Raw genomic sequence first — 72,089 nt, forward strand, 5'->3', positions numbered from 1 at the left:
CAGGAGTCTGGTGGACCCTTTTGGAGTCTGATGGGATGCCTTAGCTTTCGGTTGGGCCTTTCCAAGATGTTGAGTCGTCTCCAGAGTCTGTCGACTTTCTGTGGGGATACATTGAAAACAATACTTGAAATTATCTTTACAAGAAATGACATCAATGAATCCAAAGACCAGATTGAACATATTTTATGAAACAGGATACATAATTACAAGGATAATGATGTGTGATCTTTTGACTTCACCACCATAACTGAATTATTTTCTTAATTTGCAGTGGCATGGCATAAGGCTTATAAATATGAAAGAGGTAATGGTGGCCGGTGCCAGGCCAAGGGGCAGAATACATGTAAGTGCTGGTTCTCAAGTGTGCATGTGCCTCTTAGTTACACTAACAAATTACCTATGTCATTGGGGAATAGTTGGCCCTCCTCAGCTGTAATCTCTTGCACAGTTGGTGGAACTCTTGAGTCACCTCAGCAATTTGTTTCATCGTCTCTGGCTTCCGTGAATCTGCTGGACATCGTGTGCAATAAGTTCAGCCGTCTCAGGAGTCTGGTGGACCCTTTTGGGAGTCTGATGGGATGCCTTAGCTTTCGGTTGGGCCATTCCAAGATGTTGAGTCGTCTCCAGAGTCTGTCGATTTTCTGTGAGGATACATTGAAAACAATACTTGAAATTATCTTTACAAGAAATGACATCATGAATCCAAAGACCAGATTGAACATATTTTATGAAACAGGATACATAATTACAAGGATAATGATGTGTGATCTTTTGACTTCACCACCATAACTGAAATATTTTCTTAATTTGCAGTGGCATGGCATAAGGCTTATAAATATGAAAGAGGTAATGGTGGCCGGTGCCAGGCCAAAGGGGCAGAAACATGTAGGTGCTGGTTCGCAAGTGTGCATGTGCCTCTTAGTTACCTAACAAATTACCTATGTCATTGGGGAATAGTTGGCCCTCCTCAGCTGCAATCTCTTGCACAGTTGGTGGGAACTCTTGAGTCATCTCAGCGATTTGTTTCATCGTCTCTGGCATCTCGTGAATCTGCTGGACATCGTGTGCAATAAGTTCAGCCGTCTCAGGAGTCTGGTGGACCCTTTTGGGAGTCTGATGGGATGCCTTAGCATTCGGTTGGGCCTTTCCAAGATGTTGAGTCGTCTCCAGAGTCTGTCGACTTTCGTGGGATACATTGAAAACAATACTTGAAATTATCTTTACAAGAAATGACATCAATGAATCCAAAGACCAGATTGAACATATTTTATGAAACAGGATACATAATTACAAGGATAATGATGTGTGATCTTTTGACTTCACCACCATAACTGAAATATTTTCTTAATTTGCAGTGGCATGGCATAAGGCTTATAAATATGAAAGAGGTAATGGTGGCCGGTGCCAGGCCAAGGGGGCAGAATACATGTAAGTGCTGGTTCTCAAGTGTGCATGTGCCTCTTAGTTACACTAACAAATTACCTATGTCATTGGGAATAGTTGGCCCTCCTCAGCTGTAATCTCTTGCACAGTTGGTGGAACTCTTGAGTCACCTCAGCAATTTGTTTCATCGTCTCTGGCATCTCGTGAATCTGCTGGACATCGTGTGCAATAAGTTCAGCCGTCTCAGGAGTCTGGTGGACCCTTTTGGGAGTCTGATGGGATGCCTTAGCTTTCGGTTGGGCCTTTCCAAGATGTTGAGTCGTCTCCAGAGTCTGTCGATTTTCTGTGCGGATACATTGAAAACAATACTTGAAATTATCTTTACAAGAAATGACATCAGTGAATCCAAAGACCAGATTGAACATATTTTATGAAACAGGATACATAATTACAAGGATAATGATGTGTGATCTTTTGACTTCACCACCATAACTGAAATATTTTCTTAATTTGCAGTGGCATGGCATAAGGCTTATAAATATGAAAGAGGTAATGGTGGCCGGTGCCAGGCCAAGGGGGCAGAATACATGTAAGTGCTGGTTCTCAAGTGTGCATGTGCCTCTTAGTTACACTAACAAATTACCTATGTCATTGGGGAATAGTTGGCCCTCCTCAGCTGTAATCTCTTGCACAGTTGGTGGAACTCTTGAGTCACCTCAGCAATTTGTTTCATCGTCTCTGGCATCTCCTGAATCTGCTGGACATCGTGTGCAATAAGTTCAGCCGTCTCAGGAGTCTGGTGGACCCTTTCGGGAGTCTGATGGGATGCCTTAGCTTTCGGTTGGGCCATTCCAAGATGTTGAGTCGTCTCCAGAGTCTGTCGATTTTCTGTGCGGATACATTGAAAACAATACTTGAAATTATCTTTACAAGAAATGACATCAGTGAATCCAAAGACCAGATTGAACATATTTTATGAAACAGGATACATAATTAGAAGGATAATGATGTGTGATCTTTTGACTTCACCACCATAACTGAAATATTTTCTTAATTTGCAGTGGCATGGCATAAGGCTTATAAATATGAAAGAGGTAATGGTGGCCGGTGCCAGGCCAAGGGGGCAGAATACATGTAAGTGCTGGTTCTCAAGTGTGCATGTGCCTCTTAGTTACACTAACAAATTACCTATGTCATTGAGGAATTGTTGGCCCTCCTCAGCTGCAATCTCTTGCACAGTTGGTAGGAACTCTTGAGTCACACCTCAGCGATTTGTTTCATCGTCTCTGGCATCTCGTGAATCTGCTGGACATCGTGTGCAATACGTTCAGCCGTCTCAGGAGTCTGGTGGACCCTTTTGGGAGTCTGATGGGATGCCTTAGCTTTCGGTTGGGCCTTTCCAAGATGTTGAGTCGTCTCCAGAGTCTGTCGATTTTCTGTGGGATACATTGAAAACAATACTTGAAATTATCTTTACAAGAAATGACATCAATGAATCCAAAGACCAGAATGAACATATTTTATGAAACAGGATACATAATTAGAAGGATAATGATGTGTGATCTTTTGACTTCACCACCATAACTGAAATTTTTTCTTAATTTGCAGTGGCATGGCATAAGGCTTATAAATATGAAAGAGGTAATGGTGGCCGGTGCCAGGCCAAGGGGGCAGAATACATGTAAGTGCTGGTTCTCAAGTGTGCATGTGCCTCTTAGTTACACTAACAAATTACCTATGTCATTGGGGAATAGTTGGCCCTCCTCAGCTGTAATCTCTTGCACAGTTGGTGGGAACTCTTGAGTCATCTCAGCGATTTGTTTCATCGTCTCTGGCATCTCGTGAATCTGCTGGACATCGTGTGCAATAAGTTCAGCCGTCTCAGGAGTCTGGTGGACCCTTTTGGGAGTCTGATGGGATGCCTTAGCTTTCGGTTGGGCCTTTCCAAGATGTTGAGTCGTCTCCAGAGTCTGTCGATTTTCTGTGGGATACATTGAAAACAATACTTGAAATTATCTTTACAAGAAATGACATCAATGAATCCAAAGACCAGAATGAACATATTTTATGAAACAGGATACATAATTAGAAGGATAATGATGTGTGATCTTTTGACTTCACCACCATAACTGAAATATTTTCTTAATTTGCAGTGGCATGGCATAAGGCTTATAAATATGAAAGAGGTAATGGTGGCCGGTGCAGGCCAAGGGGGCAGAATACATGTAAGTGCTGGTTCTCAAGTGTGCATGTGCCTCTTAGTTACACTAACAAATTACCTATGTCATTGGGAATAGTTGGCCCTCCTCAGCTGTAATCTCTTGCACAGTTGGTGGGAACTCTTGAGTCACCTCAGCAATTTGTTTCATCGTCTCTGGCATCTCGTGAATCTGCTGGACATCGTGTGCAATCAGTTCAGCCGTCTCAGGAGTCTGGTGGACCCTTTTGGGAGTCTGATGGATACCTTAGCTTTCGGTTGGGCCTTTCTAAGATGTTGAGTCGTCTCCAGAGTCTGTCGATTTTCTGTGAGGATACATTGAAAACAATACTTGAAATTATCTTTACAAGAAATGACATCAATGAATCCAAAGACAAGATTGAACATATTTTATGAAACAGGATACATAATTACAAGGATAATGATGTGTGATCTTTTGACTTCACCACCATAACTGAAATATTTTCTTAATTTGCAGTGGCATGGCATAAGGCTTATAAATATGAAAGAGGTAATGGTGGCCGGTGCCAGGCCAAGGGGGCAGAATACATGTAAGTGCTGGTTCTCAAGTGTGCATGTGCCTCTTAGTTACACTAACAAATTACCTATGTCATTGGGGAATAGTTGGCCCTCCTCAGCTGTAATCTCTTGCACAGTTGGTGGAACCTCAGCGATTTGTTTCATCGTCTCTGGCATCTCATGAATCTGCTGGACATCGTGTGCAATAAGTTCAGCCGTCTCAGGAGTCTGGTGGACCCTTTTGGGAGTCTAATGGGATGCCTTAGCTTTCGGTTGGGCCTTTCCAAGATGTTGAGTCGTCTCCAGAGTCTGTCGACTTTCTGTGGGGATACATTGAAAACAATACTTGAAATTATCTTTACAAGAAATTACATCAATGAATCCAAAGACCAGATTGAACATATTTTATGAAACAGGATACATAATTACAAGGATAATGATGTGTGATCTTTTGACTTCACCACCATAACTGAAATATTTTCTTAATTTGCAGTGGCATGGCATAAGGCTTATAAATATGAAAGAGGTAATGGTGGCCGGTGCCAGGCCAATGGGGCAGAATACATGTAAGTGCTGGTTCTCAAGTGTGCATGTGCCTCTTAGTTACACTAACAAATTACCTATGTCATTGGGGAATAGTTGGCCCTCCTCAGCTGTAATCTCTTGCACAGTTGGTGGGAACTCTTGAGTCACCTCAGCAATTTGTTTCATCGTCTCTGGCTTCCGTGAATCTGCTGGACATCGTGTGCAATAAGTTCAGCCGTCTCAGGAGTCTGGTGGACCCTTTTGGGAGTCTGATGGGATGCCTTAGCTTTCGGTTGGGCCTTTCCAAGATGTTGAGTCGTCTCCAGAGTCTGTCGATTTTCTGTGAGGATACATTGAAAACAATACTTGAAATTATCTTTACAAGAAATGACATCAGTGAATCCAAAGACCAGATTGAACATATTTTATGAAACAGGATACATAATTACAAGGATAATGATGTGTGATCTTTTGACTTCACCACCATAACTGAAATATTTTCTTAATTTGCAGTGGCATGGCATAAGGCTTATAAATATGAAAGAGGTAATGGTGGCCGGTGCCAGGCCAAGGGGCAGAAAACATGTAGGTGCTGGTTCGCAAGTGTGCATGTGCCTCTTAGTTACCTAACAAATTACCTATGTCATTGGGGAATAGTTGGCCCTCCTCAGCTGCAATCTCTTGCACAGTTGGTGGGAACTCTTGAGTCATCTCAGCGATTTGTTTCATCGTCTCTGGCATCTCGTGAATCTGCTGGACATCGTGTGCAATAAGTTCAGCCGTCTCAGGAGTCTGGTGGACCCTTTGGGAGTCTGATGGGATGCCTTAGCATTCGGTTGGGCCTTTCCAAGATGTTGAGTCGTCTCCAGAGTCTGTCGACTTTCCGTGGGGATACATTGAAAACAATACTTGAAATTATCTTTACAAGAAATGACATCAATGAATCCAAAGACCAGATTGAACATATTTTATGAAACAGGATACATAATTACAAGGATAATGATGTGTGATCTTTTGACTTCACCACCATAACTGAAATATTTTCTTAATTTGCAGTGGCATGGCATAAGGCTTATAAATATGAAAGAGGTAATGGTGGCCGGTGCCAGGCCAAGGGGCAGAATACATGTAAGTGCTGGTTCTCAAGTGTGCATGTGCCTCTTAGTTACACTAACAAATTACCTATGTCATTGGGGAATAGTTGGCCCTCCTCAGCTGTAATCTCTTGCACAGTTGGTGGGAACTCTTGAGTCACCTCAGCAATTTGTTTCATCGTCTCTGGCATCTCGTGAATCTGCTGGACATCGTGTGCAATCAGTTCAGCCGTCTCAGGAGTCTGGTGGACCCTTTTGGGAGTCTGATCGGATGCCTTAGCTTTCGGTTGGGCCATTCCAAGATGTTGAGTCGTCTCCAGAGTCTGTCGATTTTCTGTGCGGATACATTGAAAACAATACTTGAAATTATCTTTACAAGAAATGACATCAGTGAATCCAAAGACAAGATTGAACATATTTTATGAAACAGGATACATAATTACAAGGATAATGATGTGTGATCTTTTGACTTCACCACCATAACTGAAATATTTTCTTAATTTGCAGTGGCATGGCATAAGGCTTATAAATATGAAAGAGGTAATGGTGGCCGGTGCCAGGCCAAGGGGGCAGAATACATGTAAGTGCTGGTTCTCAAGTGTGCATGTGCCTCTTAGTTACACTAACAAATTACCTATGTCATTGGGGAATAGTTGGCCCTCCTCAGCTGTAATCTCTTGCACAGTTGGTGGGAACTCTTGAGTCACCTCAGCAATTTGTTTCATCGTCTCTGGCATCTCGTGAATCTGCTGGACATCGTGTGCAATCAGTTCAGCCGTCTCAGGAGTCTGGTGGACCCTTTTGGGAGTCTGATTGGATGCCTTAGCTTTCGGTTGGGCCTTTCTAAGATGTTGAGTCGTCTCCAGAGTCTGTCGATTTTCTGTGAGGATACATTGAAAACAATACTTAAAATTATCTTTACAAGAAATGACATCAGTGAATCCAAAGACCAGATTGAACATATTTTATGAAACAGGATACATAATTACAAGGATAATGATGTGTGATCTTTTGACTTCACCACCATAACTGAAATATTTTCTTAATTTGCAGTGGCATGGCATAAGGCTTATAAATATGAAAGAGGTAATGGTGGCCGGTGCCAGGCCAAGGGGCAGAATACATGTAAGTGCTGGTTCTCAAGTGTGCATGTGCCTCTTAGTTACACTAACAAATTACCTATGTCATTGGGGAATAGTTGGCCCTCCTCAGCTGTAATCTCTTGCACAGTTGGTGGGAACCTCAGCGATTTGTTTCATCGTCTCTGGCATCTCGTGAATCTGCTGGACATCGTGTGCAATAAGTTCAGCCGTCTCAGGAGTCTGGTGGACCCTTTTGGGAGTCTGATGGGATGCCTTAGCTTTCGGTTGGGCCTTTCCAAGATGTTGAGTCGTCTCCAGAGTCTGTCGACTTTCTGTGGGGATACATTGAAAACAATACTTGAAATTATCTTTACAAGAATTACATCAATGAATCCAAAGACCAGATTGAACATATTTTATGAAACAGGATACATAATTACAAGGATAATGATGTGTGATCTTTTGACTTCACCACCATAACTGAAATATTTTCTTAATTTGCAGTGGCATGGCATAAGGCTTATAAATATGAAAGAGGTAATGGTGGCCGGTGCCAGGCCAAGGGGGCAGAATACATGTAAGTGCTGGTTCTCAAGTGTGCATGTGCCTCTTAGTTACACTAACAAATTACCTATGTCATTGGGGAATAGTTGGCCCTCCTCAGCTGTAATCTCTTGCACAGTTGGTGGGAACTCTTGAGTCACCTCAGCATTTGTTTCATCGTCTCTGGCATCTCGTGAATCTGCTGGACATCGTGTGCAATAAGTTCAGCCGTCTCAGGAGTCTGGTGGAACCTTTTGGGAGTCTGATGGGATGCCTTAGCATTCGGTTGGGCCTTTCCAAGATGTTGAGTCGTCTCCAGAGTCTGTCGATTTTCTGTGCGGATACATTGAAAACAATACTTGAAATTATCTTTACAAGAAATGACATCAGTGAATCCAAAGACCAGATTGAACATATTTTATGAAACAGGATACATAATTACAAGGATAATGATGTGTGATCTTTTGACTTCACCACCATAACTGAAATATTTTCTTAATTTGCAGTGGCATGGCATAAGGCTTATAAATATGAAAGAGGTAATGGTGGCCGGTGCCAGGCCAAGGGGGCAGAAAACATGTAGGTGCTGGTTCTCAAGTGTGCATGTGCCTCTTAGTTACCTAACAAATTACCTATGTCATTGGGGAATAGTTGGCCCTCCTCAGCTGCAATCTCTTGCACAGTTGGTGGGAACTCTTGAGTCATCTCAGCGATTTGTTTCATCGTCTCTGGCATCTCGTGAATCTGCTGGACATCGTGTGCAATAAGTTCAGCCGTCTCAGGAGTCTGGTGGACCCTTTTGGGAGTCTGATGGGATGCCTTAGCATTCGGTTGGGCCTTTCCAAGATGTTGAGTCGTCTCCAGAGTCTGTCGACTTTCTGTGGGGATACATTGAAAACAATACTTGAAATTATCTTTACAAGAAATGACATCAATGAATCCAAAGACCAGATTGAACATATTTTATGAAACAAAATACATAATTACAAGGATAATGATGTGTGATTTTTTGACTTCACCACCATAACTGAAATATTTTCTTAATTTGCAGTGGCATGGCATAAGGCTTATAAATATGAAAGAGGTAATGGTGGCCGGTGCCAGGCCAAGGGGGCAGAATACATGTAAGTGCTGGTTCTCAAGTGTGCATGTGCCTCTTAGTTACACTAACAAATTACCTATGTCATTGAGGAATAGTTGGCCCTCCTCAGCTGCAATCTCTTGCACAGTTGGTAGGAACTCTTGAGTCACCTCAGCGATTTGTTTCATCGTCTCTGGCATCTCGTGAATCTGCTGGACATCGTGTGCAATAAGTTCAGCCGTCTCAGGAGTCTGGTGGACCCTTTTGGGAGTCTGATGGGATGCCTTAGCATTCGGTTGGGCCTTTCCAAGATGTTGAGTCGTCTCCAGAGTCTGTCGATTTTCTGTGGGATACATTGAAAACAATACTTGAAATTATCTTTACAAGAAATGACATCAATGAATCCAAAGACCAGATTGAACATATTTTATGAAACAGGATACATAATTACAAGGATAATGATGTGTGATCTTTTGACTTCACCACCATAACTGAAATATTTTCTTAATTTGCAGTGGCATGGCATAAGTCTTATCAATATGAAAGAGGTAATGGTGGCCGGTGCCAGGCCAAGGGGGCAGAATACATGTAAGTGCTGGTTCTCAAGTGTGCATGTGCCTCTTAGTTACACTAACAAATTACCTATGTCATTGAGGAATTGTTGGCCCTCCTCAGCTGCAATCTCTTGCACAGTTGGTAGGAACTCTTGAGTCACACCTCAGCGATTTGTTTCATCGTCTCTGGCATCTCGTGAATCTGCTGGACATCGTGTGCAATAAGTTCAGCCGTCTCAGGAGTCTGGTGGACCCTTTTAGGAGTCTGATGGGATGCCTTAGCTTTCGGTTGGGCCTTTCCAAGATGTTGAGTCGTCTCCAGAGTCTGTCGACTTTCTGTGGGGATACATTGAAAACAATACTTGAAATTATCTTTACAAGAAATGACATCAATGAATCCAAAGACCAGATTGAACATATTTTATGAAACAGGATACATAATTACAAGGATAATGATGTGTGATCTTTTGACTTCACCACCATAACTGAAATATCTTCTTAATTTGCAGTGGCATGGCATAAGTCTTATAAATATGAAAGAGATAATGGTGGCCGGTGCCAGGCCAAGGGGCAGAATACATGTAAGTGCTGGTTCTCAAGTGTGCATGTGCCTCTTAGTTACACTAACAAATTACCTATGTCATTGGGAATAGTTGGCCCTCCTCAGCTGCAATCTCTTGCACAGTTGGTGGGAACTCTTGAGTCACCTCAGCAATTTGTTTCATCGTCTCTGGCATCCGTGAATCTGCTGGACATCGTGTGCAATAAGTTCAGCCGTCTCAGGAGTCTGGTGGACCCTTTTGGGAGTCTGATGGGATGCCTTAGCTTTCGGTTGGGCCATTCCAAGATGTTGAGTCGTCTCCAGAGTCTGTCGATTTTCTGTGAGGATACATTGAAAACAATACTTGAAATTATCTTTACAAGAAATGACATCAGTGAATCCAAAGACCAGATTGAACATATTTTATGAAACAGGATACATAATTACAAGGATAATGATGTGTGATCTTTTGACTTCACCACCATAACTGAAATATTTTCTTAATTTGCAGTGGCATGGCATAAGGCTTATAAATATGAAAGAGGTAATGGTGGCCGGTGCCAGGCCAAGGGGGCAGAATACATGTAAGTGCTGGTTCTCAAGTGTGCATGTGCCTCTTAGTTACACTAACAAATTACCTATGTCATTGGGGAATAGTTGGCCCTCCTCAGCTGTAATCTCTTGCACAGTTGGTGGGAACCTCAGCGATTTGTTTCATCGTCTGGCATCTCGTGAATCTGCTGGACATCGTGTGCAATAAGTTCAGCCGTCTCAGGAGTCTGGTGGACCCTTTTGGGAGTCTGATGGGATGCCTTAGCTTTCGGTTGGGCCTTTCCAAGATGTTGAGTCGTCTCCAGAGTCTGTCGACTTTCTGTGGGGATACATTGAAAACAATACTTGAAATTATCTTTACAAGAAATGACATCAATGAATCCAAAGACCAGATTGAACATATTTTATGAAACAGGATACATAATTACAAGGATAATGATGTGTGATCTTTTGACTTCACCACCATAACTGAAATATTTTCTTAATTTGCAGTGGCATGGCATAAGGCTTATAAATATGAAAGAGGTAATGGTGGCCGGTGCCAGGCCAAGGGGGCAGAAAACATGTAGGTGCTGGTTCTCAAGTGTGCATGTGCCTCTTAGTTACACTAACAAATTACCTATGTCATTGGGGAATAGTTGGCCCTCCTCAGCTGCAATCTCTTGCACAGTTGGTGGGAACTCTTGAGTCACCTCAGCAAATTTGTTTCATCGTCTCTGGCGTCTCGTGAATCTGCTGGACATCGTGTGCAATCAGTTCAGCCGTCTCAGGAGTCTGGTGGACCCTTTTGGGAGTCTGATGGGATACCTTAGCTTTCGGTTGGGCCTTTCCAAGATGTTGAGTCGTCTCCAGAGTCTGTCGATTTTCTGTGGGGATACATTGAAAACAATACTTGAAATTATCTTTACAAGAAATGACATCAATGAATCCAAAGACCAGATTGAACATATTTTATGAAACAGGATACATAATTACAAGGATAATGATGTGTGATCTTTTGACTTCACCACCATAACTGAAATATTTTCTTAATTTGCAGTGGCATGGCATAAGGCTTATAAATATGAAAGAGGTAATGGTGGCCGGTGCCAGGCCAAGGGGGCAGAATACATGTAAGTGCTGGTTCTCAAGTGTGCATGTGCCTCTTAGTTACCCTAACAAATTACCTATGTCATTGGGGAATAGTTGGCCCTCCTCAGCTGTAATCTCTTGCACAGTTGGTGGGAACCTCAGCGATTTGTTTCATCGTCTCTGGCATCTCATGAATCTGCTGGACATCGTGTGCAATAAGTTCAGCCGTCTCAGGAGTCTGGTGGACCCTTTTGGGAGTCTAATGGGATGCCTTAGCTTTCGGTTGGGCCTTTCCAAGATGTTGAGTCGTCTCCAGAGTCTGTCGACTTTCTGTGGGGATACATTGAAAACAATACTTGAAATTATCTTTACAAGAAATTACATCAATGAATCCAAAGACCAGATTGAACATATTTTATGAAACAGGATACATAATTACAAGGATAATGATGTGTGATCTTTTGACTTCACCACCATAACTGAAATATTTTCTTAATTTGCAGTGGCATGGCATAAGGCTTATAAATATGAAAGAGGTAATGGTGGCCGGTGCCAGGCCAAGGGGGCAGAATACATGTAAGTGCTGGTTCTCAAGTGTGCATGTGCCTCTTAGTTACACTAACAAATTACCTATGTCATTGGGGAATAGTTGGCCCTCCTCAGCTGTAATCTCTTGCACAGTTGGTGGGAACTCTTGAGTCACCTCAGCAATTTGTTTCATCGTCTCTGGCATCTCGTGAATCTGCTGGACATCGTGTGCAATAAGTTCAGCCGTCTCAGGAGTCTGGTGGACCCTTTTGGGAGTCTGATGGGATGCCTTAGCTTTCGGTTGGGCCATTCCAAGATGTTGAGTCGTCTCCAGAGTCTGTCGATTTTCTGTGGGGATACATTGAAAACAATACTTGAAATTATCTTTACAAGAAATGACATCAGTGAATCCAAAGACCAGATTGAACATATTTTATGAAACAGGATACATAATTACAAGGATAATGATGTGTGATCTTTTGACTTCACCACCATAACTGAAATATTTTCTTAATTTGCAGTGGCATGGCATAAGGCTTATAAATATGAAAGAGGTAATGGTTGCCGGTGCCAGGCCAAGGGGGCAGAAAACATGTAGGTGCTGGTTCTCAAGTGTGCATGTGCCTCTTAGTTAGCCTAACAAATTACCTATGTCATTGGGGAATAGTTGGCCCTCCTCAGCTGCAATCTCTTGCACAGTTGGTGGGAACTCTTGAGTCATCTCAGCGATTTGTTTCATCGTCTCTGGCATCTCGTGAATCTGCTGGACATCGTGTGCAATAAGTTCAGCCGTCTCAGGAGTCTGGTGGACCCTTTTGGGAGTCTGATGGGATGCCTTAGCATTCGGTTGGGCCTTTCCAAGATGTTGAGTCGTCTCCAGAGTCTGTCGACTTTCCTGGGGATACATTGAAAACAATACTTGAAATTATCTTTACAAGAAATGACATCAATGAATCCAAAGACCAGATTGAACATATTTTATGAAACAAAATACATAATTACAAGGATAATGATGTGTGATCTTTTGACTTCACCACCATAACTGAAATATTTTCTTAATTTGCAGTGGCATGGCATAAGGCTTATAAATATGAAAGAGGTAATGGTGGCCGGTGCCAGGCCAAGGGGGCAGAATACATGTAAGTGCTGGTTCTCAAGTGTGCATGTGCCTCTTAGTTACACTAACAAATTACCTATGTCATTGAGGAATTGTTGGCCCTCCTCAGCTGCAATCTCTTGCACAGTTGGTAGGAACTCTTGAGTCACCTCAGCGATTTGTTTCATCGTCTCTGGCATCTCGTGAATCTGCTGGACATCGTGTGCAATAAGTTCAGCCGTCTCAGGAGTCTGGTGGACCCTTTTGGGAGTCTGATGGGATGCCTTAGCATTCGGTTGGGCCTTTCCAAGATGTTGAGTCGTCTCCAGAGTCTGTCGACTTTCTGTGGGGATACATTGAAAACAATACTTGAAATTATCTTTACAAGAAATGACATCAATGAATCCAAAGACCAGATTGAACATATTTTATGAAACAGGATACATAATTACAAGGATAATGATGTGTGATCTTTTGACTTCACCACCATAACTGAAATATTTTCTTAATTTGCAGTGGCATGGCATAAGTCTTATCAATATGAAAGAGGTAATGGTGGCCGGTGCCAGGCCAAGGGGGCAGAATACATGTAAGTGCTGGTTCTCAAGTGTGCATGTGCCTCTTAGTTACACTAACAAATTACCTATGTCATTGAGGAATTCTTGGCCCTCCTCAGCTACAATCTCTTGCACAGTTGGTAGGAACTCTTGAGTCACCTCAGCGATTTGTTTCGTCTCTGGCATCTCGTGAATCTGCTGGACATCGTGTGCAATAAGTTCAGCCGTCTCAGGAGTCTGGTGGACCCTTTTGGGAGTCTGATGGGATACCTTAGCATTCGGTTGGGCCTTTCCAAGATGTTGAGTCGTCTCCAGAGTCTGTCGACTTTCTGTGGGGATACATTGAAAACAATACTTGAAATTATCTTTACAAGAAATGACATCAATGAATCCAAAGACCAGATTGAACATATTTTATGAAACAAAATACATAATTACAAGGATAATGATGTGTGATCTTTTGACTTCACCACCATAACTGAAATATTTTCTTAATTTGCAGTGGCATGGCATAAGGCTTATAAATATGAAAGAGGTAATGGTGGCCGGTGCCAGGCCAAGGGGCAGAATACATGTAAGTGCTGGTTCTCAAGTGTGCATGTGCCTCTTAGTTACACTAACAAATTACCTATGTCATTGAGGAATTGTTGGCCCTCCTCAGCTGCAATCTCTTGCACAGTTGGTAGGAACTCTTGAGTCACACCTCAGCGATTTGTTTCATCGTCTCTGGCATCTCGTGAATCTGCTGGACATCGTGTGCAATAAGTTCAGCCGTCTCAGGAGTCTGGTGGACCCTTTTGGGAGTCTGATGGGATGCCTTAGCTTTCGGTTGGGCCTTTCCAAGATGTTGAGTCGTCTCCAGAGTCTGTCGATTTTCTGTGGGAATACATTGAAAACAATACTTGAAATTATCTTTACAAGAAATGACATCAATGAATCCAAAGACCAGATTGAACATATTTTATGAAACAGGATACATAATTACAAGGATAATGATGTGTGATCTTTTGACTTCACCACCATAACTGAAATATTTTCTTAATTTGCAGTGGCATGGCATAAGTCTTATAAATATGAAAGAGATAATGGTGGCCGGTGCCAGGCCAAGGGGCAGAATACATTAAGTGCTGGTTCTCAAGTGTGCATGTGCCTCTTAGTTACACTAACAAATTACCTATGTCATTGGGGAATAGTTGGCCCTCCTCAGCTGCAATCTCTTGCACAGTTGGTGGAACTCTTGAGTCACCTCAGCAAATTTGTTTCATCGTCCCTGGCATCTCGTGAATCTGCTGGACATCGTGTGCAATCAGTTCAGCCGTCTCAGGAGTCTGGTGGACCCTTTTGGGAGTCTGATGGGATGCCTTAGCTTTCGGTTGGGCCTTTCCAAGATGTTGAGTCGTCTCCAGAGTCTGTCGATTTTCTGTGGGAATACATTGAAAACAATACTTGAAATTATCTTTACAAGAAATGACATCAATGAATCCAAAGACCAGATTGAACATATTTTATGAAACAGGATACATAATTACAAGGATAATGATGTGTGATCTTTTGACTTCACCACCATAACTGAAATATTTTCTTAATTTGCAGTGGCATGGCATAAGGCTTATCAATATGAAAGAGATAATGGTGGCCGGTGCCAGGCCAAGGGGCAGAATACATGTAAGTGCTGGTTCTCAAGTGTGCATGTGCCTCTTAGTTACACTAACAAATTACCTATGTCATTGGGGAATAGTTGGCCCTCCTCAGCTGCAATCTCTTGCACAGTTGGTGGGAACTCTTGAGTCACCTCAGCAAATTTGTTTCATCGTCCTGGCGTCTCGTGAATCTGCTGGACATCGTGTGCAATCAGTTCAGCCGTCTCAGGAGTCTGGTGGACCCTTTTGGGAGTCTGATGGGATACCTTAGCTTTCGGTTGGGCCTTTCCAAGATGTTGAGTCGTCTCCAGAGTCTGTCGATTTTCTGTGGGGATACATTGAAAACAATACTTGAAATCATCTTTACAAGAAATGACATCAATGAATCAAAAGACCAGATTGAACATATTTTATGAAACAGGATTTATAATTACAAGGATAATGATGTGTGATCTTTTGACTTCACAACCATAACTGAAATATTTTCTTAATTTGCAGTGGCATGGCATAAGGCTTATAAATATGAAAGAGGTAATGGTGGCCGGTGCCAGGCCAAGGGGGCAGAATACATGTAAGTGCTGGTTCTCAAGTGTGCATGTGCCTCGTAGTTACCTAACAAATTACCTATGTCATTGGGGAATAGTTGGCCCTCCTCAGCTGTAATCTCTTGCACAGTTGTTGGGAACCTCAGCGATTTGTTTCATCGTTTCTGGCATCTCATGAATCTGCTGGACATCGTGTGCAATAAGTTCAGCCGTCTCAGGAGTCTGGTGGACCCTTTTGGGAGTCTAATGGGATGCCTTAGCTTTCGGTTGGGCCTTTCCAAGATGTTGAGTCGTCTCCAGAGTCTGTCGACTTTCTGTGGGGATACATTGAAAACAATACTTGAAATTATCTTTACAAGAAATTACATCAATGAATCCAAAGACCAGATTGAACATATTTTATGAAACAGGATACATAATTACAAGGATAATGATGTGTGATCTTTTGACTTCACCACCATAACTGAAATATTTTCTTAATTTGCAGTGGCATGGCATAAGGCTTATAAATATGAAAGAGGTAATGGTGGCCGGTGCCAGGCCAAGGGGGCAGAATACATGTAAGTGCTGGTTCTCAAGTGTGCATGTGCCTCTTAGTTACACTAACAAATTACCTATGTCATTGAGGAATAGTTGGCCCTCCTCAGCTGTAATCTCTTGCACAGTTGGTAGGAACTCTTGAGTCACCTCAGCGATTTGTTTCATCGTCTCTGGCATCTCGTGAATCTGCTGGACATCGTGTGCAATAAGTTCAGCCGTCTCAGGAGTCTGGTGGACCCTTTTGGGAGTCTGATGGGATGCCTTAGCATTCGGTTGGGCCTTTCCAAGATGTTGAGTCGTCTCCAGAGTCTGTCGACTTTCTGTGGGGATACATTGAAAACAATACTTGAAATTATCTTTACAAGAAATGACATCAATGAATCAAAAGACCAGATTGAACATATTTTATGAAACAGGATACATAATTACAAGGATAATGATGTGTGATCTTTTGACTTCACCACCATAACTGAAATATTTTCTTAATTTGCAGTGGCATGGCATAAGTCTTATCAATATGAAAGAGATAATGGTGGCCGGTGCCAGGCCAAGGGGCAGAATACATTTAAGTGCTGGTTCTCAAGTGTGCATGTGCCTCTTAGTTACACTAACAAATTACTTATGTCATTGGGGAATAGTTGGCCCTCCTCAGCTGCAATCTCTTGCACAGTTGGTGGGAACTCTTGAGTCACCTCAGCAAATTTGTTTCATCGTCCCTGGCATCTCGTGAATCTGCTGGACATCGTGTGCAATCAGTTCAGCCGTCTCAGGAGTCTGGTGGACCCTTTTGGGAGTCTGATGGGATACCTTAGCTTTCGGTTGGGCCTTTCCAAGATGTTGAGTCGTCTCCAGAGTCTGTCGATTTTCTGTGGGGATACATTGAAAACAATACTTGAAATTATCTTTACAAGAAATGACATCAATGAATCCAAAGACCAGATTGAACATATTTTATGAAACAGGATACATAATTACAAGGATAATGATGTGTGATCTTTTGACTTCACAACCATAACTGAAATATTTTCTTAATTTGCAGTGGCATGGCATAAGGCTTATAAATATGAAAGAGGTAATGGTGGCCGGTGCCAGGCCAAGGGGGCAGAATACATGTAAGTGCTGGTTCTCAAGTGTGCATGTGCCTCTTAGTTACCCTAACAAATTACCTATGTCATTGGGGAATAGTTGGCCCTCCTCAGCTGTAATCTCTTGCACAGTTGGTGGGAACCTCAGCGATTTGTTTCATCGTTTCTGGCATCTCATGAATCTGCTGGACATCGTGTGCAATAAGTTCAGCCGTCTCAGGAGTATGGTGGACCCTTTTGGGAGTCTGATGGGATGCCTTAGCTTTCGGTTGGGCCTTTCCAAGATGTTGAGTCGTCTCCAGAGTCTGTCGACTTTCTGTGGGGATACATTAAAAACAATACTTGAAATTATCTTTACAAGAAATGACATCAATGAATCCAAAGACCAGATTGAACATATTTTATGAAACAGGATACATAATTACAAGGATAATGATGTGTGATCTTTTGACTTCACCACCATAACTGAAATATCTTCTTAATTTGCAGTGGCATGGCATAAGTCTTATAAATATGAAAGAGGTAATGGTGGCTGGTGCCAGGCCAAGAGGCAGAATACATGTAAGTGCTGGTTCTCAAGTGTACATGTGCCTCTTAGTTACCCTAACAAATTACCTATGTCATTGAGGAATTGTTGGCCCTCCTCAGCTGCAATCTCTTGCACAGTTGGTAGGAACTCTTGAGTCACCTCAGCGATTTGTTTCATCGTCTCTGGCATCTCGTGAATCTGCTGGACATCGTGTGCAATAAGTTCAGCCGTCCCAGGAGTCTGGTGGACCCTTTTCGGAGTCTGATGGGATGCCTTAGCTTTCGGTTGGGCCTTTCCAAGATGTTGAGTCGTCTCCAGAGTCTGTCGATTTTCTGTGGGGATACATTGAAAACAATACTTGAAATTATCTTTACAAGAAATGACATCAATGAATCAAAAGACCAGATTGAACATATTTTATGAAACAGGATACATAATTACAAGGATAATGATGTGTGATCTTTTGACTTCACCACCATAACTGAAATATTTTCTTAATTTGCAGTGGCATGGCATAAGGCTTATCAATATGAAAGAGGTAATGGTGGCCGGTGCCAGGCCAAGATGCAGAATACATTTAAGTGCTGGTTCTCAAGTGTGCATGTGCCTCTTAGTTACACTAACAAATTACCTATGTCATTGGGGAATAGTTGGCCCTCCTCAGCTGCAATCTCTTGCACAGTTGGTGGGAACTCTTGAGTCACCTCAGCGATTTGTTTCATCGTCCCTGGCGTCTCGTGAATCTGCTGGACATCGTGTGCAATCAGTTCAGCCGTCTCAGGAGTCTGGTGGACCCTTTTGGGAGTCTGATGGGATGCCTTAGCAATCGGTTGGGCCTTTCCAAGATGTTGAGTCGTCTCCAGAGTCTGTCGATTTTCTGTGGGAATACATTGAAAACAATACTTGAAATTATCCTTACAAGAAATGACATCAATGAATCCAAAGACCAGATTGAACATATTTTATGAACAAAATACATAATTACAAGGATAATGATGTGTGATCTTTTGACTTCACCACCATAACTGAAATATTTTCTTAATTTGCAGTGGCATGGCATAAGTCTTATCAATATGAAAGAGATAATGGTGGCCGGTGCCAGGCCAAGGGGCAGAATACATTTAAGTGCTGGTTCTCAAGTGTGCATGTGCCTCTTAGTTACACTAACAAATTACCTATGTCATTGGGGAATAGTTGGCCCTCCTCAGCTGCAATCTCTTGCACAGTTGGTGGGAACTCTTGAGTCACCTCAGCAAATTTGTTTCATCGTCCCTGGCGTCTCGTGAATCTGCTGGACATCGTGTGCAATCAGTTCAGCCGTCTCAGGAGTCTGGTGGACCCTTTTGGGAGTCTGATGGGATACCTTAGCTTTCGGTTGGGCCTTTCCAAGATGTTGAGTCGTCTCCAGAGTCTGTCGATTTTCTGTGGGGATACATTGAAAACAATACTTGAAATCATCTTTACAAGAAATGACATCAATGAATCAAAAGACCAGATTGAACATATTTTCTGAAACAGGATTTATAATTACAAGGATAATGATGTGTGATCTTTTGACTTCACAACCATAACTGAAATATTTTCTTAATTTGCAGTGGCATGGCATAAGGCTTCTAAATATGAAAGAGGTAATGGTGGCCGGTGCCAGGCCAAGGGGGCAGAATACATGTAAGTGCTGGTTCTCAAGTGTGCATGTGCCTCTTAGTTACCCTAACAAATTACCTATGTCATTTGGGAATAGTTGGCCCTCCTCAGCTGTAATCTCTTGCACAGTTTGGTGGGAACCTCAGCGATTTGTTTCATCGTTTCTGGCATCTCATGAATCTGCTGGACATCGTGTGCAATAAGTTCAGCCATCTCAGGATTCTGGTGGACCCTTTTGGGAGTCTAATAGGATGCCTTAGCTTTCGGTTGGGCCTTTCCAAGATGTTGAGTCGTCTCCAGAGTCTGTCGACTTTCTGTGGGGATACATTGAAAACAATACTTGAAATTATCTTTACAAGAAATTACATCAATGAATCCAAAGACCAGATGAACATATTTTATGAAACAGGATACATAATTACAAGGATAATGATGTGTGATCTTTTGACTTCACCACCATAACTGAAATATTTTCTTAATTTGCAGTGGCATGGCATAAGGCTTATAAATATGAAAGAGGTAATGGTGGCCGGTGCCAGGCCAAGGGGGCAGAATACATGTAAGTGCTGGTTCTCAAGTGTGCATGTGCCTCGTAGTTACCCTAACAAATTACCTATGTCATTGGGGAATAGTTGGCCCTCCTCAGCTGTAATCTCTTGCACAGTTGGTGGGAACCTCAGCGATTTGTTTCATCGTTTCTGGCATCTCATGAATCTGTGGACATCGTGTGCAATAAGTTAAGCCGTCTCAGGAGTATGGTGGACCCTTTTGGGAGTCTAATGGGATGCCTTAGCTTTCGGTTGGGCCTTTCCAAGATGTTGAGTCGTCTCCAGAGTCTGTCGACTTTCTGTGGGGATACATTAAAAACAATACTTGAAATTATCTCTACAAGAAATGACATCAATGAATCCAAAGACCAGATTGAACATATTTTATGAAACAGGATACTTAATTACAAGGATAATGATGTGTGATCTTTTGACTTCACCACCATAACTGAAATATCTTCTTAATTTGCAGTGGCATGGCATAAGTCTTATAAATATGAAAGAGGTAATGGTGGCCGGTGCCAGGCCAAGGGGCAGAATACATGTAAGTGCTGGTTCTCAAGTGTGCATGTGCCTCTTAGTTACCCTAACAAATTACCTATGTCATTGAGGAATTGTTGGCCCTCCTCAGCTGCAATCTCTTGCACAGTTGGTAGGAACTCTTGAGTCACCTCAGCGATTTGTTTCATCGTCTCTGGCATCTCGTGAATCTGCTGGACATCGTGTGCAATAAGTTCAGCCGTCCCAGGAGTCTGGTGGACCCTTTTCGGAGTCTGATGGGATGCCTTAGCTTTCGGTTGGGCCTTTCCAAGATGTTGAGTCGTCTCCAGAGTCTGTCGATTTTCTGTGGGGATACATTGAAAACAATACTTGAAATTATCTTTACAAGAAATGACATCAATGAATCAAAAGACCAGATTGAACATATTTTATGAAACAGGATACATAATTACAAGGATAATGATGTGTGATCTTTTGACTTCACCACCATAACTGAAATATTTTCTTAATTTGCAGTGGCATGGCATAAGTCTTATCAATATGAAAGAGATAATGGTGGCCGGTGCCAGGCCAAGATGCAGAATACATTTAAGTGCTGGTTCTCAAGTGTGCATGTGCCTCTTAGTTACACTAACAAATTACCTATGTCATTGGGGAATAGTTGGCCCTCCTCAGCTGCAATCTCTTGCACAGTTGGTGGGAACTCTTGAGTCACCTCAGCAAATTTGTTTCATCGTCCCTGGCGTCTCGTGAATCTGCTGGACATCGTGTGCAATCAGTTCAGCCGTCTCAGGAGTCTGGTGGACCCTTTTGGGAGTCTGATGGGATGCCTTAGCAATCGGTTGGGCCTTTCCAAGATGTTGAGTCGTCTCCAGAGTCTGTCGATTTTCTGTGGGAATACATTGAAAACAATACTTGAAATTATCCTTACAAGAAATGACATCAATGAATCCAAAGACCAGATTGAACATATTTTATGAAACAAAATACATAATTACAAGGATAGGGATGTGTGATCTTTTGACTTCACCACCATAACTGAAATATCTTCTTAATTTGCAGTGGCATGGCATAAGTCTTATCAATATGAAAGAGATAATGGTGGCCGGTGCCAGGCCAAGATGCAGAATACATTTAAGTGCTGGTTCTCAAGTGTGCATGTGCCTCTTAGTTACACTAACAAATTACTTATGTCATTGGGGAATAGTTGGCCCTCCTCAGCTGCAATCTCTTGCACAGTTGGTGGGAACTCTTGAGTCACCTCAGCAAATTTGTTTCATCGTCCCTGGCGTCTCGTGAATCTGCTGGACATCGTGTGCAATCAGTTCAGCCGTCTCAGGAGTCTGGTGGACCCTTTTGGGAGTCTGATGGGATACCTTAGCTTTCGGTTGGGCCTTTCCAAGATGTTGAGTCGTCTCCAGAGTCTGTCGATTTTCTGTGGGGATACATTGAAAACAATACTTGAAATCATCTTTACAAGAAATGACATCAATGAATCAAAAGACCAGATTGAACATATTTTCTGAAACAGGATTTATAATTACAAGGATAATGATGTGTGATCTTTTGACTTCACAACCATAACTGAAATATTTTCTTAATTTGCAGTGGCATGGCATAAGGCTTCTAAATATGAAAGAGGTAATGGTGGCCGGTGCCAGGCCAAGGGGGCAGAATACATGTAAGTGCTGGTTCTCAAGTGTGCATGTGCCTCGTAGTTACCCTAACAAATTACCTATGTCATTGGGGAATAGTTGGCCCTCCTCAGCTGTAATCTCTTGCACAGTTGGTGGGAACCTCAGCGATTTGTTTCATCGTTTCTGGCATCTCATGAATCTGCTGGACATCGTGTGCAATAAGTTCAGCCATCTCAGGATTCTTGTGGACCCTTTTGGGAGTCTAATAGGATGCCTTAGCTTTCGGTTGGGCCTTTCCAAGATGTTGAGTCGTCTCCAGAGTCTGTCGACTTTCTGTGGGGATACATTGAAAACAATACTTGAAATTATCTTTACAAGAAATTACATCAATGAATCCAAAGACCAGATGAACATATTTTATGAAACAGGATACATAATTACAAGGATAATGATGTGTGATCTTTTGACTTCACCACCATAACTGAAATATTTTCTTAATTTGCAGTGGCATGGCATAAGGCTTATAAATATGAAAGAGGTAATGGTGGCCGGTGCCAGGCCAAGGGGGCAGAATACATGTAAGTGCTGGTTCTCAAGTGTGCATGTGCCTCTTAGTTACACTAACAAATTACCTATGTCATTGAGGAATTGTTGGCCCTCCTCAGCTGCAATCTCTTGCACAGTTGGTAGGAACTCTTGAGTCACCTCAGCGATTTGTTTCATCGTCTCTGGCATCTCGTGAATCTGGTGGACATCGTGTGCAATAAGTTCAGCCGTCTCAGGAGTCTGGTGGACCCTTTTGGGAGTCTGATGGGATGCCTTAGCATTCGGTTGGGCCTTTCCAAGATGTTGAGTCGTCTCCAGAGTCTGTCGACTTTCTGTGGGGATACATTGAAAACAATACTTGAAATTATCTTTACAAGAAATGACATCAATGAATCAAAAGACCAGATTGAACATATTTTATGAAACAGGATACATAATTACAAGGATAATGATGTGTGATCTTTTGACTTCACCACCATAACTGAAATATTTTCTTAATTTGCAGTGGCATGGCATAAGTCTTATCAATATGAAAGAGATAATGGTGGCCGGTGCCAGGCCAAGATGCAGAATACATTTAAGTGCTGGTTCTCAAGTGTGCATGTGCCTCTTAGTTACACTAACAAATTACTTATGTCATTGGGGAATAGTTGGCCCTCCTCAGCTGCAATCTCTTGCACAGTTGGTGGGAACTCTTGAGTCACCTCAGCAAATTTGTTTCATCGTCCCTGGCGTCTCGTGAATCTGCTGGACATCGTGTGCAATCAGTTCAGCCGTCTCAGGAGTCTGGTGGACCCTTTTGGGAGTCTGATGGGATACCTTAGCTTTCGGTTGGGCCTTTCCAAGATGTTGAGTCGTCTCCAGAGTCTGTCGATTTTCTGTGGGGATACATTGAAAACAATACTTGAAATCATCTTTACAAGAAATGACATCAATGAATCCAAAGACCAGATTGAACATATTTTCTGAAACAGGATTTATAATTACAAGGATAATGATGTGTGATCTTTTGACTTCACAACCATAACTGAAATATTTTCTTAATTTGCAGTGGCATGGCATAAGGCTTCTAAATATGAAAGAGGTAATGGTGGCCGGTGCCAGGCCAAGGGGGCAGAATACATGTAAGTGCTGGTTCTCAAGTGTGCATGTGCCTCGTAGTTACCCTAACAAATTACCTATGTCATTGGGGAATAGTTGGCCCTCCTCAGCTGTAATCTCTTGCACAGTTGGTGGGAACCTCAGCGATTTGTTTCATCGTTTCTGGCATCTCATGAATCTGCTGGACATCGTGTGCAATAAGTTCAGCCGTCTCAGGAGTATGGTGGACCCTTTTGGGAGTCTAATGGGATGCCTTAGCTTTCGGTTGGGCCTTTCCAAGATGTTGAGTCGTCTCCAGAGTCTGTCGACTTTCTGTGGGGATACATTAAAAACAATACTTGAAATTATCTCTACAAGAAATGACATCAATGAATCCAAAGACCAGATTGAACATATTTTATGAAACAGGATACTTAATTACAAGGATAATGATGTGTGATCTTTTGACTTCACCACCATAACTGAAATATCTTCTTAATTTGCAGTGGCATGGCATAAGTCTTATAAATATGAAAGAGGTAATGGTGGCTGGTGCCAGGCCAAGAGGCAGAATACATGTAAGTGCTGGTTCTCAAGTGTACATGTGCCTCTTAGTTACCCTAACAAATTACCTATGTCATTGAGGAATTGTTGGCCCTCCTCAGCTGCAATCTCTTGCACAGTTGGTAGGAACTCTTGAGTCACCTCAGCGATTTGTTTCATCGTCTCTGGCATCTCGTGAATCTGCTGGACATCGTGTGCAATAAGTTCAGCCGTCCCAGGAGTCTGGTGGACCCTTTTCGGAGTCTGATGGGATGCCTTAGCTTTCGGTTGGGCCTTTCCAAGATGTTGAGTCGTCTCCAGAGTCTGTCGATTTTCTGTGGGAATACATTGAAAACAATACTTGAAATTATCCTTACAAGAAATGACATCAATGAATCCAAAGACCAGATTGAACATATTTTATGAAACAAAATACATAATTACAAGGATAGGGATGTGTGATCTTTTGACTTCACCACCATAACTGAAATATCTTCTTAATTTGCAGTGGCATGGCATAAGTCTTATCAATATGAAAGAGATAATGGTGGCCGGTGCCAGGCCAAGATGCAGAATACATTTAAGTGCTGGTTCTCAAGTGTGCATGTGCCTCTTAGTTACACTAACAAATTACTTATGTCATTGGGGAATAGTTGGCCCTCCTCAGCTGCAATCTCTTGCACAGTTGGTGGGAACTCTTGAGTCACCTCAGCAAATTTGTTTCATCGTCCCTGGCGTCTCGTGAATCTGCTGGACATCGTGTGCAATCAGTTCAGCCGTCTCAGGAGTCTGGTGGACCCTTTTGGGAGTCTGATGGGATACCTTAGCTTTCGGTTGGGCCTTTCCAAGATGTTGAGTCGTCTCCAGAGTCTGTCGATTTTCTGTGGGGATACATTGAAAACAATACTTGAAATCATCTTTACAAGAAATGACATCAATGAATCCAAAGACCAGATTGAACATATTTTCTGAAACAGGATTTATAATTACAAGGATAATGATGTGTGATCTTTTGACTTCACAACCATAACTGAAATATTTTCTTAATTTGCAGTGGCATGGCATAAGGCTTCTAAATATGAAAGAGGTAATGGTGGCCGGTGCCAGGCCAAGGGGGCAGAATACATGTAAGTGCTGGTTCTCAAGTGTGCATGTGCCTCGTAGTTACCCTAACAAATTACCTATGTCATTGGGGAATAGTTGGCCCTCCTCAGCTGTAATCTCTTGCACAGTTGGTGGGAACCTCAGCGATTTGTTTCATCGTTTCTGGCATCTCATGAATCTGCTGGACATCGTGTGCAATAAGTTCAGCCGTCTCAGGAGTATGGTGGACCCTTTTGGGAGTCTAATGGGATGCCTTAGCTTTCGGTTGGGCCTTTCCAAGATGTTGAGTCGTCTCCAGAGTCTGTCGACTTTCTGTGGGGATACATTAAAAACAATACTTGAAATTATCTCTACAAGAAATGACATCAATGAATCCAAAGACCAGATTGAACATATTTTATGAAACAGGATACTTAATTACAAGGATAATGATGTGTGATCTTTTGACTTCACCACCATAACTGAAATATCTTCTTAATTTGCAGTGGCATGGCATAAGTCTTATAAATATGAAAGAGGTAATGGTGGCTGGTGCCAGGCCAAGAGGCAGAATACATGTAAGTGCTGGTTCTCAAGTGTACATGTGCCTCTTAGTTACCCTAACAAATTACCTATGTCATTGAGGAATTGTTGGCCCTCCTCAGCTGCAATCTCTTGCACAGTTGGTAGGAACTCTTGAGTCACCTCAGCGATTTGTTTCATCGTCTCTGGCATCTCGTGAATCTGCTGGACATCGTGTGCAATAAGTTCAGCCGTCCCAGGAGTCTGGTGGACCCTTTTCGGAGTCTGATGGGATGCCTTAGCTTTCGGTTGGGCCTTTCCAAGATGTTGAGTCGTCTCCAGAGTCTGTCGATTTTCTGTGGGGATACATTGAAAACAATACTTGAAATTATCTTTACAAGAAATGACATCAATGAATCAAAAGACCAGATTGAACATATTTTATGAAACAGGATACTTAATTACAAGGATAATGATGTGTGATCTTTTGACTTCACCACCATAACTGAAATATCTTCTTAATTTGCAGTGGCATGGCATAAGTCTTATAAATATGAAAGAGGTAATGGTGGCTGGTGCCAGGCCAAGAGGCAGAATACATGTAAGTGCTGGTTCTCAAGTGTACATTTGCCTCTTAGTTACCCTAACAAATTACCTATGTCATTGAGGAATTGTTGGCCCTCCTCAGCTGCAATCTCTTGCACAGTTGGTAGGAACTCTTGAGTCACCTCAGCGATTTGTTTCATCGTCTCTGGCATCTCGTGAATCTGCTGGACATCGTGTGCAATAAGTTCAGCCGTCCCAGGAGTCTGGTGGACCCTTTTCGGAGTCTGATGGGATGCCTTAGCTTTCGGTTGGGCCTTTCCAAGATGTTGAGTCGTCTCCAGAGTCTGTCGATTTTCTGTGGGGATACATTGAAAACAATACTTGAAATTATCTTTACAAGAAATGACATCAATGAATCAAAAGACCAGATTGAACATATTTTATGAAACAGGATACATAATTACAAGGATAATGATGTGTGATCTTTTGACTTCACCACCATAACTGAAATATTTTCTTAATTTGCAGTGGCATGGCATAAGTCTTATCAATATGAAAGAGATAATGGTGGCCGGTGCCAGGCCAAGATGCAGAATACATTTAAGTGCTGGTTCTCAAGTGTGCATGTGCCTCTTAGTTACACTAACAAATTACTTATGTCATTGGGGAATAGTTGGCCCTCCTCAGCTGCAATCTCTTGCACAGTTGGTGGGAACTCTTGAGTCACCTCAGCAAATTTGTTTCATCGTCCCTGGCGTCTCGTGAATCTGCTGGACATCGTGTGCAATCAGTTCAGCCGTCTCAGGAGTCTGGTGGACCCTTTTGGGAGTCTGATGGGATACCTTAGCTTTCGGTTGGGCCTTTCCAAGATGTTGAGTCGTCTCCAGAGTCTGTCGATTTTCTGTGGGGATACATTGAAAACAATACTTGAAATCATCTTTACAAGAAATGACATCAATGAATCCAAAGACCAGATTGAACATATTTTCTGAAACAGGATTTATAATTACAAGGATAATGATGTGTGATCTTTTGACTTCACAACCATAACTGAAATATTTTCTTAATTTGCAGTGGCATGGCATAAGGCTTCTAAATATGAAAGAGGTAATGGTGGCCGGTGCCAGGCCAAGGGGGCAGAATACATGTAAGTGCTGGTTCTCAAGTGTGCATGTGCCTCGTAGTTACCCTAACAAATTACCTATGTCATTGGGGAATAGTTGGCCCTCCTCAGCTGTAATCTCTTGCACAGTTGGTGGGAACCTCAGCGATTTGTTTCATCGTTTCTGGCATCTCATGAATCTGCTGGACATCGTGTGCAATAAGTTCAGCCGTCTCAGGAGTATGGTGGACCCTTTTGGGAGTCTAATGGGATGCCTTAGCTTTCGGTTGGGCCTTTCCAAGATGTTGAGTCGTCTCCAGAGTCTGTCGACTTTCTGTGGGGATACATTAAAAACAATACTTGAAATTATCTCTACAAGAAATGACATCAATGAATCCAAAGACCAGATTGAACATATTTTATGAAACAGGATACTTAATTACAAGGATAATGATGTGTGATCTTTTGACTTCACCACCATAACTGAAATATCTTCTTAATTTGCAGTGGCATGGCATAAGTCTTATAAATATGAAAGAGGTAATGGTGGCTGGTGCCAGGCCAAGAGGCAGAATACATGTAAGTGCTGGTTCTCAAGTGTACATGTGCCTCTTAGTTACCCTAACAAATTACCTATGTCATTGAGGAATTGTTGGCCCTCCTCAGCTGCAATCTCTTGCACAGTTGGTAGGAACTCTTGAGTCACCTCAGCGATTTGTTTCATCGTCTCTGGCATCTCGTGAATCTGCTGGACATCGTGTGCAATAAGTTCAGCCGTCCCAGGAGTCTGGTGGACCCTTTTCGGAGTCTGATGGGATGCCTTAGCTTTCGGTTGGGCCTTTCCAAGATGTTGAGTCGTCTCCAGAGTCTGTCGATTTTCTGTGGGGATACATTGAAAACAATACTTGAAATTATCTTTACAAGAAATGACATCAATGAATCCAAAACCAGATTGAACATATTTTATGAAACAGGATACATAATTACAAGGATAATGATGTGTGATCTTTTGACTTCACCACCATAACTGAAATATTTTCTTAATTTGCAGTGGCATGGCATAAGGCTTATAAATATGAAAGAGGTAATGGTGGCCGGTACCAGGCCAAGAGGCAGAATACATTTAAGTGCTGGTTCTCAAGTGTGCATGTGCCTCTTAGTTACCCTAACAAATTACCTATGTCATTGAGGAATTGTTGGCCCTCCTCAGCTGCAATCTCTTGCACAGTTGGTAGGAACTCTTGAGTCACACCTCAGCGATTTGTTTCATCGTCTCTGGCATCTCGTGAATCTGCTGGACATCGTGTGCAATAAGTTCAGCCGTCTCAGGAGTCTGGTGGACCCTTTTGGGAGTCTGATGGGATGCCTTAGCTTTCAGTTGGGCCTTTCCAAGATGTTGAGTCGTCTCCAGAGTATGTCGACTTTCTGTGGGGATACATTGAAAACAATACTTGAAATTATCTTTACAAGAAATGACATCAATGAATCCAAAGACCAGATTGAACATATTTTATGAAACATGAAACATAATTTCAAGGATAATGATGTGTGATCTTTTGACTTCACAACCATAATTTGAAATATTTTCTTAATTTGCAGTGGCATGGCATAAGGCTTATAAATATGAAATAGGTAATGGTGGCCGTTGCCAGGCCAAGGGGCAGAATACATGTAAGTGCTGGTTTTCAAGTGTGCATGTGCCTCTTAGTTACCCTTATAAATTACCTATGTCATTGGGGAGTTGTTGGCCCTCCTCAGCTGCAATCTGTTGCACAGTTGGTGGGACTTCTTGAGTCACCTCAGCAATTTGTTTCGTCTCTGGCATCTCACGAATCTGCTGGACATCGTGTGCAATAAGTTCAGCCCTCTCAGGAGTCTGGTGGACCCTTTCGGGAGTTTGATGGTTTGTCTCAGAAATCCCTTGCATCTGCATGTCTTGAGCAATGTCAAGCAGTTCCTCAACAATTGATTTGGTGTTGCTGATCCGAACATCATTTCCATCAAATAATATTTGATCTAATTAATATTAAGTACAAGACAATATATATTTTGCAATTATAGCAATTGTTTCAATATGAAGAATCATTGATGTTGCATCAAATGGCTGTGAATCACAATCTTTACAGTGAACTCTGAAAAGTGTAGGCTTTAATTGTGAATCAAACTTTCCCACTTAACAAATTGAACCCCATCAATTTATTTTTCAGAAATGCATTCATAAGGGGTTTTCATCAGTGATATCAGCTAGTTCTTTTATGTTCAGGGACAATCGATCCAATGTTGACAATTCAATATTGCTCCATTAGAAAAGTGAAAGTGAAACTTACTGCAGGATTCCAGTGGCATGGCATAAGACTTATAAATATGAAAGAGGTAATGGTGGCCGGTGCCAGGCCAAGGGAGCAGAATAAATGTAAGTGCTGGTTCTCAAGTGTGCATGTGCCTCTTAGTTACACTAACAAATTACCTATGTCATTGGGGAATAGTTGGCCCTCCTCAGCTGTAATCTCTTGCACAGTTGGTAGGAACTCTTGAGTCACCTCAGCGATTTGTTTCATCGTCTCTGGCATCTCGTGAATCTGCTGGACATCGTGTGCAATAAGTTCAGCCGTCTCAGGAGTCTGGTGGACCCTTTTGGGAGTCTGATGGGATGCCTTAGCATTCGGTTGGGCCTTTCCAAGATGTTGAGTCGTCTCCAGAGTCTGTTGACTTTCTGTGGGGATACATTGAAAACAATTTTACTTTAAATTATCTTTACAAGAAATGACATCAATGAATCCAAAGACCAGATTGAACATATTTTATGAAACAGGATACATAATTACAAGGATATTATGACAATACAATACCCATCCTGCCTATAATTTTTTCATGTATAAACGCTCTGGCAACTTGACTGCCACAGTCGATGCCTCGATAAGTAAACTGTTGTCTGTGGAAGCACTCTATATAGTGTTAAGCTATGATAACTGATACTTAAAGTTAACGGTCAACTTGTATGATCAAGTTCTTGTACTATTTGATAGTGCTTTCAGTAACCTATCTACATATGTGAACTTTTGACTTCACCACCATATTAAGTAAAATACTTTCTTAATTAGCGTGCACATGCATATTCATAACTTTGCAAGATATTGTATATATGGGCAAGTCCAAGAAAAGGTCACCCTAGAAGGCAAAATTTCATCTTTAATTTAAGAAGTTATTTTTGGTGGGGTAAGAAAGCCTGAATGTTGAATTTTAAAATTTCATTAAGAAAAATTTGATAATATGCATATTTATGCTAATTTGGGGCACCTAATTTGCATAATTGTTAAAATGGGCATTACGTATGGGACAATTATATAAACTCATACAAAATGAAAATAAAACTTCTGAGATTTAGTCATAGGTGGGACATGGACCCCCTAACATCTTATTAATTTTGGAGGAAAAAAGTGGTATCATCTAATTAATTATGCAAATTAGATCTTGTCCAAGAATGGAATGTCCCATACGTAACATTTTGAGGATGTTTTTAAGTTATATCTCATAATACAATACTTGCATTGTTGCATCTCTGGGAAGTTCTAATTTATTAAGTATCAAAATGTTATACCACATAAAATTTCAAAAATAGAGTTTACTTTTAATTAAAAGTTCATTTAAAAAATTGTTACGTATAGGACAACATGTTACGTATGGACACAGTGTCGATGGGGAGATTTGTGTACAAAGTGAATGGAGAAAAACAAATTTCAAGAGTGCTGTAAAAAGTGATCATTTACCTTTCCTTTAGTTTTTAAAGACTGATTTGTAATGATTACTCATAAATTAAAGCAATCAAAGTGACAAAATTGTGAAAATGGAGAAATATAAAAGAAATAAAAAAACAAAAGAAATACATTAGAAATTCATAAAACCATGAAGAACAGATAAAAGAAATATTGAAATGGCTAATTTCCCTTTCAGTCATATTAAACATGTCTCAATAGAACATTTTAAAGAAAAAAAAGTCTTTTCCTATTTCCATATTTCAAATTATTTCCATTTTCTGAATTATGGGGAAAATTGTGTACATTCTCTATGGGGACAAAATGTCCCATACATAACTGTCCCATACGCAACATGTCATTAATTAGTTTAATTAGAGTCTGTAATTAGAGGGATTTGGCTTATGGCATGAAACTTGCCTTAGATATACTAGAGTATCGTGACTTCTATCACACTAAGTTACAAGTTGTGAAAGGAAATACTTTCAGAGAATTGTCAACTTGAAAAAAATGTTGTAAAAATTGTATTTTTTCTGCGTCCCATACGTAACGGCACATCTTTTCTTTCTAAAAGGTCAAGGTCATACGTCACCTTTTTTGCATGATTATTCTTCTCCTAGATGTCTACCATCATGAGTGAATTCAATATAATCAAAGTCATTTAACACTATTTTTCAGGTCAATAAAGCCTCTGAAATGTCCCATACGTAACGTGCGCGAATTCTTGGACTTGCCCATATACAAAGAACAATGACCTGTTCAATTTCGGTCACATTATCTTGTGACTACCTACATGTAAATGATTTAAATTGATAAGAAATGTAATGTTTCCCCAAAAGATCAACTCTGGCATTGATTTTATTAGTTTAATTGGATTATTTGTCTAAAAAAACATGTATATCAACACAAAATCACCAAAAACAAATGCGGGACACTATAGTTATTACAAAAATGCACTCAGCAGGTCCATATTGGGCCACGCCCTCCTATAAGATTTTGGGGCTGCACCTTCTCATTTTTTGGCCGATTTCAATAAAAATTGTATCAAACGGCTCAGGAGATGATCAAATAAGCTGGTGCCTTAAGGGATTTGAAACATCGCCCTTTACTTAAGTAACCTTTTCTACATGTGATATTTGTTTAAATTTGCATGTACATATTCATAACTTTGCAAGCTAACAAATTTCCTCCATTAACCCATCACGTCTTTGCACCTCGACAATCCCTTGTAAAACCTATGAGATTACTTAATATTGAAAGCAATTAGTTAAACCACACAATGCCAATCACAAGTGTACATGTAGCAAATGAGGATTTAGGATAAGTCAAATGACTATTCTGCATGACCAATGATGTAAGAGTTGTAACTACTCTTCTAACAAGTTTTATGCTGGACGTCATTGAGGAAGATATTTCATCGAGTGGCAGATATTTTGAGAATACACATGTATGTAGGTGCAACAAATTAAGTCACACGGGGGTTGTTTGATAGTACTGAAAATAACACATAATTTTATGTTAATAACAATAAATGTTATCACATACCAATCTTCCGCTTCTTCCTTTGGCAATATTTGTCCAGCCAAATGGAAGTCCAATCCATCTGTGGGATTTCATACACTGAAAAAGTAGTACGTAACTTAATTAGTATAAATTAGGTTGTACGCTATCAGACAGAATATAATAGGCCTAGATTTCTCTGGTAATGTCATACATCTTAATTACTAGCTACATGAAGTATTCCAGAATTAGAAAACAAAAATTAACATAATGGTGTGCGGAATGCTTGTTGTGATCATTGAAATTGAAACCTTATATACCACAATCTTCATAAAAACATACAAATCAAGAAGCATAAATATTTCAATAGAATAGATTATAACACATATGAGTATATTTAAGAATAGTGGAAGAATCACTGATAAGTTACAAGGAACTTATAAGTTAATGATGCTGAAATTAACACAAAACAACACAATTAAAAAACAAATGAAGTAAGGAAATACAGAACAAATATAACAAAAGTATACAATTGTATCTATATCAGTATTGCATGCACTATTCAGCACGAAATGTATTTTAAAGCTTTGAAGGGTTTTGCAATGCATGGTATTTTGAGGGATCCTATTCAAAATAATGGGGCCCCTACATAGTAGGATTAAAAGTGTTGGGTGAACTTGGGTGAGGTCTGAAAAAAAACTGCAAAATAGTCTTTGAAGAAAAAAGTCTCACTCGCTGATTACAGTGAATGGCACATAGAGAGTATGTAAAACCGAGGAGGGGTCATCGATCAAATCAGATTTCCAATTTTTTTTTTAGTTTACATACGTACACTGTATAATGCCGCCTGACGCAAAGATCAAGATTGCTTTCCTAACGATAAAATGCTCTTCCAAATACATTTTTCACATTGAAACGCTATACATGCATGCCTAGGCCTATTGCATATACACATTATATATATTTTTAATGGTAACTGGTAAATGTGAAAGGTATTAAGTACTAGCCAACACTCTCTGGTATCAAATACTTAGATTATAGGTTGTTTACAATCAGGGTATGGAAGAGTAAAACTCTTTGGAATTTCATGATGTATTAAGTGTATCATTTTCAGTATGAAAATATTAAAATCTTATCTTACAAGATTAAAACCATTTTGCACCTGAAAATGTAGAACTTTCATTCAGATTTCAGATCAAGTTATCAAAATTTGTCATTCACATTCACCCAAAGGAATACTAAATATTATCTTTCTACTTATTAAATGTCCCCAAGTGAAACTTGACCTGGGCTCCGTAACACAAAGGTTTGCGATAAATTGCAAATATGAAAGAACACCCCTGATTGGTCCCTGGTCAGTATTTTAAACTTAATGTGCATGTGACATTGATATCGATTGGTCAGTTCATTTAGCGACTAATCTTTGTGTTACGGAGCCCTGGTTTTGCTCTCATCGGACAAGTCTAGTGCATGGACCAAAAAGTCTTGTAGCCATTAAAATCTAGATTTTACCAGTAAGTTGTATACAAATTACAACACACACACATAAGAATCAGAGGAAGGTCTTTTTGTTTACCCAGGTGTCGCACGTGTAAAACAAAATGGCACTTTTGTAAAATGGCCCTTTTTTAAAATTAATAAAAAGTCAGCGTGAAATCAGATCACTAAGCCAACAAATTATAATATGTTCCTCAAATATCATGTAAAAGTACAACAGAAGGAATATCATCATGAATGCAAGCATGTACATCTAGTCATATGGTTATCAAAATGCATGGATGTACCCAAGTTCCAAATATGCATGCATGCATTTATAGTTTTACAAGAAACTATATAAAATAATGTCAAGTTGACAAATATTGTGTGAACTTACCTTTTCCTTGCTCATCCATGAGTTTTCGATTGTCATTGGAGTCAGACTCATACTCGTTTATTGCTAACTTCTGTTTTGGAGCAAATGGTACCGACACTGCAAGAGTAAAGTACATGTAAAGAAGAAAAGATCGATGGCTATATTATTGACTTATTACCAGAAATTGTCACATTATCAGGTAACGTCTATACAGTTGCTGTACATATGTTGCCCCCCCCCCTTTGTATTTTTAAAATTCTAACTATTCATAATTTCATGTCACCCACCAAAAGTGAGAGATTAAAACATCGTCTCGATTAGCTTCACCGAAGACTTGTGCCCTAGTATGGCCATAAATTTATTTTTCGTCAACAACTAATTTTCTAGCTAGACCTACATCTAGATAAAATTTTTTCTGAAGCAAAATTAGACCCCAACTAAAATTAGACCTCGTCAAGATTAGCAAACCTGATTTAATAAAATTTCTAGAAGTCTACATTTATAAGACTTTTCCAAAACTTAAACTAAATATATAAGTAGATCTATATTTACTAGGGTTACTAGATTTACTTCACAGATCTGGCTAATCTAGGCTTAGTAAAGTATCACTATCAGGCCAACATAAAGATAAAAATTGATGGGCTAGATAAAGATCATTTACATCTGGATTCCGCGTCTAGGATAGATTGACTAGGTTAGCCAATATCTAGATCGACTAGACTCTACAGTGCGTATCAACAAAAGTTTACACTGAATAGAAAAAATCCCGCAAAATAATACATTTGTAAAATCCTTAAGATTTTTCCTTATTTTCACATTGTTACAGATCCATTTAGGCGAATGGCGATATAACTGTCAATAAATATTTCCGCTTGAGTGAGCACCACTTACTTTTGAGAAGTTAGTAAAATATGATTTGCGCAGAACTTTGAAACAGTTATGGGAATAAAAGTAGACCTTAATCATGAAGAACAAGTAACAGTAAATCTTTTCAAAATGAATGAATCTTTTGTTCACTTTTCTTCAAATATTCATCATGTTCACTCCACAATATTTATTTCACATTTTTGCACGTAACAACCACTTTTATGACTTGTTCTCTCATCTACACATTCTCTCCAATCACTCTATTTAATGACTATTGGCAATTCAATGTATGTTTGCAAGTCTATAACAATAAAAGAAACAAACGGAAACAGCATTTAAATTAATACAACCATTTAATAGGAAAAACAGATCAAATAAATATATCATACAAATCTATTTCAATTGTACGGATTAGTTCATCCTGCTGATACAAGGATTAATTTATCTTCATTTTAAAACTACGTTAGGATAAATTTATCTTAATTTCAAGGCTACATGAGGATAAATTTATCCAAATATCAAGGCTACATGAGGATAAATTTATCCTAATTTCAAACCTACATGAGGATAAATTTATCTTAATATCAAGGCTACATGAGGATTAATTTATCCTAACTTCAAGGATACACGAGGATAAATTTATCTTAATTTCAAGACTACTGAGGATAAATTTATCTCAATTTCAAACCTACATTAGGATAAATTTATCTTAATTTCAAGGCTACACGAGGATAAATTTATCCTAATTACAAGGATACACGAGGATAAATTTATCCAAATTACAAGATACACGAGGATAAATTTATCCTAATTTCAAGGCTACACAAGGATACATTTATCCTAATTTCAAGGCTACACGGGGATAAATTTATCCTAATTACAAGGATACACGAGGATTAATTTATCCTAATTACAAGATACACGAGGATAAATTGATCCTAATTTCAAGGCTACACAAGGATACATTTATCCTAATTTCAAGGATACACGAGGATAAATTTATCCTAATTACAAGGATACACGAGGATTAATTTATCTTAATTTCAAGGCTGCATGAGGATAAATTTATCCTAATTACAAGGATACACGAGGATAAAGTCCCTCATCTACACATTCTCTCCAATCACTCTATTTAATGACTATTGGCAATTCAATGTATGTTTGCAAGTCTATAACAATAAAAGAAACAAACGGAAACAGCATTTCAATTAATACAACCATTTAATAGGAAAAACAGATCAAATAAATATATCATACAAATCTATTTCAATTGTACGGATTAGTTCATCCTGCTGATACAAGGATTAATTTATCTTCATTTTAAAACCTACATGAGGATGAATTTATCCTTATTTCAAGGCTACACTAGGATAAATTTATCTTAATTTCAAGACTACATGAGGATAAATTTATCTTAATTTCAAACCTACATGAGGATAAATTTATCCTAATTTCAAACCTACATGAGGATAAATTTATCCTAATATCAAGGCTACATGAGGATAAATTTATCCTAATTTCAAACCTACATGAGGATAAATTTATCTTAATATCAAGGCTACATGAGGATTAATTTATCCTTATTTAAAACCTACATGAGGATAAATTTATCCTAATTTCAAGACTACATGAGGATAAATTCATCTTAAAACCTACATGAGGATAAATTTATCTTAATTTAAAACCTACATGAGGATAAATTTATCTTAATTTGAAGGCTACATGAGGATAAATTTATCCTAATTACAAGGATACACGAGGATAAATTTATCCTAATTACAAGGATACACGAGGATAAATTTATCCTAATTTCAAGGCTACACAAGGATAAATTTATCCTAATTTCAAGGCTACACGAGGATAAATTTATCCTAATTACAAGGATACACGAGGATTAATTTATCTTAATTTCAAGGCTGCATGAGGATAAATTTATCCTAATTACAAGGATACACGAGGATAAATTTATCCTAATTACAAGGATACACGAGGATAAATTTATCCTAATTTCAAGGATAGACGAGGATAAATTTATCCTAATTTCAAGGATACACGAGGATTAATTTATCTTAGTTTCAAGGCTGCATGAGGATAAATTTATCCTAATTTCAAGGTTACATGAGGATAAATTCATCCTAATTTCAAGGCTACATGAGGATAAATTTATCTTAATTTCAAGGCTGGATGAGGATAAATTTATCCTAATTTCAAGGTTACATGAGGATAAATTTATCTTAATTTCAAGGCTACATGAGGATAAATTTATCTTAATTTCAAGGCTGTATGAGGATAAATTTATCCTAATTACAAGGATACACGAGGATAAATTTATCCTAATTACAAGGATACACGAGGATAAATTTATCCTAATTTCAAGGCTACACAAGGATAAATTTATCCTAATTTCAAGGCTACACGAGGATAAATTTATCCTAATTACAAGGATACACGAGGATAAATTTATCTGAATTTCAAAGCTACACCATCACATCATCTACATCAATAACAATGAAAAACAGAAGAAATGAATAAATTATATTTTAAATACTTGAGGTTAAGATTTCGATATTGATTCCCCAACATGGTCTAAGTTCATTGACACTAAATGACCTTTGACCCTGGTCATGTGACCTGAAACTCAGTCAGGATGCTCAGTAATACTTGATTGCCCTTATATCCAAGTTTCATGAACTGGGTCTACACACTTTGTAAGTTATGATGACATTTCAACGAGTGGAACGCCTCTGGCAGTCTCGCCTGCATCGCAATTCGATATAGCAGCAGTCTTCCTTTGAAAATAGCTAATGAATAGTTATTCACAGAAGAAAACACCAAAATTATATAAAAACACTATGTCCATTGACCCAAAATGACATTTGACCATGATCATGTGACATAAGACATGTGCAAAACAATCATTCATACTTGATTACCCTTCTGTCGATGTTTCATGAGCTAGATACATAAATTTCCTAAGTTATGATGCCAATTCAACACATATTCCCAAACGGCCAGAGTTCATCAACCCTATCTAGGCCGGGGTATTTTGGGAGTTCATATGGCCGGGGGGGGGCCTTCCAGGCCCCCCCCCCCTAAGATCTCGGCCGTCGACCGCGTGATTGCGCCGAAAATTGTCATGCGGGTTGCCTGGGACATAATCTACAAGATTGTATAGTAATTTATTTCATGCGAAACGCTATTAAGTGATTATGCTAATTTATGCGTAATTAGTATGCGAAATCATACTTTTTCCTCTAACTCCCTAAATAAAGCTCCAAATGTACTAATTTTTGGTATAGAAACTCTTTGTGGTGTTTCTAACAATTGTACATGAAGAAAATTGCGATATCAAATTATTTTCTTATTCATTTCATTGTTTTTTGCAAATTCTTATGTATTTCTTTGTTTTTTGACCTTTTGTTTTTCATTGTTTTTTCAAAGAAATTTGTTGGGGACTCTTCTGTGATCATAAAAAGCATAAAATAAATACATTTAGACCAGCAAAACTAAAAATAATCATACATTTATGAATTTTGGTTGAAAACACAATTTGCATTGACTTTGTACACGAAATCACGTTTTTGAGCAATTTTCGGTCTGACATGCATTTACATAATGTTGCGTAATTTCGGAACCACGTACCCGGGTGACGCAAAGTTGGTCTCAAAAGTTGCGCAAGACTTGAAAGTAAAAAGTCAGCGAGCGGCGCGGTCAAAAAATTTCGCACGGCGAAAATATTGCGCAATTTGTTGAGGGGGGGGGGCCTCCGAGGCCCCCCCAGCCTAGATAGGGTTAACCCTAAAAAGACTGGGGGGTGATTCAGCCCCCCCCCCTCAACATTTTTCGCGATAAATCCGCCGCGCGAAATTTTTTGACCGCGTCGCTCGCTGACATTTTACTTTCAAGTCTCGCGCAACTTTTGAGACCAAAATTGTGACCCCCGGGTACGCGGTTCCAAAATTACTCAAAAACGTGAATTTGTGTACAAATCCAATGTAAATAGTGTTTTTAGCCAAAATTCATAAATATATCATTATTTTTCCTCTTACCGCTTAAAATCAATTAATTTTATCTTTTTTATGGTAGTAATAAAGTCCCTGACAATTTCCATTGAAAAAACAATAAGAAACAAAAAGTAAAAAAACAAAGAAATACATAAGAAATTTAGAAAACAATAAAATACATAAGAAAATAAATGTGATTTTGAAATTTTTTAAAAATCAATTTGATCAGATGCCTATCTAGAATATGTGAAACAAAAATTAGCATTTCAGGGGCATTATTTTATTAATTAGAGCAAACTTATGATTTTACGCATAAATTAGCAAAATTAATGAGACATGAGATTTTTGCGGAATTTGATGTTATAGTTTTGTAGATAATGCCATGGGTAACGCGTGTGCCAATTTTCGTCGCGATCGCGCGATCGACGGCCGAGATCATCAGGGGGGGGGGCTGAATCAGCCCCCCCCCCCAGTTTTCTTAGGCATTGAAATAGCCCAGTCTATTTAGGGTTAACCTTTGAATGACCTTTGATCTTGGCCATGTTCCTGGAACACACACAAAGTTTCATGAATTAGATCCATAGACTTTTAACCCTAAATAGACTTGGCTATTTCGACGCCTAAGAAGACGGGGGAGGCTCATCCAGCCCCCCTTATGATCTCAGCCGCCGAACGCGCGATCGGAATGCAAATTAGCACGCGCATTACCCATGGCATTATCTACAAAACTATAATATCAAATTCTGGCAAAAATCTCACTGCTCATTAATTATGCTAATTCAAAATCATAAGTTTGCTCTAATTAATAAAATAATTCCCCTAAAATTCTAATTTTTGTTTCATAGACTCTAGATAGGCATCTGATCAAATTTATTTTTCAAAAAATTCAACATCACATTTATTTTCTTATGTATTTTTTTATATATGTCTTATTATATATATATATATATATATATATATATATATATTCTATTGTTTTCTAAATTTCTTATGTATTTTTTGGTTTTTCGACTTTTTATTTTTTATTGTTTCGTCAATGGAAATTATCGGGGACTTCATTTTGACCATAAACAAGATAAAATTAATTGATTTTAAGCAGTTAGAGGAAAAATAATGATACATTTTATGAATTTTGGGCTAAAAACATTATTTGCATTGGATTTGTACACAAATTCACGTTTTAAGTAATTTTGGGCCTGCATGCACTTACGAAATCTTGCGTAATTTCGGAACCGCGTTCCCGGGGGTCACAATTTTGGTCTCAAAAGTTGCACGAGACTTGAAAGTAAAAAGTCAGCGAACGACGTGGTCAAAAAATTTCGAGTGAGGGATTTATCGCGAAAAATGTCGAGGGGTGAATCAGCCCCCCGTCTTCTTAGGATGATGGCAATTCCTCCTATACCCCCAATATGGCCAAAGTTTGTTGACCCTAAGTGACCTTTGACCTTGGTCATGTGACCTGAAACTCACACATAATATTCAGGGATACACGGTTGCTCTTATGTCCAAGTTTCATTAACTAGATCTATAAAGTTTTAAAGTTATGATAATTCCTCAAATAACCCCAACATGGCCATAGTTTGACCCTAAGTGACCTTTGACCTTAATCATGTGACCTGAAACTCAAGGAAGATCTTCAGTAATACACTATTACCCTTATGTCTAAGTTTTATGACCTAGGTCAAGTTATGACATTTCAAAAAATGGACCTTGGTTAAAATTTCGATATCAATTCCCCCAACATGATCTACTTTCATTGACCCTTAAAGGTAAATGCTAGTTTTGGTAACGATATCAAAATGAGTTCGTACAGAATCCAATGAAATGACCACCAAAGTGTCTGTTTGTATAGATAAAACGCATGTGCCAAAGAATTCTGGAAGAAATTGTGTAATTGCTGAGAAATCAGCAAATAAGCACAGGAATCGGGTAGGGCGTCGGGCCCGACGCCCTAAGCAATAATTATACATTGTCCCACGTGGGCTTATCTGTGTTGGGGATCTTCGGTGTGAACATTTTTCAGCATAGATTTCAAGATTTCACAAAGTTCAGTTAATGTAACTGTACCAGATCTAGATCCTCGATGATATACTGACAATTAAGCCTTGTTTTACAGACTTTCTCATGAAATCAGTGTTTACTGCAACTACTGGAATTTCTCTTTAACCCTATCTAGGCTGGGGTATTTTGGGAGTTCATATGGCCGGGGGGGGGCTCCCAGGCCCCCCCCCCCTTGAGATCTCGGCCGTCGACCGCACGCAGGTTGTCTAGGATATAATCTACAAAATTGTATAGCAATTTATTTCATGTGAGTTGTTATTACGTAATCATGCTAATTTATGCGTAATTAGTATGCGAAATCTTACTTTTTCCTCGAATTCCATAAATAAAGCTCCAAATGTTCTAATTTTTGGCATAGAAACTCTTTGTGATGTTCTTAGCAAATGTACATGAAAAGAATTTGATATCAGATCAATTTCTTATGTATTATGTTTTTTGCAATTTCTTATGTATTTCTCTGTTTTTTGGACCCTTTTTTTCATTGTTTTTTCAATGAAATTCATTGGGGACTCTTCTACGATCATAAACAGCATAAAATACATACATTTAGGCCAGCAAAACTAAAATTAATCCTACATTTATGATTTTTTGGTTGAAAACACAATATACATTAACTTTGTACACGAAATCATGTTTTTGAGCAATTTTTGGTCTGACATGCACTTACAGAACCGTGAACCCGGATGACGCCAAATTGGTCTCAAAAGTTGCGCAAGACTTAAAAGTAAAAAGTCAGCGAGCAGCACTGTCAAAAACTTTTGTGCGGTGAAAATATTGCGCGACTCGTCGAGGGAGGGGGCCTCCGAGGGCCCCCCCCCCCGGCCTAGATAGGGTTAAAGGACAAGTCCACCCAACAAAAACTTGATTTGAATAAAAAGAGAAAAATTCAACAAGCAAAACACTGAAAACTTCATCAAATTCGGATCCCTCGACATTTTTCACGATAAATCCGCCGCACAAAATTTTTTGACCGCGTGGCTCACTGACTTTTTACTTTCAAGTTTCACGCAACTTTTGAGACCAAAATTGTGACCCCGCGTACACGGTCCTGGAATTAGGCAACATTTTGTTAAGTGCATGCAGACCCAAAATTACTCAAAAAACGTGAATTTGTGTACAAATCCAATGCAAATAGTGTTTTAAGCCAAATTCATAAATATATCATTATTTTTCCTTTTACTGCTTAAAATGAATCAATTTCATCTTTTTTATGGTCAAAATAACGTCCCCGAAAATTTCCATTGAAAAAACAATAAAAAACAAAAAGTCGAAAAACAAAGAAATACATAAGAAATTTAGAAAACAATAGAATACATAAGAAAATAAATGTGATGTTGAAATTTTTTTAAAATAAATTTGATCAGATGCCTATCTCGAGTATGTGAAACAAAAATTTGGATTTCAGGGGCATTATTTTAGTAATTAGAGCAAACTTATGATTTTACGCATAAATTAGCATAATTAATGAGACATGAGTTTTTTGGCAGAATTTGATGTTATAGTTTTGTAGATAATGCCATGGGTAACGCGTGTGCCAATTTTCGTCGCGATCGCGCGATCGACGGCCGAGATCAAAGGGGGGGGGGCTGATTCAGCCCCCCCCCCAGTCTTCTTAGGCGTAGAAATAGCCCAGTCTATTTAGGGTTAAATCATTACCTACTTCAGGTACCAACTCTCTATCAATCATTGTGCATTTATCTCTTCTAAATGTAGATACATGTAGGTGATCAAACTCATGTGAAGATAAACCCTGGAAATTATCACCATATCCAATGTTGAAAATATAGGTACATTGTAATATCACAAAAATACATAATTCAAGTGGCTTCCATATAGACATACAGCTTTTGAGTCCTGGACAAACAAACTCATTCCAAATTGGTATGAATACAGTGTATGTTCATACAGACCTAACATGCAAAGTATTCTTCACGTGACGCTGGATATCCTATGGTAATTTGTTTGTTTTAGTGAGACTGTAGGGGAAAGAAATGACTTCTTGAAGAGAGACTTCTCCCGTGTACGGCTGACCCTTCTGTCCTCGAACTGATGTGGTAGGCGATATCCACGTGGACGTTTCTGATCCTGAGTACTAATGCAGCTTCACACTGTCTCCAGTCTAACACTTTTCTCACTCGCGGCCACTCATTACTGAACTCTTCTAAGTAGACTGCAACCATATCTCCCAGTTTTAATAATGGATGTTGAGGCCTTTTCTGCTTAGTACCTAGATGGACCTGAAATATTACAATGAGAAAAGTCTAAATATTTATTACAAAGGCAATACAAGTTAACAGTGGTATAGTGCACATGAACATATTATGGGATACAAGTGATTAATTCTGAGTGTTTGGAATCCCAGCTATGGGTTAACTTTCTTCAGCAAGAAATTGAACCACATTATGCTGCAATCAACCCAAATTAAGGAAAGTGGGTACTGGCAGGATTAATTTGGCTACTTTTACACATTTACTTACCGCTTGAATAGGTTGTTGTTCATAATTTGAGAACTCCGAAGTTGGATCAAAGCAGAGATGAAAGCGTTGGTATGTTTTGCCGTGTTATGCATGTTGAGACCCGGGTGAATAGCTGGTCAATGTCCTCGTGTGTGTGGCCCTTCAATAAAAATCCTATCTTTACCTGCACTGAAAATGATAAGAAAAAGAATATAACAAGTAAAATTAAGGCAGATTATTTTAAAACACTTTCCCGGGATACACATTGTTCTGCGAAATGATAAATTAAATATCTGTTCAGAGCTTAACCCTATCCAGCCGGGTAGGTGGAGGGGGGCTGTTATTGCCCTCTCAACATCTTTCATGATAAATCTATTACTAGAAAATATTGTGCTGCGATGTTTAATGACTTATTTCCTTTAATAAGCCTCATGCAACTTTTAAGACCAAATTACGATGTTACGTAAACATTAAGTGTATGTAAGAACAAAATTTGCTTAAAAATGTGATTTCATGTACAAATCAAATGCAAATTCTGCATGCAGCTAACATTAATAAATGTATCACGATTTTTATTTTTACTGATTAAAAGCAATAGAATTCATGTTAGTTATGACTGAAAAAAATTGCAAATGATTTTCAATGAAAAACAATGAAAAACAGTAGTTTTAAAAATTTCCATTTTTAAAACATTTCATAATAAACCTGTCTAGACTGCCCAGATCAAAATTTAGCAGTTTCGTGGGTATTTCTAAGGATTCACAGCCAACTTATGATTAAATGTATTAATTACGGTAACATATTTAATTGATTAAACATAAATTTGAATTAAGTTTAGTACAAATGACAATCGAATTGTGGAGATTTCTTCTTGGGTGTGTGCATGCAAATTTTTGCTGCGATCAAGCGGAATGAACATCCGAGGTTTGAAGGGGGAAAGCAAAAACAGGTCTGTCTCCCGGGCTATGCCATTCTAAATTAGCCCAGGCGAAATAGGGTTAAGATAATAAACATAATTAAATGGAACATTATCAAGAATAGCGGCCCAATATTGAGAAAAATATTGTCCTGAAATTCATATGTCATATTTTCAGTGATACTTGATAACTATTTGTTTTTCTATAATTCATGGAATAAGAATGTACACTTTTTTATGTATTGAGAATGCAAAAACTTAATCCTAAAAGGGGGGGGGGCTTTCCCAGACAATTTTACATTATATCTGTAACATGAAAAGCTGGTGCTGACTCATTCTAAGAAAGTTTTTTTCAAGTCTCGCTAAACTTTTGAAACCAAATTTGCAACCCCTTAGTCAGCGCACAACATTTGTAAAGTGTGCATCAGGCCCAAAACTGCTCCAAAACAAGATTTCCTCTACAGATCCAATGCAAATTGTGATGTAATGCCAAATTAATAAATATATCACCATTTCTACATTTTCTGATTACCAGTAAAAGTAAGTGATAATATTTTCTTTATATTCTGAATAAATTGCAGATGATGTCCATCGAAGATGCAAAACAAAAAGTTGAAAAAAAACAAAGATTTTACATAATCAATTAAAAAAAGACATCAGAAAAAAATTTAACATCAATTTTTAGCTCATTTCTCTTTGCCTGTTAATATATCCTTTGCTGTATACAGTACCAATTTTCTAGCTACAACAATGACTGGAAAGAAAGGAAAGTTGCTTTCGCTGTGACTGTATGACTTTTTCCGTTTAACCTGCACAATACTGATACATAGATCACATGGTTCTCTATGCAATGTTGCTTCCAAACTGTATTTGTTTTCAAAATTAGAAAAGAAGATAATCATTCTCTACTTATTAAAACAAAAAAGCTTCATGAAATTTCTGATAGAAAAAGGAATTGCAAATTCTAGAATACATTCTGTTTGATTACATGATGGACATCCAGGATTACATATGGTGTTGAATGTTCTCATCCCTGCAACTTTTGCGTACCACTGAAATGTGAATTTAAATTGCCTCAACATCGTATCTCTGCATATACTTTGAAAATACCACATTTACACAAAAGAAGAGGGAAGAAAGATGGCAAGTGAATAAAGATTGATAATTGTGGAGGCTAGTCTTCCGGGCTGACATCCATGACATATAAATGATACTTATCCTGGAAGACTGTGATGATTAAATCTAAATACATGTACATATACACTATTAAATATTTCATTGAAACTTACTTTTGCTGGAAAAGGTGTGACTCTCTTTCTTGCAGTAAAGTTTGTCTCTCTTCTCTGCCAGTTGTCTTCTCTAGGCAAGATTTCAGTTTGGTGCATATGTCGCATTTCAAAAACCGGTTCACCTGGAATGAACAAATAAAGAGAAAAATTACACAATGTATATTTTCTTAGTTTTTTGAGGAACAGTATTTAACATCATCATAGTTGGGTTCTATACCATTGTAGCAGCTGCACTGCTAAAGCCAGCAAAGTATGCTCTATTATTGTAGATCACCTAAAGACCTGTGTTTATGTTGGGGAATACATAGTCAAGTATATCAAATCTACTTGGTCTCAAAATAGCTTCATGAAATGTGATAGAAATAGGAAGTTATTTCAAATTTTTCAATAAAATGCAAAATCTCTGGTTTTATGATAAACCCTATGATTCAGATTTCCCTTCAACATTTTTTTGTGATATATCTGCCATGCGAAATTTTCTGACTGCGCCATTGACTAAATTTTTATTTTAAAGTCTCACACAACTTTTGAGAATAAACTTGCAACCCCTGAATACATGGTTCCAAAATTACCCAATATTTTGTAAGTGCATACAAACCCCAAAACATGATTTTTTGTTAAAATCCAATGCAAATAGTGTTTTTAGCCTAAATTTATAAAAATGTATTACCAACTTTCCTTTCACTGATTAAACATAATAAATATCATGTTGTCTATGGTCAGTGTAATAAAGATTTCCATAAAAAAAATCAATAAAAAACAAAGAAATCAATCAGAATTCTGGAAATGATATATACAAAAATAATAATTGCGATATTCAATAATTTTTAGCAAAATTTAAGGGCCTTATTTAGATAGTTAGAAGAAAGGTTTTTATTTTATGCATAAATTAGCATAATAAATTGGCAGTATTTATTAGCAATGTAATATTTTTGAAAATTAGATTTTACCATTTTTTAGATTATGCCATGTGTAATATGAGTGCAGATTTTCATTGCGATCAATGGCCAAGATCATATGGGGGAGTGGCTGAATCAGCCCCACCCCAGTCTTCTTAGGTATCGAAATAGCCCAGTTATTTATGGTTAAAGGTATAATAGTTAATATTAGTAAATATACAGTGCAAATACTCACGAGAATCACCTACCTTTGGAATGGTAACATGAGACATTTCCATTCTCCATTTGCGGAAGAAGTATTGCTGACTACAAACAGAACCTCCTTGCTCTTCTACTTCCTCTTTCATAATCCGATACACATTTCCATGTATAAGGCATGAAGAAGATGGATTTTGTTGTTGGTTGGCAGTTTCTCTCCAAACTTATCGACAAATTCACTCAGCCACACCATTGACATCATCACAGACAAAGAACAAAGTCCTTTACGATGGTGATTTGATGGACGAGATGTCACCAATCCTTCTGAAGGTTAAATGAATACCGAGGTGGTACATTTAGAGCAAAGGAAACTATAAATATGTATCTTCTACAATATTATTATCAATAGAAACATAATCATATTATTTCCTGAGCTAAATTTACACTGGTCACGTGTACAACAATCACTATCGCTTTAAAATTGTGATCACTTTAAAATGTAATCAATTAATTCTGATTACCTTTGATCCTTCAATCATATCCTGCCTCCACGTATTTGAACTTGGTAACACTTGTACATGTACTTGGTCATTTTTACCCTTTGAAATTCTATTTGGGTGAATTATCTACGTTCTAAATTCCAAGCCAAGCAATGGAAAGACTGAGTTAAGAAATAGGTGACCACATTTCTGGTGGTGAAATGTTGGGTGTACTAAATTTTGATATCCAAGGTCTTATATATGTCCAATTTTAATGCTTTAAAGTCCATTTTTTTAGACCAGTATTTGTCGAAAAATTTGATATTAATGCACCTTTCATTGTAAGGAGGATTTTGACTTTCTGTATCCCCACAATCAAGCCTCCTGCAGTTGTCTTATCATATCAGCACTCCTCTTCATTACATGTACATGTATCTTTCTTTCCAGCATGCACATATAACAGTAAGTTAAGGACTTGTTTGAGATTAAAACAAGCAGACTCCCCTTCCCCATCTCCTAAATGAGCACAGAGACCCATTTTTCACATTGAATTTGTGCTTGAATAATTGTAATGTTTGGGAAAAGACATCTGTGACTATCAAGTGAACCAAAAAATTGTCCTCTATAAGCTTGCTGGGTTTAGCTCCTGCACCAATGATAATAGCAGAACCAGATCCTAAGAGACAACATATAAAACCATAATCCCTTATAAATAAATTAAGTGAAAAAAAAAGAAAGTTTAAACTACGTGTGATGATTTAATTTTACAAGAATGGTTCTAGTCATGTTAAAGGACAAGTCCACCCCAATAAAAACTTGATTTGAATAAAAAGAGAAAGCAAACACTGAAAATCTCATCAAAATCGGATGTAAAATAAGAAAGCAATGACACTTTAAAGTTTCGCTTCATTTCACAAAACAGTTATATGCACATCTCGGTCAGTATGCAAATGAGGGAACTGATGACATCACTCACTCACTATTTCTTTTGTATTTTATTATATGAAAAATGAAATATTTTGATTTTCTCATCATTGTCATGTGAAATGAAGTTTCATTCCTCCCTGAACACGTGGAATTCCATTATTCTAACATTTTGTGCTTCAGGCAAGGAGGTCCTAATTGTCAAATTCGTAAAAATTGAAATATTGTATAATTCAAACAATAAAAAACAAAAGAAATAGTGAGTGAGTGACATCATCGACTCTCTCATTTGGATGTAACTGGCTCGTTCATATAACTATTTTGTTGAAAAAAAGCGAAACTTTAAAATGTCATAACTTTCTTCTTTTACATCCGATTTTGATGAAATTTTCAGCATTGTGTTTGTCTGATTTTTCTCTATTGATTCAAATCAACATTTTTCTGAGATGGACTTGACCTTTTAAGGATACCTCTTGAAACATTTACCTGCTAACCCTGACTCCATCTTCCATAAGCGGGTCATAGTAATCCCAAGGATGAGTCTCCATCCATGTTTACAAAGTTGTGATGTTCAATAAGGTACTGCAAAATCCATAGCCTCTGATCTGCTAGAGTCTTGTTCTGAAATCCTCTGCGGGCCTTGCATCTATTCTTTATATCTTATGAAGACAATAACTTCTGCAGCATTTCATTCTCAGTATTGCCGCTAATTCCAGACAGGCTGCATTTCGCTCTGTAAAATCATCAAAAACATCATGTCTAAGTTATGATGTCATTTCAAAAACTTAACCTCAGGTTAAGATTTGATGTTGACGCCGCCGCCACCGCCGCCGCAGTCGGAAAAGCGGCGCCTATAGTCTCACTCTGCTATGCAGGTGAGACAAAAACCAAGGACAATGCAGATTTTGTGTATAATTGCACTCAATTCAACACATTCAATGAGAAATGTATAAAAGTAAATGCTCATTTGTGGCAAAGGGCACTAGATCTATATGGTTGTTGCCATGATTTTGAAGATTGGCAGGAGCATTTTCTGTGCATTATTGAACCTTTCTCAGTGTACCTGCTGAATGAGCACAATTGTACAGAAAGTCTGAACAGGCCTTGGCTATTCAGGCAGGATAGTATACATTTAAGTTTTTACTATTTTGAATTCCTTTTTTTTATATATTTTTTTTCTTCTGGAGTACCATTATTGCTGCGGGTGTACAGCTGCGTATAAAGTGTTAAAGGTCAAGTCAACCTCAGAAAAATGTTGATTTGAATCAATAGAGAAATATCAGACAAGCACTATGCTGAAAATTTCATCAAAATCGGATGTAAAATAAGAAAGTTATGACATTTCAAAGTTTCGCTTATTTTTAACAAAATAGTTATATGAACGAGCCAGTTACATTAAAATGAGAGAGTCGATGATGTCACTCACTCACTATTTCTTTTGTTTTTTATTGTTTGAATTATACAATATTTCGATTTGTACGAATTTAACGATAAGGACCTCCTTGCCTGAAGCACAAAATGTTAAAATAACGGAATTCCACGTGTTCAGGGAGGAATGAAACTTCATTTCACATGACAATGACAAGAAAATTAAAATATTTCATATTCATATAATAAAATACAAAAGAAATAGTGAGTGAAGACATCAGTTCCTCATTTGCATACCGACCGAGATGTGCAGGTTTTTGTGAAATGAAGCGAAACTTTAAAATGCCATAACTTTCTTATTTTACATCCAATTTTGATGAAATTTTCAGTGTTATGCTTGTTCAATTTTTCTCTTTTAATTCAAATTAAGTTTTTGTTGGGGTGGACTTGTCCTTTAACCAATGTAGGCTATATTGCATGATCAACCAGTCTTAAACATATGATTTCAATTGTTTTGAGTAGATATGAAGGATTTTGTTTTGATGATATAACGTTGATAAAATCTTTCTAATTTGAGTAAAAAAAATATTACTGCCACATGTCAATCATCTGTACATGTTTCAATGTAAGTTATTTAAAATCAATGATTTTTTAAAAATCATAGTGCAAGTGGAGTAGGGGGCGAGTGTTCATCACTTTATAGGCTATAATGCAATATTATCCTGATTTTAATGACATGATTTCAATTGTTTGGAGAGTAGATATGAAGGATTTATTCATGTCTTGATGATATGAAGTTGATAAAATCTTTCAATTTTGATTACCGGTAAAAAGAAAATAGCCACAAATAAAAAAAATTGTCAATCATTTGTACACGTTTCAATGGAAGTGATTTAAATCATGATTTAAATCAAAGTGATTTAAATTAGCCAACCCTGACCCTTTCACAATCAATAAAAGCAGGAAACATTAACAAAAGAAAAATGTGCATACATTTATGATTTTTGGTTGAGAAACAGAGATTGCATTGTATACAGAATATTTTGAAGCAATTGAAGGTCTTACATGTATGTGCTTTCAAAATGTTGTGTTATTTCTCAACCGCATACCCAGGCATCACAAAAGATGTGCAATATTTAAAAGAAAAAGTCAGGGAGCAGCGCAGTAAAAAAATTGCGCAAAGCTCTGCATAGTGAAAAAAAAATTGTTGGGGACACCCTCCAAGTCCCCCCCCCCCGTTAAATGCGAGTTAACCTGAAATGACCTTAAATTGTGATATTGTGACATGGACATAGTTTAAAATTAATTTCCCAAGTGTTGTGACAACAGAAATATGAACATGCAATGACTACCAAATCAAGATTACTCTTGTCAGTCTAACATACGGTTAAATCTACATTGACAGTTACAAATTAAGATTCCAATTGATTTATCAAACAACAAATGCTCTCATTCGTTCCTTAGCCCATAGTAGCTCATTTAATAACTACATGTAGGGTAGCCTCTCATGCAGTTCCAAAACCTGATCTCCCTGCGGGCCCTGCTGTTATCGTCATTACCTTACAAGTTACATTGTGGTTTGTACAGGTAAAAAAAAAGGGCAAAATGTAACATAAAATGATCATTATGTGAAATTTTAACTTAAAAATAGCTTACTTTTGCTGAAGTTCCTTCTACACGTACATGATACAGCTTCAGAGCAATGAGAGGAGTCAGACTCTGCCTCTATGTCAGCAAAACATACCATCTGACGTTTTCTTCCTCAGGGTTGACCTTGAATAGATAAAATACAAATTAAAATCACTTATTAATACTTCAGTAGATCTCAGAACTGTTGAAAGAAGTCTAACAAAATTATTGCCTAAAGCTTCAGATCTACTGTATGGTTTAGTGGGCTTAATCATTCATTCAGAGATCCCTATGATATCAACTAGGTTTTGGTAACCTATTAACTAAGCATTCTAAAAACCTGCCTTAAACAATTTAAGGATAGATTTCCATTTGTATTTGCACTGATCTGAACCCCCTTGCCTTCAAACCTCTCAAAGAGCATTTTTCTACTGAACAAAAAAAGCATTATGATGCCATGGCCCTGGGAAGCAGAGGTGCTAGATTTGCCTTGGAGTGATTCATTTATTATTCTCCACAGACAGCACCCCTGGAATTCTGGAAGGTGCTATAAAATGGAGAAATATAACCAAATATTTTCTAAGAATTAATCATACAAATAAGTGTATGAAATTAAGTAATATCCTTAAACTCACTTTAAATTTATGTAGCTTAGTGAAATGGTAATATTTGGGGAAATATCAATTTTGACATTGCTACAAAGTACAAACCCCACAAAAATCACCAGAAATAAATTTTCAGTTGAATATGCCAACAGAAATAGGGGAAACTTAGCTTCATAAAGATATATATATTTGACATCTCCCTACTATGTCGTATTGCAATACATGTTTGAATTGTTTATGTGTATTTTTTTTCTCAATATATTCGCCCACTTTATCATTTGTGTTTGTATAATTTATATCATTGGTATGTACAGCCAGTGAAGGCCAAATTTCTATGTATTTTATCATGGTGAATCAAAAGGGGCCTAAACTTTCGATCCTAGCAGAATCTTCTTCGGAGGCAAAATGACAAACATATAAAGTGGAGCCAATTATCATGGATCAATAATAAATGAATCTGAATCTGAATATATGATTCATGAGTATTGGATGTTTTCAACCTCATTACCAAGAGAAGAACTTTGACTCCCACAGATGTTTACTTTTGACAAAAGAGGGATTAAATTTGGGAGTCTATTGAGGCACACTTACCCTCACACTATTGTACAAGGTGACAAAAAGAGGATTAGAACTCATTCAAATCAGCTTAGAGCAACTTTGACACAGTAATTAGGCACTTCCTGTCTTGATTGCAGAGAAGTATCAATGAAAGGTTTTATCAAGTTTTAAATTTCCTTGAATACAAAATTAGGAAAATACTCTTGTTTTGCATTTCAGGAAGAACAAATTCCAAAATAATTTAGAGACAAATATCTGTCTAAATAATACTTTCAGAACATCAATATGGGTTTATTGGATACATCTATTTTGTTAATGGGTGGTCAATGGATGGCACATGGTCATTGATACCACATACACAACTTAATGAATCTGGGTTTCTGCCAAATGATACACAAGACTATTCCCTTATTTTTTTTTGGAAATATTTCCATTCCTACTTTTCATACACTAATGATGCTAGTAGTAGTAGTAGTTGTATTACAAGTTATCAGGCCAAATCATAAAATAAGGTTACTTCAGCAACTGGTGGGCTTAATCATTGACTTTAAAAAGGTAAATTAATACAATACTAGCACATCAATGATGTGGAGCTCATCCGCCAACTCGCAAAGAAATTTAACGCAATTTTTAACTTCAGCCCAGTTGACAATGTAGTGAATTATATTGGTGCACTAGCATACATGTACCTACAAGCCACAACCCATGCAAAGGACGTATCCTTGCCCCCCTGATGAGCTTGAAGATCTCTTTTTTTGCCTGTCAATTTTTTTCTGGTACGAAATCCTTTATTTGTAATTGTTTGGCGGACGGTTTTGCCCCCCCTGTGGAAAATCCTAGGTACGTCACTGTATTGGCGACATAAATTGAGGAAACAGAATTGAAATTGATGAATAAATGAAAAAACATTTTTTTGTGATTTGTGAAAAAAATTGTAAATAAAGCATAAATAATTTTTTAGTCAAAATTTTTGAATTCTGTGTAAAACCTTGGTGAACCCCATGTAGCTCTCAGATGGAACAAAAAAATTCAAATTCGGTTTCTTGAGTTTTGAAAAACATGCATGAAAAACATGTAGCATATTTAATGAGTTTCTAATTTTGCATCCCCCACCTAAAGCTACCATATAAAGCAAACAAAATTAAAATTGAAATTGACAAATGAAGGAGAAATAAGTGTTTTTTGTGATTTATTATTAAATTTTGCATAAATATCACATAAACTAGCATTATTTTCTAGTCAACATTTTAAAATTCTGTGTGGAAGTTTGGTGACTCTCATGTAGCTCCACCAGATGTAGGAAAAAAATAAAAAGTTGACCAACTAATAAAGCATTTCTTGGTGATAATCAATACATTTTGAATAAATTACCAATTTTAAGTAATTTTCTAGTCAAAATTCTTTGTTGAAGTTTGTGAACCTCATTCATGCAGCTACATAGAAAAGGCAGAAAATATCATGAAAATGATTTTCTTTCTTGAATTAAGTTGATTATTTTTATATAAATAGATTTCTTGACCTCATAATATATGGATTTGGTGTCAAATCATGATTCTAGGTTACTCAGAAGCTGAGATAAAGTAAAAAAAACTCTGTTTTGGGCGAACATTTTGAAAAATCCTAGATGGCAGCTATATAGGTCACAGTGCACATGGAAACTTTATTATTCTAACCTTTCCTTTAATTTTCAATTTCTTCAAAAAATATCCGGCGAAGATAAAATATGAACTAATTTTTTCCCTGAAGCTAGTGGTGGGTACCAATGGGAGAAACTCATGTTTACAAGAGTCTTCAAGAAATTGGCAGGCTCCAAAAATGAGATACAAATTCATACACATATATCATGCAAACTATAGACTGCAATCACTGCATGTATATGCAAATGTACTTTGTAATTGTATTGATCTTCATGAAAAAGTTTTCAAAGACATACCTGGTTAAAGTTAATATCGACTTCAGAAATGTAACAATCCGACTTTTTGAAAGGGAAATCTACTTCTGTTGAGTAGCCACCTGTAAGCATGTTTAAAGAACAAAAAATTAAACAACAAATTCAATCATTTTTAGATCAAACCTTTCACCCATCATTCATTTAGAGATAGTCCTCCAATAAATGTTAGCAGAATTTTAAAGAGGTGGAACATCATAAAGAATATAAATCAGAGAGGGCTCTATAATATGCAAATAATTGCATCAGTACCTTTTGTTTAATAAAAGTTTAAAGGGGAAAAGAAATCATCTAAATCCTTCAACTTCACTTAAGACCATATAAAAACAACTAAATTGCTTCCATAAATACAATGTTTACAACATGTTAAAATTACCTAATATCAACCTCCCCCGTCTTTTTAAAATCGATTTTTGTTTGAGTTTGCTTGCCCTTGATGCCACATTTCAGGAGGCAATTTTATATGGATTTGTAAACATTACTCAAAACATATAATATACCTGCTTGAATCTCAACTTCACTTGCATGGGGTTCATGTTGTAGTGTACATGGATGTACTTTCTCTCTTTGAACAACACTGCTTTCACTGAACACTTCAAGTTCCACCTGACAAAAGATAAAAAAATCCAGACTTCAGAAAGGAAAATTAGAATAATTACATCATACAATGTACCGGTACATGTAGCCTAGGTAGGACCAAGGCTAACCTTCTTCTTTCTTTTAATACTATGCTTACCTGTGTATAAAAGTATGCAAATATTCAGGCTATAGGTTCATTCCAGTTAATATAAGGCAATAACCTGATTTACCTGGGATATAGTTAATGTAATTCTAACCATGCATTCACTTTTGCATGCATGTGGTAGGTAATTAAAACCTGTACGTAATGTGTAACTTTCTAAATATGATAAACAAAGGAAAAGCAGGTAAAGCTTATCTTCAGCTTGGTTCATCTCCCCAAAGGGAATGCCTCTAGACCCCATTTAATATCATTACAAGATTATCTTCCCCCCAAAATAGTTGTGGTGTTAAGGTCAGATATAATCTTAAAAAATTGTTTGAATGTTATTTGATAAATATGCTAATTTTACATTATCAGATTTTACATTGATTGCTTGACTTTTCCATTGCACAAATCTATTTCATTCATTAAGACACACATAGTCATAGAATTAGAACACAGAGTAGAGAATAGATCCCTCTAGGCCTAAAACTGTTTCACCGGTATAAAACTCCCAGTTTATAAAAATCCTGTGTAGATCACTCGCATGACAGTTTTTTTTTTCATTCCTTAAAATATCACTTTTGAAATAAAAAATGGAAAGAGTTCCCTATGCACCCTACACCAAAAATAACAAGTATTTAGACTTCTCGTTCATTCACTTCAGATTTATCTATTGATTTTTTAATGTTATTATCATTTGCTTGGCATCACCTAGCTGTGCCATGCCTGGTACTGCTGGTAGTCTAACAGTGAACTGAATCACTGTGACCTGTAGCTCTCTCCTCCCAATATAAAGCTAGTGTTGCTTACCTTGCTTGGGACTCTAATTCAACTCGTTCCAAATGTAGTCAAAAACTCATCCCGCTATGCTAGCGAGAAGTGCTGATAGCGTGAGAGGTATTTTTATGCGATTATGAGCCCATAGACTAGTTCAACAAATCTAGACTCAAAAACCCTTAAAGACTAAATAAACTGATGTCTATGAACAATATCACCAGGGGGGGGGGGGGGGGCAGTCAAATGTATTGCTGTACATCTGCGTGACCAAATTACATGTATTTCCAGACACCCCCTAAACAAGTTTTACACAGGCATCATTTACACATTTTGGGCCCTAAACAAGTTGTTGCCAGAATAAACCCTTATTTAAAAAAACAAAAACAAAATGAATTGAAGTTCAGAGCCAATTTGATTTGATGAATAGCTAGTGTTATTAATGTAAACTAAGTGTAAAAACATATTTTTTTAATTTCTCTGTAAGTGGATCGAGCCAACACTCACACTGTCACAGCCACAGGCCCAACACTAAACAGTAATTGGTGGCGGAACAACCAATTTAACAGAGACCAAAGTTTTTAGTATAAAACTAAAAATAAAGCCTAGGGCTAGGCTTAGCCTTAGGCGCGCCTTACCTCTCTCTGCACCAACGGGATCTGCTCGAACACAACGTCGTTGCTTGCAGCAATCTTCGAACCCGTAGCTGATGTCAAATCGCCAAACTCGACTCAATAATCAGACTGGGACTGGCCTGGAGCCGTACTCCGGCTCGTAGTAGACTGGTGGCCTCTTCATTTGTTGCAGCATTTGGGGCCAAAGCATGTATTTCATTAAGAATTGCGCCCTGATCAAGCATAGGCTAATTTCGATTTTATCTGAGCAATTGCTGCCTATAAGCAAATGGTTTAATTAAAGATGCAGGGGATCAAGTGTGTTGGAAGCGCGCGAGCAACCTCTAGATAATAGGATTTGTATTGGAGGGGATGTCATTTTTAATAACAGCTTCTGCTGGTAATAAAAATAATACTAATAATGATCCTTGTGAGATGTTGAAAGCGCGAATCGCAAGCTGAAACTAGTAGACATTTCATGTAACAAGACGTGAAGTGAGCATTCGGAGCATTTTTTTTTGTAATCGTGAGAAATATGTGTATCTTTCTAAAGAATTAATGCGAGGGCGAGCTGTAATTTGTTGAAATACTGACCTGGGGCCCGTTGCATGAAACTTTTCCCTGAGAAAACTCAGGTTGTTTTTACAGAAGTTTTTGCCCTGTGCTAAAGTCAATGGCGGAAATCAGACTAACCTTATAGTTTTTAATTTGTTACCAGAGTTTTCTCAGGTAAAAAGTTTTATGCAACAGGCTTCAGAAAGTAATCTTTTAAGGACTGCATTTAGTGACTCATGAATAGAATATAGATATCTCACGAACTAAATAATGAGAGCGCGAACCGCAAGCTTAAAATTTGTGATATTCCAACCTGAAAACTGGACTTCTTTTTTTTGTAACCAGGAATAGAATGAGTTCCTCAATAAACAATACTTGATGCGAGCGAGAAACGTGAGCCAAATTTTTCCGATTTTCAAACCTGAAAACTGGACATTCTACGTGTTCTAAGAATTCTTGTAAAAAAATAATAATAGCTGGGAGAATAGTTTTCAGAACTGAAGTGGCTTCCCTGGGCAAATGATATCTATATCAATATTATCATTCTAGGCCCACATGAAATTTTCAAAAGTTTGAGCACGTGATTCGCTCGCAACATCTCACAAGGATGCCCTTTTAACAGTAATTGACCAAAAAGGCGAATTTTACATCTTCAGATTTGACTTTTCCCCCAAACCGCTTGCTCTCTACGCTCGCAGAAATGAAACGTAAATATATAACTTTAGTGATCACTTAAAAATTTGTGCTCAATTTAGTTACTACAAAACACACAACCTCTTTACACAGATGATAATCTAATGGTGAAAATATCCGTTTGCACCAAATTGCCCCTATTGGCCCCCTTTTTTTGCTTTGCCCCCCCCCCCAAAAAAAAATAATACGTTCCGCCGCCATTGGTTAAAACACGCATCGTCTTCATGGCTAACTGCAAAAAGTTCTTAAAATGTCCCCTTTAGATCAGGTCAGAGCTTATATATTTAAAAATTCTGTTCGCGCTTCTTGCTAGCAGTTATTATCTAAATTTAGTTACATATAGGCATCTCGCTTTGAAGATCACAAATGTATAGTGACTGCACTTCGGAGTGCTGATTTGCACTTCAGTTTTTAGAGTGTAGGACTACCCTTTCAAAGAAACAAAAAAATCAACTTTAAACTGCCGATCAAGGAAAATATGGCTAAAAAAATTGCCCCCCTCTATTTGACGAAAGTTGGATCCGCCGGGAGGGAGGCAGGGGGCATCAAAATGAAATAAAAAAAAAACTGGGGAATTAATATTTTCCAAAATGGGAAAGTACCTTTTTCAAAAATAAATATGCCGTTTTTCATGTTTTTTTCGAAATAAAATACTCTTTTTAAAGTATACAAGTTAAGTTAAGTTTTCAGGCTGGAATTTTGAAAAATTTCAGCTTGCGCTTCGCACTCTCATTCGATTGGTGAAATATGCATCCTAAAGAGGTCACTAAATGCTTTCTTTAACAGGTTCCTTTTCTGGTCAGTATGTTTAAAGCTCGCGTTTTGCGCTCGTGTTAATTCTTTAGTTAGATGCACATCTTTTTAATGACAGCAGAAATCTGCTCGGATTTTAAAAAACTAATTTTCATTTTTTATTGAAATAACCTAAAGTTTTAGCTTGTGATTCACGCTAGCAACACCTCGCAATAATGCCATTTAAAGAATAATTGACCACAAAAAAAAACGTTATACAACTTCACCTTTGAATTTGTTTTACCAAGCCGCTCGCTCATTATAATCTCTCCCGAAAAATAAAGCCTAAATATACATTTTGCCATAATAAGAAGTCACTTCGAAAAAGTTTTTCTCTACTTAATCACTATCAAACACACAATGACTTCAAGCAGATGATAGTCTTAAGGTGAATATATGACCAAAGTGCCAATTTTGACGTATGAGTTTCATTTGTTGGTTTAACCCCTAACGAAAATTCGTTCGGCCGCCCTTGCCTTCCCATCCTCATATGATAATTGAACGGCAACAGTGTCCCCCGCCCCCCTCCCCTTGCCTCTGCCTCTGCTTTCCCGGTTTTCATTTTTTCGGATTAACGAACCTTATTTTGTTTTCGGATTAACGAACCTTATGTTGCTTTCGGATTAACGAACCTTATTTTGTTTTCGGATTAACGAACCTTATGTTGTTTTCGGATTAACGAACCTTATTTCGTTTTCGGATTAACGAACCTTCGGAAAAACGAACCTTATTTCGTTTTCGGATTAACGAACCTTCGGAAAAACGAACCTTATTTCGTTTTCGGATCAACGAACCTTCGGAATAACGAACCTTTTTTCGTTTTCGGATTAACGAACCTTCGGAACAACGAACCTCATTTCGTTTTCGGATTAACGAACCTTCGGAACAACGAACCTTATTTCGTTTTCGGATTATCGAACCTTCGGAATAACGAATCGTCGGAATTACGCCACAAATGTTCGGATTAACGAACCCTTTTTCGTTTTCGGATTAACGAACATCGAGGTATAGGCAATTTACGTGTTTCGGAATTACGAACCTTCGGAATAAAGAACCTTCGGAATTACGAAGCTTCGGAATTACGAAGTGTAACCAATTTCCCTTACCTGTGGATCGGCTCATGCAGAGTCATTAGGGGGAGTGTAATCCCTTCCCTTCGATTGTCTTTACATTTTTCATCCTATTTTTGTAGGGGGGGGGGGGGTCGATGGAACCCGGACCTCTTGGCCATACGGACTTGCGGATCATATAGGACTGCATGCAGTTTTTTTCTTTGTATATTTCATTTTTTTAATACCTCGTTGTTACTATGTAATGTTTATGTTGTATTATTTTTTTTCTTATGTTTTTTGTTTTTATGACGATCTTTAAATGTCAGGATATCATTAAACTTTTGAATTTTTGCTGTTTTGTCAATCGGGCCATGTCTTGGGTGTCGATTTTTGTTCAAGGTTCGTGGTATGACCGTGATCGTAAATATTTTTTCCCGGGGGAGGGGTATAAAAACGTACACATTTTTTTTTAACAAACTCGAACGAAAGGGAGTGAATGAGCTTGCCACGGGGCATGGATCTATCCATGGAGGAGTATTGTATTGTTACTGGGGTGCTGAGCATTGTCACATCACCCCCAGTAACAATAGATAATCCTCCGTGGATAGGTCCATGCTAGTCTGCAGGCACAGACCCTGATTGGAACTTTGATCAACAAGTGTGTCCCCACGCAAAGACTGGCACATACAAAACTTGCTGTTCCAATACAGGGCGAGACAGCCTTCAGTACACAAGGCATGAATAGGCTGCACATTCAGACCCTTATCTCGAGTGAAGGGTTTGCCCAGCAGACTAGGTCCATGCCATGGGGCGCTCTGGCATTGTCTAAAAGAAATCGAATTTGTATTTGTTCACATTATTATGATTGATTTTGTTTCAATTTCCAATTTCCTACGTAGAACATTTTCGGTAGGCCCTATTCATTTTTGTAGGGATCGAGGAAGTACCCCCCCCCCCTCCACTGCTTAGCTGGCAATGGAATGACAGACCAAACTTTTGTTCTCTGTGAGGGATTTTTTGTTAGTTTGATAGAGCCGGGGGGGGGATGCGTAAATTTTGCGCGGTCCAGACATAACATTATGAGGCAAAATCTATTTTAGAAAACAATGAGAAGGCGAAGCGAGCGAGCAAACATCACCTTTTTACTGCAAGAATTTAATTTTGTAACAAATTTTGACATAAATATAGGGCCTATATTGATCAAATTCACCCCTTTTCTTCCATGGTCCCTAATATATAGCCCAACATCATGCACGCCTGTAGAGGTTGCAATCCTTATAAGACTACAAGATATATAGCCCCCCCCCCCGTTGTATATGATATACAACGGGGGGGGGGGTTAATACCCACACCTCCGGGATCGACACCCATGCAAAGATCTGAATGTAGAAGGACGAGTCAACAATTTAGATTTTAAAGTATAGGCTAGCTATATAGCAGTTCATCTACTCCAACTCCGTGGTTTTATCCATTCGATTGTAAGGAATAAAGGCAAAATATGGAAGATTGACAATGTCATGTAATTTGCATGACTAAATTAAGTAATAGTGACACAGGTTTGTTTTAATAACAATAAAAAATGATAAAACGTTAATGTCAGAGATGATAGATATCATCCTTAAACATCACAAGACCACGGATTTACTCTTTTGAACCAACCCTTTTTTTTACCAGTGCCATTTTTTTTTCAAGGACGGTCAATATTAATGCCCAGTATTTCATTTTCCATACTCACGGTCATATATGCTATCATGAACACAAGTTCGGGGCACATTGACAATACTAGTAGTATGATGTATACACAGACGCATTTATACTCGAGCACAAGCGAATTGCCGTTAAATTATTTATTCCAGATCATCCACAAAACATGTGGCGTACCTAGGATTTTCCACAGGAGGGCAAAACCGTCCGCCACAAAAGTTGACAAGCAAATAAAAATGTCTTCAATCACAAATAAAGGATTTCAAAGGATTTCGTACCAGAAAAAAAAATTGACAAGCAAAAAAAAAAAGGTTTTAAGCTCGTCAGGGGGCCAAAAAGGTTTTCGATCAAGCCGTCAGAGGATGGGGGGCAGGGATACGTCCTTTGCATGGGCTGTGACTCGTCAGGGTGGCAGAGTGCCCCCGGCTCGACCCCCCCCCCGTAGGTACGCTAGTGCCTCATGCATGTATTTAGGTAAAACAAAATGTTACTGTGAAAAGTAGGCCAGTTAGCCGGACATTCAAATACAAAGAATGTATACAGCTCATAGGCCTATCTACGTATATATACGCATGTCATCTTTATGATGCAGATCATGATATAGGCCTACAACGACTATGGGTTCTCGATCGAGCCTAGGCGTTAAAAGCAAAATTTTCCCCAAAATTTTGAACGCGCCCGCGAATTATGCCATATGCAAAACATGTCTCGTACTAGATTTCCCTTTGGAAATTGGAAAATAATGATATATTATATCATGATTTTCCAAAGGTAAATTTCTTATATTAATTTCTTCTGGCGCACCATGCTATAGGCCGATAGCCTATAACTGTTACCCAAACTTGTAGTTTAGTTGATATTATATTAATTCATTTTTCACATTATGATTTCGGGATATACTCAAGTCATTAGCAAAGGAATATCGCTATACATGTATATACCGTATATATTTTTTGCAATATCAGAAATAATTTGACATACTGTAATTACTTAAGGGTCTCGGTTCGTAGAATAGCTGCAACCCTAGCAGTAGCATTGCAATTGCAAAACAAAAGCCACGGTCAGGGAATGGAGATTAAAAGTTTATTGAGACCAGCAGAATAATAGCCCTTCTCGCTCTAACAATAGGGGATGTGTCACGCAAGAACTAGCTACACGTACACCGGTATTTGCCTTTTCACACCATGACATTACAAACCGCTCTCGATAACCAGGGGAGCGTTTCATCAATATTTTTATCCGACAAGTTGTCAGATCTGACATCTTTCCATGAATTTGATTGGCTGAGAGGCACTGTTCCTATGGTAACTGTCGGATAATATGGGACTTGTCAGATAAAAAGTCCGACAAGTCCTTTCATGAAACGCTCCCCAGGTCCTTGTTTAAGGGAAGAGAGCAAAAATATTATAGCGTGAAGCCTGCAGGGGGCATGGGGGGAACGCTAGAGGCATGGGGTAATCCAAATTAATCCCCCATGCCGGATGCAGCCAGCATGATTGGTCGTTACCAAGTAATTGCCCCATTCAGCGCGCAGGCGGCATGGGGTCAAAGCAAGGCGAGATTCAGTTTAATACCCTATGCCGGACGCAGTCAGCATGGACGCTAACTACTAGGTAATTACCCGTTCAGCACGCAGTCGGCATGGTGTCAAAGTAAAAATACATTTAATGCTAGTTCATGCCGGATGCAGCTCTCCCGCCATATAAACAGTACTAGTAGTGCAGGTTCATTTCACGCCCGTGACACGCCCTTCAGCTCCATGCACGCCCGTTCCCTGGCCACTGTTGAGTAAATCACGCTCCGTGTCGTTTAAGCAAGGGTTATCACTTTTGTTTCGGTTATTCAGAGCCCCACCTCCTGTCAATAGAAAGGTCTATACTATTGCTCTCAGAGTTTCCTGTAGGAAATATTAACATCGAGGGGAAGGGGTTGGACGAAGACAATTGCTTTACTTATTTAGGCATTTAGAATTGATGTATAAATATACATAAAATATGTTTGTCTTATTGGGCCAAGTATACCCTCTTAAAAGATAATATTTGAATAGACCAGTTTTACAAATATTTTCTTCCTGCTAGCTTATTATAGCCTATATGATTTTAGAAATCCTCTTTAAAACATTTTTCTCAACTAAAATTACCAACACGGGAACAAAATAATTGAAATATATATTTGCCTAAATGCCTTTTTAAAGCACACCCCCGATGAAATGCCGTATATATAGGGGTGGTGTTTCTTGATATGCACAAGGGGGTAGATCCCTGGGGTAGTCCTCACGAAGAGGACGGGAGTGGCATGTACAGTCACCAAATCTATTTTTCTTTGGATTAAAGCTTGCAAAATAAATAAATATTTTGTTGAAAGAGAAATATTAAGTAGTCACTCATATCTGAATTCAAATGTTGTTTAGGTTCTGGGAACCTCTTATTGTTTTATTTGTAGGAATATAAACCGATGGCGTACCTACAAAGATCATATCGATTACTGTGATTGTTTTGCGTAAATTTACTTAAAGAAAATGGCTGCAAAGAAAATAAGTGATTTTACTTAAAACTGAAAAAATTACGAACTGAATACTTGAGGAAATTAAGGAAGTCGTTATAACATAAATCAATTTAGTAAATACCAAGGCATTTTGTAATGTACCAATGATATAGCATTCGATCTCTTTAATACGACATCGGGTGATATCATTTCCTAGCTTCAACGGGTTTAAGACCGTCCATTTTCTTTATATGTAGTTGGTTTGCATTTTTAAAACTTCTACGAAATCACTTAAATAAAATGTTGGTAGAGAGAGGGGAGGGGGTTAGGGGGTATATATAAGGGGGAGAATGTACACGCGTGAATGAACCCTGAGTGCGTCGAAGTTCACATAACACAGAGTTATTTGTGAGAAAGCCAAAAAAAAAAATCGATAATGCTTTAATTATTATCTCAACACGCCGTTTAACGTTTGAATACATTGCTGGCATCAATGAGCACCGTGTATTCAAAAGAATGATTACTTAGGTCTCTGTTGAATAGAATGAGAGAGACTTCTGACCTTGAGCGCGTTAATCTCGAAAACAATGGACTGTCTTTTCACTGTTACTACATGCACGTTTCACTTCGGTCAATCAAAGGTTAATTTTATTTCAACTCTTCAACCTTAATGGCAGCACTTTTGTTTGTCAGGCCTAATTGCTTCAGATTATTTTCTATTATAAGAAAGAGACACTGAAGGCAAGATGGGGAGGGGCGATGGGAAGATAGGAAGGAACAAACTGAACGGAGAACAAGGATGATCAAATGTTTGTAAAGGCCACAGCCCGTGCACTTAACGGCTGTTTTATGTGACCAGATTTTTCAAGTAAATCGTAGTAAGACACTATTATCTAAACCATACAGTTTTTTAAAATCCATTAATATGCAACCCTCAAAATGAAATGAAATCCAGAATATAATCGTTATAACGTCGTAGCAATCGTACAATCGATGACGATTTTACCTTTAATCCGAAATAATTTCGTGCAATTACTTAAATTTTCATTATGAGTAATTGAACAATAATGTTGAACCTCAATTAGCAAACTTTCAGGAAATGAGCAAAATGCAATTTTTCCATCAGTTCGTATACCAGTCGAACGCAACGTAAGCGAAGGCCTTTCAAGAACCAGCATTACACCGTTGTATTCAAATTATGAATCCTTTATGAAAAAAAAACCAATAATTATTGCACCGATATGGTGCTTTGAGGATGCAATGCCTTATAATATTTTATGTTTTTGAATTTGCATAAAAAATCAGTTTTTGCAATCGAAATTGTCGATATTGCGATGTATTAATTGTCTACATATGTTTGCTTTTTGCGACAATTAACATAAAACATTAAGCCGTAAATCCGACGAATGAATAAGTCAAGAAATCTTACAATATTGGAGAGAAAAAAGAAAATAAAAGAAATTGTCATGCCAATACCAGCAGCGGATCCAGCCTTTTCCATTAGGGGGGGGGGGGGTTCTAGCCATATCGGATTGGCCGATCTAAACTGCTTTTTTGTTTATTTGAAGGGTTAGTCCTGTTAATCACTTCTCAGCTTTATAATATAAATCAACATAAGTATATAATCTTATATTTCAAATATTGCGAGCGCGAGCCATTTTTCAAATTTTATCTATTTTGTCCAAAAATTTGTTTGTGATCCTGAACAAAATTTTCAGATCAGAGCGTTACATATTTCAACAATCAAATAATGTGAGCGCAAAGCGCGAGCTGATTTGTTTTTTACTTGTTTCTACCTGAAGAATGGAAATTCTAAGCACTTATTGTAATCGTAAACCATGTAAACAGGATAGGTAATTGATGCGAGCGCAAAGCAAGCGGGTAAAACATCGAGATTTAGACCTAAAAACTGGATAATCTATTATGTTTTGCAAATCATGAAGAGGATGAGTGCTTGGTAGCCTTCCTACAGTAATAATGCGTGTCCAAAACGAAGTACGAAATTTTTGGTGTTCGGATCTAAAACTTGACAATATTTTTAACACAGAACATGCTGCGTATCTCAATAGACATGAGGGTGCGTGTTTCAGATTACACCTAGAATCTGGGCATTCTTTATACATTTTTATCATGACATCGATGAGGCGAACGAGAACCGTAATCTTAAGATATTGGATATTCCGACCTGAAAAATGGTGAATTTAAGCCCTATATTTCAAGCACTTTGTAGGAAAATTGTGAGATGGACATGATATCATTTTTTACATAAAAATTCAACGTCGGAAATAAATGAACGGAAATCGAATCTATGCAGAAAGAAATGAACCAATAATAATAATAATCCGCATTTATCTGGAACTTATCACGTCGTAACGACGTCTCTTAGCGCTTTAAACATAATGATGTCATTACCCCGGTCATCGGATCCTGCCATGCTCGCATACGATGTATGCACCTTCTCCACTTCGTGGAGAGCATTAAAAGAATTCCAAACTTGAATCCCTTAATAACGATACTATCGATAGAAAGAGCAGCTCAGACGTAGCCTTAGTCACAAAGTAGTATAATTTTCAAATCTTAAATTAAGATAAGACTGTAATTATTCTGATATGAATTGAAAAACACATCTAAGAAAACTAATAGAGGTAAAATATGCATCTTATATACTTATAACATGAAGAATAATTAATTTAAGTACAGAAAATCGCATGTGGACGCTCAGGATGATGATTTATTACGTCACTATATCCGATTTAGTTGAGAAACGGGCCCCAGGATATATTTATAGCATGCAGGTGGAATGGCAGATCTATACGGCAGGACGCGGGTGGCATGACGGATTAGAACAATAGGTGACAAGCTGCAGGCGGAATGGTGGATTAATTTGGAAAAAATTTGCGCGGCAGCACGCAGGGGGCATGGCGGATTATTTTTTTGGAACGACCAAAGGTAGGCTGCAGGGGGAATGGTGGATTAATTTATAGAGATTAATAGCGGCAGCACGCAGTAGGCATGACGGATTATGTGTAAGAGCAAGTGATGACCGCCTGCAGGGGGAATGGGGTTCTTAATTGGGGCGTGCTTTAGGGATAGCCTGCAGGGGGAATGCTGTGATATTTTTGCTCTCATCCCTAAGCCAAAATAGCTCTTCTCGACATTGTTTTTGTTTTGGATCACGTTTTGGCTACTGTTTGAGTGTTTCTCTTACGCGTTATTATTGACATTTTTAATTACGAGTTAAAACTAGGAGTTTCATCTTCTTCAGTTGGTAGTGGTGTACGTAGTGCCGTACTCGTTCACTGTCCGTGGTTACTCGCTCCCGCCCGGGACCCGGGCGCGGCCGTCCCAGCTGCAGAGCCAGCCAAGCAGTTCGAGTGAAAGCGACGAGTACACCATAAAGGGACAATGAACTCGGAGTCTACACTTTGTTTCTAAAAGTCAACGGGCAACTTGCTCAATCGAAGAGGACTGGGGAAGTGTACAACAGGCCTGTCGTTTCCGTCCGGCGATACAAAGAGATCATGGAGGTGAGTTATTGTACATTTTAATGATAATGTGTGATGATAATGTGAGACACAAAATCGCCTATATTAATAAATGCCTTGTCTTAGTTTAGAAAATCGCTTTGCAGAATACATCTCACACTACCGTTGTTGAAATTTTGTCCCGGGGGGGGGGGCACTCAGTATATAATGCATAGTGGGTATGTGCCGCGGAGGGGACCCCCATTTTTACACTCAAATTTCCGTTCCAAGGCATAGCATTTTTGTCTTATTGAGAAAAAAGAACAGAGAAAGCCGCTCCAAGGCATAGCATTTTCTTATCGTGAAAAGCGAAGAAAGAAATCCGCTCCAAAGCTTCGCATATTTTCCGTTACGCCGTTCCGGTCGCATTGATCTGCTACAATGAGCCGCAATTTTGGTGAAAAGCGGCCGCTGAGCGATGTCCGACCATTGCCTATGTGCTAGCGCACCCGGCGCCCGTGCCGCCGGGCTAGCTGTATGCACGTATGCCCGTTCCATGGGGATGCATATGCGCACTCACATGCAGGCGACTCGTTCCAAGGACCCCCGTTTTCACAAACATTTGTAGTTCCGAAGCCCGTTCCGAGGACCCTCCTTTTTACAATTAGCCCGCTCCGAGGCCCCCGTTTTTTGTCTCGCCCGCGGCACACCCCCACCACTTTTTTGGTCGAGTGCCCCCCCCAGGAATTTTGTGCTCGTTCAACTGCATTTTTTTTTTGGGGGGGGGGTGGGGTATACAAAAATTTGGCCATGGAGTAGCCACAAGAGCCCATCTTAAGGTTAACACTAATAACAGTGAATGTGATGTAAATAAAATTAATTACCATCAGTACAGATCATGAAAAACCTTTGCATTTCAAAATTTGACACAAAAACTAATTGCTGTATAGAGTTAGAATATTTTTTTTAAAATGTCATTACAGAACCCAGAAGTACCACAACTGAATTGGGAAGGACAGTGAGAAGTCTCTGGAGGACAGGAGATGTGTGTGCATTTGAGTTTTGTCAGATGTGTATCAATCAGATTATTTACGTCTGGGACCGACCTTTTACATCACAATCTGAAAGACGTGACCAGGGCTCGAAACTCTGCATCAATTTGTAAACTTCCCCACAGCTTGGATTACAGGCGCAAGCCACAACGCCCAGGACAGGAGAGCTGTAACATATTATTTTACAAATTTGTTATCCCAGGTACTGAACTAGCTGCATTCATGTTGTTTACATAATTTTGAACATGCACCACAGGCCACAAGTTAAACGACAAGTCCATCCCTACAGGGAGGAATTAAGTTGTTTGTATATAACGAGAAAAATCCAACAAGCATAACATTGAAAATTTCATCAAACTTGGATGTAAAATAAAAAAGTTACGACATTTGAAAGTTTAGCTTAATTTCACAAAAACAGTTATATGCACATCCTGGCGGGTATGCAAATGAGGAGACCATGATGTCATCCACTCACTATTTCTTTTGTATTTTATTATATGAAATATTCTAATTTTCTCATTGTCAAGTGATACAACGATTAATTCCTCCCTGAACATGTGGAATTAGCACTGTTTATGGTTCAGTCAAGTTGGTCCTTATTGTCAAATCTAAAAAAAAGAAATATTGTATAATGGATGGACATCATCAACTGACTCACCTAGTCGTGCATATCACTGTTTTGTAAAAAATAAGCAAAACTTTAAATGTCATAGATTTCTTATTTTCCTTCCGATTTTTATGAAATTTTCAGCACTATGCTAGTTTGATTTTTCTCTATTTGATTCAAGTCAGCATTTTCGTGGGTTAGACTTGACCTTTAATAAAAAACTTACTCTTGTCTACAAATCCAATGCAAATTTAATCATAAATGTCAGTTGCCACCCAATAACATAACCAATTGTCAAATATTTTAAGGTGAATTGTGTAATTGCTGTGGCTTTGAAATTAAGATAATTTATCCTTGTGTAGCCTTGAAATTTTAATGAGATTAATTTATCTTCTTGCCGCTTTGAAATTAAGATCAATTTATCCTTGTGTAGCTTTGAAATTTAGATAAATTTATCGTGTAGCTAATTTATCCTCCTATAGCTTTGAAATTAGGATAAATTTATCTTCTCAGTTTTGAAATTAAGATGAATTAATCCTCGTGTAGCCTTAAAATAAGGATAAATTTATCCTTGTGTACCCTTGGAATTAAGATAAATTTATCCTCATATAGCCTTGAAATTAAGATAAATTTATCCTCTTTAGCCTTGAAATTAGGATAAATTTATCCTTTGTAGCCTGGAAAAAAGGATAAATTTATCCTCCTGTAGCCTTGTAATTAGGATAAATTTATCCTCGTGTAGCCTTGAAATTAAGATAAATTTATCCTTGCGTAGCCTTGAAATTAGGATAAATTTATCCTCGTGTATCCTTGAAATTAGGATAAATTTATCCTCGCGTAGCCTTGAAATAAGGATAAATTTATCCTCGAATATCCTTGTAATTAAGATTAATTAATCCTCGTGTATCCTTGTAATTAGGATAAATTTATCCTCGTGTATCCTTGTAATTAGGATAAATTTATCCTCGTGTATCCTTGTAATTAGGATAAATTTATCCTCATGCAGCCTTGAAATTAAGATAAATTTATCCTCATGTAGGTTTTGAATTAAGATAAATTTATCCTCATGTAGGTTTTAAGATAAATTTATCCTCATGTAGTCTTGAAATAAGGATAAATTTATCCTCATGTAGCCTTGAAATTAGGATAAATTTATCCTCATGTAGTCTTGAAATTAAGATAAATTTATCCTCGTGTAGCCTTGAAGTTAGGATAAATTTATCCTCGTGTAGCCTTGAAATTAAGATAAATTTATCCTCGTGTAGGTTTGAAATTAAGATAAATTTATCCTCATGTAGCCTTGAAATTAAGATAAATTTATCCTCATGTAGCCTTGAAATTTGGATAAATTTATCCTCATGTGGCCTTGAAATAAGGATAAATTTATCCTCATGTAGGTTTTAAATTAGGATAAATTTATCCTCATGTAGCCTTGAAATTAGGATAAATTTATCCTCGTGTATCCTTGTAATTAGGATAAATTTATCCTCGTGTATCCTTGTAATTAGGATAAATTTATCCTCATGCAGCCTTGATATTAAGATAAATTTATCCTCGTGTAGCCTTGAAGTTAGGATAAATTTATCCTCGTGTAGCCTTGAAATTAAGATAAATTTATCCTCATGTAGGTTTTAAATTAGGATAAATTTATCCTCATGTAGCCTTGATATTAGGATAAATTTATCCTCATGTAGGTTTGAAATTAGGATAAATTTATCCTTGTGTAGCCTTGAAATTAGGATAAATTTATCCTCGTGTATCCTTGTAATTAGGATAAATTTATCCTCGTGTATCCTTGTAATTAGGATAAATTTATCCTCATGTAGCCTTGAAATTAAGATAAATTTATCCTCATGTAGGTTTTGAATTAAGATAAATTTATCCTCATGTAGGTTTTAAGATGAATTTATCCTCATGTATTCTTGAAATAAGGATAAATTTATCCTCATGTAGTCTTGAAATTAAGATAAATTTATCCTCGTGTAGCCTTGAAGTTAGGATAAATTTATCCTCGTGTAGCCTTGAAATTAAGATAAATTTATCCTCGTGTAGGTTTGAAATTAAGATAAATTTATCCTCATGTAGCCTTGAAATTAAGATAAAGTTATCCTCATGTAGCCTTGAAATTAGGATAAATTTATCCTCATGTGGCCTTGAAATAAGGATAAATTTATCCTCATGTAGGTTTTAAATTAGGATAAATTTATCCTCATGTAGCCTTGAAATTAGGATAAATTTATCCTCGTGTATCCTTGTAATTAGGATAAATTTATCCTCGTGTATCCTTGTAATTAGGATAAATTTATCCTCGTGTATCCTTGTAATTAGGATAAATTTATCCTCATGCAGCCTTGATATTAAGATAAATTTATCCTTGTGTAGCCTTGAAGTTAGGATAAATTTATCCTCGTGTAGCCTTGAAATTAAGATAAATTTATCCTCATGTAGGTTTTAAATTAGGATGAATTTATCCTCATGTAGGTTTTAAATTAGGATAAATTAATCCTCATGTAGCCTTGATATTAAGATAAATTTATCCTCATGTAGGTTTGAAATTAGGATAAATTTATCCTCATGTAGCCTTGATATTAGGATAAATTTATCCTCATGTAGGTTTGAAATTAGGATAAATTTATCCTCATGTAGGTTTGAAATTAAGATAAATTTATCCTCATGTAGCCTTGAAATTAGGATAAATTTATCCTCATGTAGCCTTGAAATTAAGATAAATTTATCCTCATGTGGCCTTGAAATTAAGATAAATTTATCCTAATGTAGTTTTAAAATGAAGATAAATTAATCCTTGTATCAGCAGGATGAACTAATCCGTACAA

General features: G+C 38.0%; 1 protein-coding gene and 1 long non-coding RNA gene across 2 annotated transcripts; both read right to left on the minus strand.

Moving 5' to 3' along the window:
• Positions 1-4,927: 4,927 nt before the first annotated feature.
• On the minus strand, positions 4,928-34,675 carry LOC121406634. Its single transcript, XM_041597641.1, has 25 exons — positions 34,561-34,675; positions 29,903-30,148; positions 29,161-29,451; positions 28,069-28,314; positions 26,443-26,688; positions 25,898-26,143; positions 24,272-24,517; positions 22,646-22,891; positions 20,474-20,719; positions 18,315-18,560; positions 17,770-18,015; positions 17,270-17,470; positions 16,144-16,389; positions 13,431-13,673; positions 12,958-13,130; positions 12,340-12,586; positions 11,794-12,039; positions 10,247-10,411; positions 9,163-9,335; positions 8,543-8,777; positions 7,997-8,242; positions 6,953-7,153; positions 6,374-6,619; positions 5,821-6,073; positions 4,928-4,985 (listed from the first exon to the last, which is right to left on the minus strand). Exons 1-25 carry the CDS (start codon positions 34,673-34,675, stop codon positions 4,928-4,930), a joined length of 5,553 nt encoding a protein of 1,850 aa, XP_041453575.1.
• Positions 34,676-43,595: 8,920 nt separating this feature from the next.
• Positions 43,596-57,028, minus strand: LOC121410059. The gene is made up of 7 exons (XR_005969275.1): positions 56,877-57,028; positions 55,241-55,346; positions 51,657-51,773; positions 49,119-49,365; positions 47,280-47,553; positions 46,133-46,254; positions 43,596-43,708 (listed from the first exon to the last, which is right to left on the minus strand). It is a non-coding gene; the product is annotated as an uncharacterized LOC121410059 (long non-coding RNA).
• Positions 57,029-72,089: the final 15,061 nt, after the last annotated feature.

The sequence above is a fragment of the Lytechinus variegatus genome, chromosome 1 (assembly GCF_018143015.1).
Source record: "Lytechinus variegatus isolate NC3 chromosome 1, Lvar_3.0, whole genome shotgun sequence".
Lineage (NCBI taxonomy): Eukaryota > Metazoa > Echinodermata > Echinoidea > Temnopleuroida > Toxopneustidae > Lytechinus > Lytechinus variegatus.

Coding starts and splice junctions, on each gene's coding strand:
- LOC121406634 (XM_041597641.1), bottom strand. CDS start 34,675: ATGTACTTTACTCTTGCAGTGTCGGTACCATTTGCTCCAAAACAGAAG. Junction 16,390..17,269: donor CAACTGTGCAAGAGATTACA/GCTGAGGAGGGC, acceptor GTATCCCCACAG/AAAGTCGACAGACTCTGGAG. Junction 7,154..7,996: donor ACTATTCCCCAATGACATAG/GTAATTTGTTAG, acceptor GTATCCCCACAG/AAAGTCGACAGACTCTGGAG.